Raw genomic sequence first — 72089 nt, 5'->3', positions numbered from 1 at the left:
CTGTGACTGTTCCACTGTTTACTTCCTAGTAATTTATCCATGTGTGAATTTGCATTCCTCCAAAACTGTCCCCCCAGAGAGGGGAGCTGCTCCTCTCTCTCTCTCTGCACATCTTCCTCACACAGTGAATGAAAGCTGTATCTGTGATGTGTTTACTGAGCATCATGTCAGACACTTGTGGTGGTTCCTCTGGGCCTTCTTCACACGATGATGAGGTTTGGTCCCCTCCGTCTTCGCTATGTCGCAAAAAGGCTCGGAGACCGTCTTTTTTTTTTTGCCATTATGTCAAACCCGGGTACAATGGAAATGTCTCACTTGTTCTGTCAGCAAAGGAGGAGCGGCGTCACATACACACTGGCCTTTCAGATGAAGTGGGGAAGAATGTGTCGGTCTCACAGTGTGACTCCTTATATATGAATAGCATTGTTCAGCAGCGTTCAAAAGGACTATAATCCAATCCAGCAATTTTCCAGAAATAGGCCAGTGCCGACGGGCCTAGTACACCCTGAATGAGAACACCTGGACAGAGACATATCTTTGACCATTCACTGATCAAACACTTACTGAAAGGAGAACAAAGACACCAACAAAACTACCCAGGTTTTTACACACTTAAAGGAACCACTCTCTAGACAAAAACACAACCTCTCTTGACTCTGATCCTCAGATAAAAGACTGATTTACAGTATATCAAATATATCTGCCCTAACTTTTGCAAGTCCACCGTTGTTTCTGGTGACAGATTCGATCCTCCTGGGCATGGATGATACCAGTCTCCTACAAGTCTGTGGGGAGATGTTCTTCTTCACAGATCCACTCTTTGCTGGAGGGGTTTTGTTGCTGTACCTTCTTCTTACTCTGGATTCAACTCAGAAGACAAGCTCTCCTGTGAGTTTTGCAGCATTTGTGATCATCCTCATGTTGGAAAAATCCTCTCCTTGCCAAGCCTTGAGACTGGAAGCCTCCTGTTTTTACTCAGTATTATGTACCAACTTGAATCCACAGTTCAGTCCGGTCCAATTAAAGCAAAAAATGCAGATGCAAAAAAAGGTTTCCTCTGAAGAAAGAATGTCTCTTAAGCCTCTTTTCATGCTCTTTGTCAAAGTTTAATTTTGCAGTTTTCTGCCATTTCCCCCAACAGCATCCAGAGAGGTTGACTTAATGCAGTTAATGCACTGTCTGATCCGTTTCCGCAGGTAATCACAGGGTTAGGGTTAGGGTTAGGGAGGGTTATCACACAGAAAATAGAGGATGGCCACTCTTGTCTTTTTTATAAGTAAGTTTTATACTGTAAGTGTCTCTTCCTGTACCACAGCTGCAATTGTGCCTCTGTTCATATTCAGTAGCCTGCTGATTAGGGGTGGGAGAAAAAATCGATTCACATAGATATCGCGATATCTTTTTTGACGATTTTTAAATCGATTTTTTTTGTCAAAAATCGATTTTTTTTTTTTTTTTAATTTTTTAAATATTGTGCAATGTGTATTTGTTACCCTCTTTTACATACAGAGAGTACAGGCTTTGAAAAGGGTTTAAGTTCACTTTATAATGGAGTATGTTAATTTATAGGCTCCTACAGTATTTGTGTGCAGATAAATGTTAAAAATGCGACTAAAAATCGAGAGAATCGGCAATATCGTAGAATCGCAATTTAAATCGAATCGCCATCCAAAATATCGTAGAAGAATCGAATCGGGAGAAAAGCAAATCGTCCCAGCCCTACTGCTGATGGTCTTGTCTCACTGTTGAGTTACTTAGTTGCTGAGGGAGCTCTGTACCAAGAGGAGCCATGCTGTATTAAACAACCCAGGTTCTTTTACCATCCTATCAATGCATTTACTCTTGATTTATGGAATGGATGGAAATTAGCTTTCGAGCTAAATCCGACATATTTACAGCAAATAATTGTTTTGTTTTTTGTATGTTCATGAATATGTGGAGTCCCATTCCAAATAAACAAGAAATAAATAAAAAAAAAAAAAAAAATTGCAATCATTTGCGCTGATCGCAATTATTTTGCATAATTGTTAAAACTGTTTCCATTCATCCGTATAAAACAGCTGGATGAAACTAACATAAATGTCAGATTTCCTCATCGTTTTCCACTGTTTGAGGTTTGACTGGTCCTCTTTTAATGACATCATCACGTTGCGCCCCTCTTCTTCTGCTGTGGTGATGACACATGAGTGTCTGTTTCTCATATTCAAAGCCCGCATTTCGATGAGCATCTATCATGGATTTAGCTGCAAAACCTAAAGTCAAACAGAAATGTAATTTTTATTTATATGTTCCAATGTTTAATGCCAATAAGTGGCTGTTATTCTTCATAACGTGTATGTATATTATCAAATTATGTTTAGGCTTATATACATGGCAGATATAAGTGGCAGAAATTGATCAGAAAAAGAAAATTAAATCATTAATCTCAATTATTGGTGTGGCAGTTAACTAAAACGTACACACCCAAAAATTCTGAATCATTTAACACTTTTGTTATTTTACACAGTTGTGTACTCGGCTGCGTTGTGTACAGCGTGTCCTCTCTCTCTATCTCCATCTTGTCTCGTGACTGAAAGTGACGGGAGTTCCATCACTCATTTCCTTGGAGGGAGTGTGTGTGTGTGTGTGTGTGCCTCCCCCCCCTTCCTCAAAGGAGTGAGATGGAGAGGAGGAGTCTCGTCGCCTCTGTTCTGTCTCATTATGTGACGCGCACAGCAGCCTTCAGACACGTCCAACAGCTGCTTGTGCATTATAGGGAGGGTTCCCAAGGGAAGCCTCTGACAAAACAGCAGCTGTCTCATTGGCTGTTGCACAGAAGGACCACCCACATGGTGTTCACGCTCATTCTGCTACACCCTCGTGCTCCTCCGCATCTCCTTTCAGTGGAGGGACAGTAGATGAACTCTCTGCAGCGGCATCGTGGGCTTCCCCTTCTCCATGTATCCATTTCTAACTACATTTGTCTCAGTTTTCCTTAAAGGGATAGTTCAACATTTTGGCAAATTGGGCCATTGCCATAATCCCTACAGTTTTAGGAGTAGGTTCGTTAGCTTTATTTGTCGGTGCAAGCTGTTTTTAGAACGGCGGAGCAGAGCTGCGAGCTGCTCAGAGCTACGCTACGGAGGCTCATGGAATTTCTTGGTTTCCCTCATCAAACTCATCAAATACACAATCCAACAACTCCACAACGCTCTGGTGGACAAGTTGTGACCTGCACATTCACCACGCTAGAGATAATAACGGAACATTATGAGACAGAGTTGTTTTCGAGGTAAATTCATGCAAAACCGCTGATGCACATTTCGGTCTGGGGCAGTTTTTCGGCAAACAGTCTCTGCATTTGCCTCGAAAACAACTCTGTCTCGTAACGTTCCATTATCATCTCATAGCGTGGTGAATGTGCAGGTCACAACTTGTCCACCAGAGCGTTTTGGAGTTGTTGGATTGTGTATTTGATGAGTTTGATGAGGGAAACCAAGAAATCCCATTAGCCTCCATAGGGTAGCTCTGAGCAACTCTGCGACTCTGCTCCGCCGTTCTAAAAATAGCTTGCACCAACAGTTAAAGGTAACGAACCTACTCCTAAGACAAAATGTTGAACTATCCCTTTAACTCATTTGGTATTGAGTGACATTGACCATAGAGAGGTTAATATGTGTCTCTTTGAACTCAAATTTGTTTTTGCACAACATTTTTCTCTGTCTGCTTTGAAAGCATCAGTTTTCTATGTCAAAGTCTTGACTGCTGCTTCCCTCCTATTCTGACTGAACCTGAGACTTTAACAGTGCTTTACAGTAATTATCTCTCTGATCCTTCACTGCAGCATCATGTTATGAGAGTGGACAGGCTGCACAGGAGGAGGCTGTGACTTCAATCAAGCAACATTTTCGCTACATCGACTTTTGCCTTTTATCTCAACAGCTCGTAGAGGTCAAAGCCGATGCACAATGCAACAATAGTTACGCATCATAACCCTGGATTTTACAGGTACAGACACGGCTCACTAAGCTGTGGGTACGATGTGCAGGCAATGATCACACTAGGGTTTGTTCTTTAGTCTCAATTAATTAAGTTTCATCAGTGACAAAAGAAAATTTGAAAAAAGTAATAAGACATAGTCAGCAACACAATCAGCTGCCAAAGACCATGTGATGGTCAAAAATAAAAAATCAAGGGGAAAACTGTTTCTGCCACAAAAAAAGCAGAAGTTTGTTTTGCAACTTTCATTTTCCTTCGTGCCAGTCACGTGAAACCTCTCAACTCCTCAATATCTAATGGGGCATGGGACAGGGACTAATGGGGCATGGGACAGGGAAATATATGACATCTTGCTGAGAGCTGGATATGAAGACCATTATTATAACAAAGAGAAAGTGGAGATTAACGTATTAAAATAAATTATTTTTCAACAAAGTAAAGATAGATGGGCATTAGATATTTGGGGTAAACCAAAGCTGCGTACTTACTGTGAAATAAAACAGGTATTTGGCCCAGAAAATTATGTTTTATATAATTTGTCTAAAAAGAAAAGATCCCTGTGTGCTCAATTGAGAGCAGGTATTCTTGGTCTTCATATCAAGACAGGCAGATACTTTGGCACAGCAGAAGACAATATAATTTGTAACTTATGTGACATCCTAGAGGTGGAGAATGAAATTCATTTTGTGTTCTTCTGTCCTTTTTATGACTCTATAAGACAAAAATTGTTTAGTAAGGTAGATCCAAATAATGAATTTGTGTGGTTAGACGATGCTGAGAAGCTAAAGCATCTTTTTCAGTCGAATATATTTGCATTTTCTTTATTTCTTGAAAAGGCTTGGGTAATGAGAAGAAGAGCGATATATAGTTAAGTAATCTTAAATTGTTTATTTATGTCACACCTGTGTGGCAGGTAACAACGCTGAGGACGGCTGATTGCCGAAACGCGTCCGTTTCTCGCTGCCGAGCAGTTTTTATGAATTAAAAAGTGTTTAACTTAAAGTGAGTGCTGTCACAACCCTTTTTTTGGCAGGTAACACCAACAGGAAGAACTGTTTAGTCTTTTTTTTTGTCATTAAATGTGTCTTGTAATCTCATATGGGATGGGCCACAGTGGTGGCATGACACGAAAATAAAAATTCATTCATTCATTCATTCATTCTAAAAGTCCCAGCAGGCCTCAGTCAGTGACCTGGTGGTGTGATCACAGCGTACCTTCCCACTGTCCCGTCAGGGCGAGCGTCCTGTTGATGACGATGTCGATCTCGGTGGCGCCGTCAGCCACCGCCATGCGCACCTCCTGCAGACGCGTCTCCAGCGGCGTCTGACCAGCTGGGAAACCGGTGGCCACTGGGAGAGGAGGAAGAACACACTGTCAGTCAGTCCCAAGTACAAGTCTTATTCATTTTCTACACAACGTACACACACCATGTCATTCAAACAGTAAAGAGCTATTTAAATAGGTCTGATTTGGTTCCAGGTGACTTTGTTACCTGAGGCCACAGGGAGGCTGGAGTTGGCTGCTCTCAGAGACTTGACAGCATCAGCCACACGGGATGGATACACACACACTGCTCCTGTGGTTATACCTGACGCACAACACAACACAGGCGGAAATTAGCAATTGTTGCTATAACCTGGCTCAAAGCATCTCTTCTTATTTTACAAGATTAATGTTTTTTGTGCATTGTCCCTGTTTTAAATAAATAAATGCATTCATTCATTCACAACACAAGACAGAAGAGTATTGAAGGAACACTGTGATGACATGGTCTTTGTCGCCCTCTGCAGGATGAAAAGTCTGACACTGTCAACAGGCTCCAGATCTGTTGAAGGGGAAAGTTCACTGTTCATCTTCACTGTCTCACTGAAATAAGTCAAACTAACTACAAACACACTGTGTCACAATGTCTTAGCCTCACTTCTTTTGAGGGTTTCAATGTTTCCAGACGGCTCAGATCCAAAAACAATGGACAAAACTATACTATATAACAGTATAATATATAAATCTATATTGTGATTTTATCTATTAAGGTAAAGGTACTTTATTTGTCACAGCTAGTCTATTACATAGACCTGAAACAATTAGTCAGTTTATCAGCTAGTCAATCAAAGCCCTGGAGCTTGGACTCAGGGAACTAGGATCAGAACTTTTAACCATTTTCCGGCATCTCATAAGTCGAGAAATATTTATCAACTTATTAAGAAAAGGATCAAAAGATAATAAACAAAATCTATCATTAGCTATAGTTTTCTCAATACAGTAGTTACAGAAAAAATGCAACAGACAATTTTCAATCAAGCTTTTGAGAAATGTATGTAAATTAACAAAGCTGTTAGGAATAATGAGGGATATTTGGTGGTACTCAACAGACAGGATCTGGAGTGATGAGCTCTGCAGTAAACTGTGCTTTATGTTGAAACGTAGCCACACCGTGGGGTTTGTGGCAGTAGCAGAAGCGACAGACCTTTGTCGTGCATATCCATCTTCTTGAGCAGGTCGTATCTGACCGGCTGGATGGCCTTCAGGCACAGCCGATGGACGTTGGATGGTGTGTCGTCTCCAGCCAGAGTCGTCAGGTCAATGCACGTCACAGCCTTCAGCAGCCAGGCAGCCTGCAGGACAGACAGTTTTAGTCTGACTCAGTGTTGGCGAGTTATTGTTTCAAATAGATCAAATCAATCCCATATTTTACACTTTTCCCGTGTAGTTTTAAATTTCCTCTCTCTGGCTTCTCTCTGGAGCTCAAGTGACAATTGGTTGAGAAAAGAGGAGGCTCTGAGTCACTCTGTCTACGTATTATGATTGTTTTATTGTGACATCACAAAGTTACAGAACTTCTTACAGTTTGTTTTAAGGCTCAGTTTCTGAATACAGGCCGTGCACATTTCTCTGTGGACTGAGACTTTAATACTTAAACAGTATCAATATAAAACCTAGAGCTGATTTATTATCAGACAACACATGAACATCTAACTTTATACTGTATAGGACCTTTAATTTGCTGGATCAGCTAAAATTGAAATTTGGGTCTCACTATTTATCTGCAAAGTTTGAATGTCCAACAAAGCTTTGTACTACACATGGCTACTGCAACATAGAAATACCATGTTAGATCAGATTTTATACTTATCACCTACTCTTATTCATCTACTGTCAATCATTATGACTGAAAGATTTTTGCTTGTGCAGAATAAAGACAAATAAACAAACATTAATATACATTTGCATGCAGACAGAGAGGCATATAGTAATAAACTGGTTAAGTATTATGGACTAGAGGATGTTTTAGTATGTGTAACAGATAGAGGATGCAGGTGAAACAGAAGAACTACCTGCCACTGTTTCTTGGGGGTCTTCATCCCTTGGATCTGCTGAGCTCTCTTGAGCACAGCCTGCGTGTTCACTCGCACCTTGGATACCGACTCCAGGTCTGAGCAGGGAAGGTAGCAAAAAATAAATTCATGTCAGCTTGTTTAGACAGTATATTTCCCTATTTCTTACGTATCCTCGCTCATGAACGAGGCACTGAGATACTGAAACTCCTCCACCTGAGGCCTAACTCACTCCCTACCTGATGGGAGCAATCTACCATTCTCTGTAATTATATAGATTTATATCGGCAATTATGTTGTAAAGAAGTACATTAGGACAAGTGATTAATGAAATAGCACAAGTTAGGGGGATTTTAGGAGCGCAAGCAGATAATTTAGGGGTGCACATCTTAAATCACATTTTCTTTTCATTCATGATCCTCACACACAAAATCTACTGGTTGCACATGTGCAAGTAGATGAAAAAATTCTCAGATTTTTGGGGGCAAAATGCCCCATTTAGGGGCAGTCTGGAGCCCTGAAGACTGGCCATCATGACCCCTCCCTAACACCATCATATCCTCCCATCCCATCACACCAACCATGACTTCTGACCAGGTTAACGGTTTCCCTCTTGGTCACTGACTAATGCTGCAGCCTCTCTGCAACACACACAACAATTAGTATCTTCAGAAATCTGCTTCACTGCACCATCACTAGTTTTCTTAATAGTGTTTCACTAAGCTAAACATATTTCAAGTAGCATACTGATTTTCTCAGTTTGACAGAGAAATTCAAGCACATGAGCGTTTCTTAAAGAATGACACAACTCTGATCTGAAGCAGTTCCATGTTAAATCAGTGTAAAGACACAATTACAGCTGCTACAAACCAGAGCACATCTGTACAGTGACCAGCAGTGAACCATGGCACAGTGGGGTCAACCAGTCAGCTGAGCAGGGAGGTGGGCTGTCATGAGTTTACAATTACACCGTCATGAGGGGCTCACAGCCGCCACATCACATCATATATTGACTGTATGTAAAGGAAATACCATTGTGTACGTGTAATTTCTGTCGTGCCCTCATTTGATAGCGTTAATAAAACACTTATTTCGTGATAACAGTGTGTGTGTGCTGTGTGTTTGTTACAGTCGGTTACACAACAACATCTCTAATGTTCAGCAGGTCAGTTACCTTTACCGTTACTCATTAAACTGACAGGTGTTACTGTCCAAAGTCGCTGTCCGTCTCTCTCAGCAGCTGTATTTTCACTATTAAACAGCGTGAGGTGACAACTAGTGCGAGCTAAATTCTCAATTAAACGTAGGTTTACGTTATAACGTGATGAGAAGTTGTGATAAAGAGGGAGCTGATGACCACACGTGTAAAAGTGGAACTGAGCTCCAGCTCCGGTTAAACGGCGGCGGCGGCAGCGACGAGACTCACCGAGCTTCATGCCGGGGTTCCTGGCGGCCATGTCTGCGGACGGACGGTGTTTAATAAAGACAAGATATTAGAAATGAACAGCAGCAGCAGCAGCAGCGACCTCCTGGCGAGCCAGCAGACCTGTCAACCCTCCACTTCCTGACTACAACGTGTGTGGCGGAAGAAGACGAACCCTTTCAAAATAAAACCGTTTTTTTTTTTAGTCAACTTTATTAACACATGACAGGCAACAGAGCAGGGAGTAACGGGAGGGGGGGGGGACGGCTATAAAATGTAAATAACACAAAAACAAACACATAAAGGATACATGAATAAATAATTAAAAACAATAATATATGTACAAATTTATGTTTAAAAAAAAATGGGATTTTTTTTTTTTTGCTTCTTTCTAAAGACTCTACAAACAGATGGGTAGCCTATGTGTAAAATGAAAATAACACCAAAACAAACAAATGGGGATTAATAAACAATTAGAAATAATAATATTATATAGCCTATCTAGCCTATATTTTATTTTATTTTATTTTATGCTTCTTTTTTTCTTTCTTTCTTTTTAGACAGAAGTTTATATGCTTAATCCTGATTTCTGGTCAGATAAAAATAACATCAGTAGCCTAATATAGTGAACTCGGCTGTTGCTTTACATATGTCTCCCTACATCTGCTATCCTCTCTGCTTCACCCAGACATCAGTCAGTCACAGCCCTCTCAAGCCGATTGCTTCACTTTGGTTTGCTCTTGTGACAATATATCACTTCACTATTATCCTATCTAGCCAGTGTGTGCAAACTGGATCTAAAACACTCCTTGGTAAATTCAGATGATTGGACTTGGAAAGGCACACACCTGTGTTTATCATCACAGCTGACAGAGGGAGAGAGCCAGGCAGCTCACCTCTGAAGGCCCAGGCGCTAACAGCTTTCACTCCCTCCCCATCCTTTATCTTCCCCTCATCCACCTCCTGCTTTCTTGAGCTCCTTCTCCGAGGTAGGGATTTTCCCTCCTCTAACTGCAGCACCATCGTCAACATCCCAGAGGTCTTGAGTTAAAGCTTAGCAGTGAAACTCCTCTACCATTTCAGCAACAAACTGAGCTTCAGATTTCTTCTTTCCTCACCTCTTGAGCCTCATTAAACACTCTTGTCATCTTCTTCAGTAGCGTGCTACACCTCCGTTGCCTTCAGGCTCTCTTGGGCCTGGAAGGCATGTTCACTCTGCAAATCGTTAGTCAGTTGTTGAATGTACAACAGTTCTCTCCTACATGCAGGCATTTGTTTTTTGTTTTACCTTTGACAATCTCTTTAATGACTCTATTACTCTGTTGTTGAAGGTTTCCTGACATCTAATGTGTTCCTGCCTGTTCCTGAGTCAGGGGTCTTGGCCAATAAACAGAGGTCATCATCTCTGCAGATATGCTATGCAACACACTCCCAGCTCGTGATGATGTAGCCACGGGCAACCCACCAGATTATTAGTTGATGCAGTTAGTAGTCTCAACTGCATCTTCTTCTCAGCTTCATCTGTCCACCAGGCCAATCACCTGACATCAACAAAGAACCTGCCCTATGTCCATTTGCCTTACTCTCCTCCAGGTCCGGGTCTATATTTTGTTCCCTTCTCAAATTTGGACAGATCTTGTTTATACAAATCTAAGAACAGTTTTCCCTAGAAGATCAAGACTTGTGCTGTTAAATAACATGAAATTCTGTTAATAGTTAGAGGTAAACTTCAAACACCAAACCATACCGACATTCAGGGGGTCGGAAATGTTGCTATTCATATCAGAAATACATTTTCTACCATCCTGGTCACAGTTAGTGCAGAATTTGGAAGGAAACAGTTGTGAAGTCTGATTTACTTGGTTTACGACTGAAGCCTGGAACTGAGGAATGCTTTGAAGCACAATTCTTAATGGAAAAGGGATCATCCAAAAAAAAAAGAGAGGGCTGTATGTGTTATCAGATGTTGTCCTCCGTTCTCACACATCATCAGGGTGATTCTCAGCTCATGGAAAAAGTAGCGGAGGTGCAGACAACAAAACAAAGGAAAGCTAGGTTAAAATACAAAGCTCTGTAAATGTTGAAATCTTGAAGATGTTCACTACTGAAAAGGCCAGAGTCAAGTCGTACCTGTGCATAAGATGCTGCCTCACTGCTAGCCAACAGCAGGGGTTTACACTAAATGAGAGGTGATGACCACTACCATGTACCGTAGAGGACATACAGTATGGACAGGAGGCAATACAGTGATGGCGATCTCTCACTGCAGCTTTTGCCTATTGCTGAGTTAGCTGTTGATTAGAAAAAAGTAGATGTAAAAGAAGTAGGAAAGGAATCAGGGAGATGTAGGAAGACGGAGCATTGAGAGGAAAAAGGGAAAAATAACGGGTATTTAGGAAAAGCGTAAGGAAGGAAAACAAAGACGTCCAAGACATGCAAGAGAGTAAGTTGCATCAAGATAAGGTAAGTAAGGAGAAAGAAAAAAATGCTGAAAAAACAGTCAGACTTGTGAATCTTCAGATGAAGACATAAGTATATTCCCAGTACCCAAATCCACAACCGAAGCCTGAGGGCACAACAGGGAGAGACTGACTGACATCCTGATGAAACAAAGGACTTTGTAAGGAAGTAATGCCAGAAAAGCAATGACGAGAGAAGTGATAAGAGTTACTGGAAGATATTTTATTTAATGCAACGATCCAAAAAAAAAAAAAAGGTTAAACCACTGTTTCCACATCTACTGGTTCAACTCATCTCTAGTGCCACCACAATGCGTTTTTCTGTTTCACTTATTTCTGGTACTCAGCCCCTGTACTACATTCTGCATAATGTGTCTCCAGCAAATCTAATATCCTCTGCACATGACAGGGCGAGTGAGAGACAATCTTAGAGCTTATTATATCCCAGGGCTAATTAGGATTTTCCTCATTTTACCAGCATGAGGCCCAAAGTGTCATTTAAATGCTAAGTGATCTAGCTAAATGAAACTCATATGGAAAAAGCTCTGTCAAAAAGAAAAGGCAACTTCAGTGAAAGAGGACATGGGACTTGCCTTTTAAAATGTTTGATTAAAACCTGTATTGTTTATTCAATCTGTGATTTATTTATGTTTCGAATAAATATCCGTTACTTATTTAGGGATTTATAAATGTATCTTTAAATGATGCACTTATTTGACGTTTTCAATTTCTTAATTTAAATAATTTAGGGATGGATTAATATTTCATTTGTAAATTATTTGCACAATTCTTCTTTTTATTCCCCATTAAAATATCAATTAATGAAATATTTAATTATTTAGCCTGCCTATTTATGGATTTATACATTCATTTTGAGAATAATTAATGATTTCTTTCTGCTTGATATTCATTAATGACATGAGTACAATGTTTACTTTCTTTTATTGATTGACAGTGAAGACGAGAATGGGGTTAAATATAGCATAATATCAAGGCAAAGACACTAGTTTACTGGTCTAATTAATATTCACAACCTATCTCTACAACCTGCAACTGAGATGAGCATTATAATATATTACAATGTCATTTAAATGTCTGAGAGATCAATTTAACAGTTGTAGCTTACTCTACTTCACCATTTATTCCTTATTCACAGCTATTAAAGTGGTCAGATTAAAATGAAAACTGATCTGAGGCGATCACCTGCTCCATTCTCTGAAGAAGTGTCATCATTCTGTTCACAGTAGTGCTACAGGGATACGTCCCTTTTTAAATTTTAATCTTTAATCTTTTTTGAATATAGACAGCAGAAATCACATTAACCAGAATTCATGCAGAAAAGCAAAAAACAATCTCTTCTGCTCCTCCTGCTGCTGCTCTCAGTGTTTTTACCCAGTGACAGCATCTGTTGGCTGTTTTGAATTGATCATGTAGTGTGCAGAGATAAAAGGTTTGATTAAAGATTCATTAACAAGTCTAAACACTTTGTTGACTATGCGGAACCAAAGGTAGAACTGCTTTAAATACATCACTGAGATCTGACAAAAAAACACTGAGGTTTCATGGTATATAAACTACATCTGCAGCCACTGCACCAACAGGACACTCTGTCACATCTGCTTTCAGTTAAGCCAAAGTTGCATCATTTTGCTGTAATGCAATTGTGAGTTCAAACCGACGTGGGAATGACATTACCATGAAAAACATGAATGTTTCTTACAATAAATGTTGACACGATGTGAACAACCCAACTCGAGCAAGTCCCAAATCTTCAAGTGTCGGTATACACTATTGTGAATAAATTCATGAAAAGTTACATAAACTAAAACAAAAACACAATGTAACGTTTGCCTTAAATGAGTTAAAACATGCGCAGACACTGGTTAGCCTTTAAATGCTTTGGGCTGCACAGGCACAGCATTTTTCATTTGTGGTGATTCATGACTGAATTGTTGCTTTAGCCAAAACCACAGACTACCACACACACAAGTGCACACAAGACTTTTCCATTGCCCACCCAGGACCAGAAGCAAAGGGTGACATCTGTAGGAATAAAGACATAACCAGAAAATAATATTAATCCGAAGGGACAGGAGACCTTCACTTTCATGTTCGAGGGGCCTTGATGTAGAGACAGGCTCTCGCCCTGCAAGCAGTTAGCTCCACAACTTCAAGACCGGACCCCAGCGCAGTTTCACATGCTTGAGTAATTGTTGCATACCAGACTTATGCAGAGGCACATATCGGATCTGTGGCTGGGAGAGGCCAGGCCTGAGCCAAATCCTGCCCAGTTACCATGGAGCTGCTGCATAATATTATGGAGACATATGTCAGGGAGGCCTTGTATTGTTATGTAGTCCTTGTGAGAAAAAAAAAACTGCAAGTAAGTGGCCACAATATTTATTTTCAGCAACGAGGTGCAACAATCACTGAAAAACCTTATTGTCGCGTGTGCGGTCGAACACTCGACAAGCCAGTAGGTTATAATTCAATGCAATAAACATAGCCTACCACTATAAAGATATATGATACTCTTAAAGGAACTTGTTTTTGCAAAGGCACATGCAAAAACACATGTATCTCTTACTCTACTTGACTCTTTTTCAACATGCCAGTTTCTCTGTTTTCATTGGTTACCGGTGAACCAATTGATGGTGACTTTGTAATGTCTGATGTACTTATGCAATAACAAACACAGTGTGTGTTAGTTCACGGTGTTCTTGGGGTTTCCACTAGATGTCAGCGCAGCGCTGGTTGTTGCACCTTTTAAACACTATTTGAACTTCGGAGTTGTAGATTTCTGATCAGTGTCTTTACATATTTGCATTATGCAAGCAAACCATGTTGAAGGGATTTAAACATATACATTTATAAAGTACGCCAGGCTGCATTTTGGGGAAATAAAACACAATATTTGTTTCAAACATGGAGTCTTTGGTCTCAGTGTGACATTCAGTCTACGCTTCAACTAGGCGCATTGTCTAACATGCATGCTGTAAATGTATTTTAACTGAAAGGACAGATAATGATACAAATCACCTTTGCAGAATTGTCCAAGACTTGGTTGTGTTGTGTTTGAGGCTGCTGACGATTCAAAGAAAAGTCTTGAAGTAATTGATGAGTTATACATATCTCTCTACAAAAATAGTAAACACCTTTCCTCAACATGTCTGGCTCCTGACTGAGCTCCATTTACAAACTCTGGTGTCCTGTGTGTTTTGTCATGACACACTTGAGGTGGAATTTCCCCAAAACCAGCTTCAGGTTACCACCGTGGCTTTTTTTTTTTTTTTTTGCCAAAAAGAAATCTTACTCTGCCATCATTAAACATCTCTGTTTCCTAGGTGCACGGCAATCTCATTTTTCATGAATCCACAGAGGATGTGTTTCCCCTTCGGTCCGATCCCCCTTTGTCTTATCTTACTGCCCGGGCTGCCAAAGAATTTGCAGATGCATCCCTGAATAGCAGCGCATGGCTTTGATTCTTGCAGAAATGTGAATGGTGCACAGTTACGCCACTTAGGAGTGGTTTTGAGCAGCAAGTGGAAAGGAGGAGGAGGAGGAGGAGGAGGAGGAGAAGGAGGGGGATCCTCGCTGTTGTGGTTCGGTCAGCCTTCCGAGTCTGTGCTTCATTAAATTGAGGTCATGCTCAAAAGCGAGGAGGAGGAGGAGAAGGAGGTCCACTGTAAGAAGTGAATCAGGGGGCAAACTGAGGCCCAAATGAATCACAGGAGGAGGAAGGGGAGAGGAGGTTATGGGGAAATAATTCTTCGATTACTGGGCTCTGGTGAGAGTGACAGGGGCACTGAGCTACTGAGAAGAGGGATCCAACAAAAGGAAATGAGTCAGTGGATGGAAATGATCTGATGCTGGTTAATCGGAGGTGCTGAAATGTACCTTCTAACAACAAAACGCAGAAACACATGTTCTGTGAGATCCTCTATTGTCCTCGAAGGGTTGCTTTTTTGTGCCATTTGTGCTCCTGTACAAAATGAGTGTATTTCCACATCAATTTTCAATTTCCCCCATTTCTTTTTGGCCGTTGGGTCGTGGGCGGGGCTTATCAATGAGCTCAGATGCGTGAGGTGTAGAGACTCACTCGGGGTTTGAGTTGTGACTGACTTGCTGTTGGATGGAGATAAAGCCTTACACATACGTAATCGCACATTTTCCTCATTCTAACAACTATTTATTATTCATGCAATTATCCAATCAGACAATGATGTCACTGCAGTGCAATGCATAAAATCCTGGAGATACAGTACAGAGGGAGGAACTTCAGTCTATATGTTCACAACAAACATTAGACTGTGGGATAAAAATGTGATCCAGGTGACTCTGGCTGTAAGACAGAATGGTTTAAGTGTTTCTGAAAAAGCTGATCTCTGGAGGTTTCATGCAGGATGGAGCCAAAAAAGAGAGAAACATCTAGTACTGTAAGCAGCAGCTCTGTGGAGGAAACATGATGTGGATGAGAGAGGTCAGAGTCAATCCATCTCTAATTCGTTAGTCTGTTCCTTCTTTTATGGCCAAAGGTTACCATCAGCGACAACAGCCCATTGCCATAATCCCTATAGGTTTGTTACCTTTAATTGTCGCCGGTGCAAGCTATTTTTAGAACGGCGGAGCAGAGCTGCAAGCTGCTCAGAGCTACGCTACAGAGGCTAATGGGATTTCTTGGTTTCCCTCATCAAACTCATCAAATACACAATCCAACAACTCCAAAACGCTCTTGCAGACAAGTTGTGATCTGCAGATTCACCACGCTATGAGATAATAATGGAACGTTATGAGACAGAGTTGTTTTCGAGGTAAATTCATGCAAAACCGCTTATGTGTTCCCATTGGGGGCAGTATTTCAGCAAGCAGTCTCTGCATTTACCTTGAAAACTATTCCATCTCATAACGTTCCGTTGTTATCTCATAGCGTGGTGAATGTGCAGGTCACAACTTGTCCACAAGAGCGTTTTGGAGTTGTTGGATTGTGTATTTGATGAGTTTGATGAGGGAAACCAAGAAATCCCATTAGCCTCCGTAGCGTAGCTCTGAGCAGCTCACGGCTCTGCTCCGCCGTTCTAAAAACAGCTTGCACCAACAATTAAAGGTAACAAACCTACTGCTAAGACTATAGTGGCAATGGGCCAATTTGCCAAAATGTTGAACTATCCCTTTAATTCACTGTGTCACAAAGCTAAAGTCAGGACGTTTGGGAGAACAGGAGATGTGATGCAGTCACGTCGAGCCATGAATGTTCAGGTTCAGGTTCTCGTCACTCCATTTTGGTAAATCCACACAGTTAACACACAAATCGCAGGAACTGGACCCATGCAGACTCAGACGCAGACGGGAATTAAAAATGAATATTTTACTACAGAGAATACAGGAAATCACTGGGGAATGCAGAGGAAGCAGCATGAACAAAGATGAACCAACAAAGAGCAAAGGGAAAACACTGAGGTATAACACACCAGGGAGAAACAAGACACGGGTGGGGCAATCAATCACAGGTGAGACACATGAGGTAAGCAGAGGAGGGCGAGCACAGGAAGACAAGACATGGAGCTTCAAAATAAAACAGGACGTGAAAAGGGAACAGTTGACAAACCATATGGCACAAATGCCCATTAATGCATTCAGTGACACCGAGGGGTCAAAGTCTCACATGATGACAAACAGCGTAGGCTATGTCCTCATTACAAAGTGAGATAAGTTAAAAATAAAAACTTTCCTCACAAACAGAACCTCGAGGACAGAATACCACCCTGTAGGTGAAGCTGGTGTAAAGCTTCCTTGACGTTGCTGTGCAGCATGATGCCAGTTTACGTCCGCTAAGAGAACTACGAGTGAGCTCTATCAGCCAGAGTTTGTGCGTTTCTCTCTGGCTCTCCACTCAGTCTCACACAAAGACCTCTGGAAAGACATTTTAAACTCAAACCAGCGCATACCTCAAATTCCACAAATCCTCCCTCTAGTGTGTGTAGCCTCAGTGCTTTCACACACATACACCTTGCAGCCGCCCACACCGAGCAGAGGCAGGATGCGGTGGTCAGTTCTCACTGTGGAAACCAGCGACCACACGCGGGATCCAATTACTGCAGAAGGCACAGCATCATATTCATTCACAGATTCACACTTGTCATGTTTCAGTCCATTCCTCTTTGAACCATTTCATTTTGACAATTATAGTGTACCTATACTGTATGTCACTTTTCTCGTTGTATGAACCACAAGCACTTTACACTGGTAGCCCCTTTTACACACACTCATACAGCACCTCCTAGACATATAGCACCTTTTTTCCCATACATACACCAATGATAGCTAAATTAAAGGAGACATATGATGCCCCTTTTCCACAAATTAAAATAATACCCAGGTGTCTTAAAGACATGTCTGTGACATTTTGGTCCAAATACCTCAAGGATCAAACATCACAGCTCTTTTCATCCTCTCAAAACAGCCCTGTTCAGAACAGCTGGTTTCAGTGCCTGTCCCTTTAAATGCAAATGAACCACTGCTTGCCCCGCCCCACCCCTTCTACTGGTACCAGGTATCGGTGGTATTATGCAAATTTGAAAACTAATTATAGCATTGTCAGACAACTGAGGGAAAAGATCGTGAAACCACGTGGATTTCGTCCTAGGGAGTCTAAAAATTACAGAGTTTTTTGTCAATTCTCACATTTTGGGGTCCGGAAGGCAAGCCATACACCCAAATACATGTTGAAGAGCCTTCAAAAAGTGATACTTCCATAATATGTCCCCTTTAAAATCTTGTTCACATGTGAATTGGAGAAGTCCAGGATGGAACTGAGTGACCTTTCAATTAGTGGATGACAAGCTCTAAACCCAGAAACTCCTGCAGATGAATACCATGGTTTGTCATACTGGACATGGTACTGTAGGTGTTCTTCAAACTGTAAAGTGTTACTGTTTGATTTCTATGGCGGAAAAAAATGACATGAAATTACACTGTCGAAGATGGTGGATGGTGGTGATACTTGTAGAAACACTGCCTACCCACTGAAGCAATGGATCCACCCAGCAACATCAACCCTCAGGATCAGAAGGATGGACATTGAGAAAGCTCTTTAGTCAATGAAAGGACATTGAAGATGTTCAATCTAATATGCATTGTTGCATTTTGCATATGTGTATGAAAAACCAAGATGTTTTTATTTGCACTCAGCAAGCAGGGCTCATAATAGAGTAACTATCTGACTGCTGGTTCTCCTGGATGTGTTAATATCCCAAACACAACACGTAGTCGTCATAATTGTGATTTTCTAATTGCACTGAAACATCACCACCAACACAGATGTCCCTGCCGTCTTGCTGTTCTCGCTACATGTACATATTGTACTGGGCCATTTCAGACTGGCACGATCCAGAAGCCATCTGACCACCATGTCCACACCAGCCTTGTGGGAATTAGCTTTGTGTGCTAATGCAACTACCAGACAGCTTTATGAAGTTTTTCCGTGTTTTTACCAGCACTCTGTGAGCTGTGCATCTTTAATGGGAAAGACAGGAGGGTAATACACAGCAACACTGAGCGCATTAGCCAATGACCACCAGCGATACACAGCGTTATCACACTGCCCCCTGGTGGAGATCAAACAATCAGTGGTCAGGTGCACAGGTGTTTTACAGGTCGGGCATAAAGACGCTCAGACAGGCAAATCATTTCATGTACATGCATGTAATACAAAGAGGAGAGCACAGGAAGTATCAAGGAAAACTGTATCTTTGAATGACACTTGCAGAGTGTGTGTGTGTGTGTGTTCTTCCTAACATTTCCATCAATTCTCAAACCTAGAGAAATATATCCAGTATAATTTGAATTATGGTGCGTTTCATTTGTTGTATCCCATATGTGCAAATTTGGTCAGAGGTTCAAAATATTTTACTTTTATCACCACTTTTCAGACCTGTTTTCACACCTTGGTTGGGTTGTTAAAGGACAATTCCAGGCAAATTCAACTAGGGCTGTATTTTCCTAACATTTTAGGTCTAAAAGAAGGAATCTGAAGATTTTCAGTTTAATTGCTCCTGTTTTGCGGTAGTTGTGTCTGTCCTCGCATCGCCACGACCAAGTTCAGCTGCTTATGCTATTTACATCCCTCAAAGCCGCAATTTTTTTCCACAGACAGCGTCAGGTGGCTATTCAAACATGCGTCGAGAAGTTTGTTTACTTCAAGCAAGTCAAGAATTGATATTGTGTAGCTTCCGACGGCTGTAGCTTCCGACGGCACGTGAACACACCGAGCACGGCAACTTGGGTCTCGTGCAAGACTTTGAATTAGATCTAGTTTTACAAACATGTTGGCTTGCTTGAAGTAAATAAACTTCTGGGTGCATGTTTGAGTCGCCATCTGACGCTGTCTGTGGAAAAAAATTGCAGCTTTGAGGGATGTAAACAGCCTAAGCAGCAGAACTTGCATCTGCTCCCATTCATCGCCAGGAAAATACAGCCCCGAGTTAAATTTGTCCGGAATTCACTTTATGCACAGCTACACTACTTCCTGAAATAAGCCAGCTCGTTTAATTCCTGTCTTACATTATTGGACCAACTGATTAATCCAGGTGTGTCTGACCACTGTGACTACTCAGACACACCTGGATTAATCAGTTGGTCCAATAATGTAAGAAAGGAATTAAACGAGCTGGCTTATTTCAGGAAGTAGTGTAGCTGTGCATAAAGTGAATTGTCCTTTAATTGGATGTTTAAATCTTAAAATGTAAAGCTTTCTTTAATCTGTTTGTTTGCTGATTTCAAAATAAAAGACCTTGTGATTATAGAGGACATGACCTCTGCAACTTTGAGAATGAGTGACAACTGAAGGTATCCAAACCATGACAACGGTGGTGAAGACAACAATCCCAACAATCCCATGATGCTATATCATAATATTAAACAGCATAGAAAATCAAAAACTGACAGGTTTATTTTATGGATGCCATACATTTTATTGTGCTGAATAAAACACAGTGAATATCTATAAAGACTTTGTTTAGCAAGCAAGCAAAATTTGTAGTGAACTCAAAAGATAGTAATATTAGGTGGATAGAGAAAGCAATAAAAGTTAGACACTGTAGAAGACATTTGAAATGATACAGAAGGAGCAAGGCAGAGGGAGAGCTGGGAGGTCTCTCCAGCTGCCTCGCGGCTAACTACATAACATTGCATAAGGTAAGAAAAATTCCTTTTCAAAGGGTAAATGTCCAGTCTTACCTAATGGTGACTGAGAGGCAGAGAAAAACAGTCTTACAAAATTTATCCCCCACAAAAATAAACTATATATATATAAAAATTTTAAGATGTTCTCCGTCAGCTCTCAGACACCGCTTTTTTTTTTTTTTAAACAGTATTTAAGTTTGAAAACGAGGTAAAAATAGGCCTTTTCTGGAGGTAGTAATGTGTATTTGATTGTACTAGAACATGATATCATGAAGAGAAAAGATCAACTTCATTAAGACTCCCAGAGCTGAAAGCTTGTCAACAGTGGCTTCGGTGATCAGTCCACCCAACACTGAGGTAACGACACCTCCAGAGAACATTTAGCTGCTGTTTTAAGTCAAAGAAAAAACAAACCTGGAGTTCACGGAGCTCAGTGGTGTCAGTAAGACGCCGTTTACATCTGGTGTCATCATGTGATCTGGATCTGGAGTTATTAATCTGGGTTTGGTTAGACTCTGATTGTATGTATATTAAAACTCTCTATCTTACACATGATCACAAAGATCCTTGATTGCATATGTTAATAGAGGTGATTTTTTTTTTGTTCTTGAATTTCAAAATGTAGCTCAGTGGAGTAATTTGGTTCCAAACTATGATGTAATAGCAAAGACTCAGAGGCCTCTGTCTATATGCTGATTGGATAACTGCATCCCCAGCTTGGTAGTGCTAACTATGGGAAATCAGTGAACACAACACATACTACTGCCAATGATTTGGTTATGTTCATGGTTTAGCAAGTAAAGACCATGATGTGCCTCTATTTCCTGTTAAAGCACCACCACGTTGTCAAGCAGAGACGCAAAGAGCCTCGATACAACGCCGCTCTCCGATGTGTTTTTAAATTTGATTTCAGAGACTCTTATCAGATTCTAAGGGTGGAAATTATTATTTTTTCCTTTATCCAGTACACATGATAACACCATGTCAAGAGGTCCGTCTGTCTGTCTGGTGGATGGTGAGGTGTTTAATGACTCTTAAAGCCTGTCTGTCTCAAAGCCGTTTGTTCAAAGCTACTGATCAGCCTTCCTTCAGCCAGAGCACAGTTCATGCAGCGTTTCTTAGCTTGCTCGTGTAACAGCAGCTTGTGATTTCTACTGTGGAAATTGGATCACCTGAATCACCTGCACAGTGTTTAGATGTTAGTCATTGAAGTCAAGATTTAGTTCTTCCAGATTTCTTAACTCAAATTCAGTTTTCAATCACATTTAGACAAAACTGTCATGATAAAACACCTGGCATTAACATGTGTTACTTTTCAGTGATCGGATTGCAATCGGATAGTGCTCGATCACATGAAAGTAAAGGTGTAAACGCACCTGAGACACATTGTAAACCGTAATGCGTCCTGTATCCGCATACATACAACTATGTGGGCGGAAATACATCATTCCCGGCGCCCGCTACGGTTTCCAAAACAAACTCACAGCAGTGGTCAGCACCAGAGACTATGGAAAATGGTGAGGATACTCGCCGATGTAGGATGAGGCCATGCGTCTCCTTTCAATTTGGTGCGATGAGAGTTGGCACTTCCTATCGTATCCAAGCAATTCACGAATCAATGGTAAAAAAAATGGCAGAAACACATGAAAACACATGAAACTGGCTTCTCTTTGTCTTCTATTTTATTTTTTATTTTTTTTAATTTACCCGTGGAAATATGTGATCGGATCCCAATCAGATCTCAATGTGGACACTGGAGACGTTCGTATATAAATGGCAGGTGTAAATGCCATCTGGTCTAATTGATGCATGTTAATGCCAGGTGTAAACGGGGTGATACTGTTCAGAGTGGGGAAGTAAAATTAAGAGCCGAACATTTTACATTAGAACACACTAGTCTGATGTTTTTAAGATGAAACACCAAAGTGTTCAGTCTCACTGAAGCCAAGCAAAAGGCTGGTAGAATATAGCAGCTGTGGCTCAGGAGGTAAAGTGTGTTGTCCACTAATCAGGAGGTCGCCTGTTTGATTCCTGCTCTTTCTGTCCAAATTGACATAGCTGTGATGGATATTGACTGTGTGAACGGGCAGAGTCTAAAGCACTTATAATAAGACTAGAAATTGATTAAGCATATCCTTGTGTTGTTAAAAATCTTCTCTAGCCTATTAAAGTACAGTGCTGATGTGGAAGTATCATAGGCTGGTTTTTGTGCAAGCAGTAAGTTGATGAAGCTGCTGAGGTATGTTCAGTTTTATAGGTGACAATCAAGGTCGAGGCAAGATATCAGCACAAACAAAGCTGCCCTGAGCGACACGTCTGCACACACACTGTATCTTTAAGTCCTTAGCAACTCTGCCCCTAGACTTAGCCTATTCTAGGGAATGAGTGAAAAATACATTAAGCTAAGATCCATACAGCTGTTGAGACACCGACTACACCAAATTTGAATAGAGGTGATGGTTTGTTTTGCATTCAGACTGAAGACGCCTTGATGCTTCAAAACACTGTGCAGGTTGTCGGTTGGTGTTAAACTGCTGCTGGTCACTGTGCAGCACTGGTGTTGCTGGTGAAGGCAGGTTGACAGGATGAGTGTAGCTCCTCTGAGGTTCTACCTCTGGCCAAGTTCAAAATACCATGTTAACTTTTTTTTTTTTCAAAGGTTGCCATGATGACAGGTGAAAAAATTATAATAATCTATCACTAAGTGAAAAAAAAAGCAATTCCATATACATCTGGTTTAACCATATAACAAGACAAGAAAATCACATTTGTGTGAAGTACACAAAACAGCTAATCAAGTATATTGATATCTACTAATTAAAAACAAGAAAAAAACATATTCATGAATGCAATATACAAAAATCCAAACATATCTGTTTCAAAACCTGAAAGTCACTTTGAAGGTGAGAATCCAAATGTACTGAGATTTGAAGCTGAATGATCTGATACAATACTCAACGTAAGGAGCTTCTGTAGTCCTGATATGGATCATATCATACGTCAATGTAACTCATACTGAAAGTAAACCGGCAGAATCATTCCTTTTCAAGACTGGAGGTAGGTATTTGTCAACTGATTAGTCCATTTTTATCGGCCTATTTGAGGTACTGTACATATATACGTAGGTAGTACACAACTCAGGAAAAACAACTATTCAAAGCCCCCCCACAAAAAAAAAAAGAACATATGTAGTTATATCATGTAGTGTCATACAAACACTTGATCCGTATTAAACCATTGTGTAAATCAGTACAAAATAAATTCAAGTTAACAGTTTGTCAAACAGAAGTCCCAGTTTGCAGATAATGTAAAATATGTTTCATTACAATGTTAAGATACAAATTAACATTGAGGTGAACGAGGAAAACAGTACTTAAAAGGTTAGCTGCTTTTGTGTTTTAAGTATATACTGTATATATATATACTGTATATCATGTATATATATATATATAAAAACAGACGAGTGAATCCTGGCTTTTTCCAAGAATCTCAGAAGAAGGAAATGTCAAGTCAGCGCCAGGTGCACAGGTGTAGCTGGAGACAAACTCTAAAGACTGCATCTTGGCAATAGCTAAGATTGTTATGATAATAAGATTCCCAAGTATTCTGATGAAATTTAATTAATCATCCATGTCTATAGATTCTTTTTGTACAGAAATTAAAATTGAAAGTACAAAAGAAAAATGTAATTTACAGTAAAGTCTTGAAACACAGACATATGGAAATTATCGTCTTGAGAGTTTGTCTCTAATTAAAGGAAAAATCTGAGAGAGATTATTTTTTACCTGCCTTATTTTCACAGTTTTGACCATTATACCTGAAGGTTATGATGATGTTTCAGTTACACTGCAGTGATCAGAGCTGGATCAATAAACACGTCCTCACACTCTTGGATGTAGAAAACAGGGTTCAACTTTAGAAAACATTCATATGTGATTAAAGCTGTTGGCCACATCTTATTTATGTTTAAATTTGGAAATATTATGTTATCTTAATGGATGAGTTTTATCTCAGATCCAATGTTGTACACTTTTCTAGTGATTTTCCATTATTTTATTTTTTTTTAATATAAATAAAAAAATATATAAATGTACATACAGCGAAGTCCTGAAAGGATGTGTGCTTTCATACTTTCACTTTAGCAGTCTCACTCTCTAGAGTAAAGGTTTCATATTGTATAAGAGTAAATGTCCATGTTTTTCTGATTATAAAGGAGGAGTAGCAAAGTGATTAGTCAGAAACTTTGCCTTGAAATGAAATCTGTAACTTTGTGATGTCACAACACAACTCTCCTCTGATTGGCTCATTGTTCCGTTGTTACTAGAGCTCCAGAGGAGGTGTAAAACTACATCATATCTTCTTCACATAAATCACTGAGAAAGTGTAAAATATGAGACGTGTGAACATTAAGACTGTCTGCGTAACCCATCATAACCAACAGGAAACACGGTCACAAGTCAAGAAACATGAAAAAGCCGTTATCTTCCTTTAACGCTGGTGCACGTGACTGTCACATTTGACTTTTGCTTCTTTGTGGATTATGTAGAGTTTACCTGACTGAATCAAACAAAACAGTTGCAGACAAATTGCCGTTAATCCCCCGTGACAAGAACAACCGGCATGACCTCGCTTTAATGTACAGTATTAAGTTACAACACATTGTCAAATATCTGAACGCACTCTCCCATCCCATGCATTGGTTTGTGTGTTTTATGAGCTGGATGTGCTGAGTCAGAGGTAGTTTGAAATCATGAGAAGATATTGCATATCAGTGACCAGAAAGCGCTGGTATACCATCAGGTTTCCTTAAAACGTAAGGCTCCCCAGAATTACAGTGCGAGATGAGTCATCCGATGTCACACTGTAGTTTAATCCAGGTATCAAGTGTGTTGAGAGGTAATGTGTGGTTTGTTCTTGTGGTTTTTGTTCTTGAGGTTTTACGAAAGCAAGGCAGAGCAAGTCTGTGGATTTCTTTGCAGTGTGACATCAATGAGAGAATCAAGTTATTAAAGCTATGTTGCGCAAAGAACAAACTGAGTGAACATGTGAATGTAAATCTGAACAAATGGTAGGTATACAGTAGTCTGATGCAATGTCAAACAGCTTTGTTGTGGATTAACCAACAGGATGTGGAGATGATCGGAGGTGTGGGAGTCCACCAAAGACAGGGAGAGCGAGGCAGAGCTCTGATGTTCTGGTTTATCAAGCTAAAGTAAAACCATCCTGGGTGAAATCATGAAATCATTCATTTCACAATTAAAGCTTTGGATACATATTTGAATCACTATTGACTATTTACCACTATTTGACTAAATTGAAAGCATCAAACTGGTCCTAATTTTAAAATCAAGCCATAGCGGTGCTGCTATCATTGTGGATTAAACTGGTGATGAAATCACTTTTCTATCCTTCATCTTTACTGGATCTATTTAGGTTCAAATTCAGTTCATATCTCATGGTAACATCAATCACCTGAATATTTCACTTGACACATCACCTCTTTTGTTGTGTTAAGGTGTGAGAACAAAGTATCTTTGGCTAAGTGCAGACTCTGGTCTACAGAAAGCACGTGAACCCAACATCAGCCAAGTTTCAGAATGAATATGAATTAGCCGCACATTTTGTCAACCTGGGATTGAAACTAAAAAAAGGTTGAATCCAACCTTTAAAGCAGCACTTGAAATTTTAAAGTTGTTGTGTCTTTCAAATAACCCAAAAGGTTGCAATTTATTTATACTAATTAAAGATTATTGGTTGACTAAATTTCCTTTTCATCTAAATTCAACAATTGCCCTTAAATGCTGCCCTGTGCTTCGATACAGGGCCTGACAGTTTGATTTAAAGTCTATTAAGTGCTCCAGCTGAATGCAGCATCACCTGATGCAACAAAACAGATTTTTTCATTATCATTTATATTAATCCAAAGGAGTTTGGTCAAATGTGCCTCTGGTGTAGGTTAATTTGTAGATTTAAGAAACTAACCCTGTCATTGAAGATTTGCACCTATGAACCTTTGTATTGGGGCTAGTTAGTTCCTGCATGTCCATTAAAGAACAACGACACAGGGAGCTGGCCTTTTTGTAAATGTTAACGATGTATGTGGAATCTAGGAGAGGACGATCAAGCCGAAAGATGGAATGACAGTCTTTAGGGGAGAATCATGATCGTCCTCACTCTACTCTGGTTTTATTGTGAAAGTCTTGACAGGAAGTCATATCTTTCTTGTCACTTTGATGCTTCTTTTGCTCACTGCTTCTCTTTACTCTACAATTCTGGTTAAACAGTCTGTTCTATGGGATGGGATCTGCTTCTTCTGCTCCAGCGACGAACTGGTAAACGTCCTCCGCAATTGAACTTTCAAATTAAAAATCAGTATATAGCACCTTTAAATCTGAGCCGATGCTAGCGACAACAAGCTTTTCTTCCCAAATGGCTTCGACCCAACAGGACGGATAAACCCCCTGCCCTGAGGAGAGACGTCTGTGTCTCCCTGTCTTTGGTGGTCCGACACCAGCTTGGGTGACGGGTGGGGAAGGTCGGGGCGGTTCGTTTGTTTTCGAGCCAACAGTGATATATTGGAGCAGCAGACATTTTGTTCTACATTTCTGTATGACAAAACCAGACTGTTCCAGTCTCCTCTCTACTGTCAACATCTGGAGAATCAGTCAGCAGCGATGGTGTGTGTGTGTGTGTGTGTCAAAGAGTGTGTGAACTGCAGTGGTACTGTGAGGGCATTCGATTTGCAACTCACCGTCCTCAAGTGATGCTGACGCTGTCATGAAGACGACGATGTTCTGAAGATCCTAGAACTACAAATCCCAACAGCTGGGATGTGGCCACACTTGTTTCTGTTTGTATCTAGTCGAGGAGTGTGTGAGGCTTGTTTTGTACATGTCTGTCTCTGCCTGGTGTGTGTCTGTTGTGAGAGGCAGAGATGATCTTTGTGTTCGGCCAATAGGAGCTGGCAGCTGTTTTATCACTAAATCTTTTCTTTTGGATGTTCCTCGAGCTGCTGCGTTTAAACGCTCGGTGTAAAAAAAAAAAATCAAACTTCAGACCAATCCTGAACAATTTCTGCCTCTTCAGCGACAGATCAGTGTGACCGAATTAACTGGAGGAAAAGAAAAAAAAAAGAAAACAGACATTGAAAATTCTCTAACTGAAATTAAACCATGTAAAATAATGATGGAAAAAGTCAAAAATAAGTGGTCAAGGCAGTCTTTTCCCTTTGAAAGACCTGACAGCTGAATGAGGTAGAGGTTTGACGGTGTGGAAGTTTAGTCCTTTTCTGGGGACTCTCCAGCCTCTTCTTCTTCTTCTTCTTCTTCCTCTTCCTGTGAATAAAGAAAAAAACAACATTTAAAATTCTTTAAGTTTTAATATAAACACATGACTCTTTTTTATTCTTTTCTTGATGGCCACGGTCAGATCTGCTGTTCACAGGGTTAATCAGGCAGCTAAATGGTACATGGTCACATGGTGAATGATTAACCTGGGACAGGAAATGGTGCAAAACAAAACGTGCATGACAGGACAGAGCAGGCCCCCCGTATGTCAGGGTACTGATTCACCATTTAAGTCACATTTCAGTCAGTTAATGCTAAAAAGGTCTTTAATGGGATGAAAACACAAATTCACTTTGTTTTTTGTTTTTCTTCCTTCAGATATCCATTCCCTCGTCTCAAAGGTTTGTACTCGCACCGCTCTGCAACCTTCAGCTGTACATCTGGATTAAGTGCTTACACTGTTTCCTATGGTTGCTATGTGCACAGGCTTTGTGGCTACGAGGCATGTGTAATGCAAACCTCCTACCTCGACCTGTATCAGTTGTTATGCATCAAGGCCGGACTGGATTTAACTTGAAAAATGATTACTGACCGAAAAGGTTACAAGAGACAGATTACATTGATTTTAGTCATAGTGAGGGAGAGAAAATTGAGGAGAGAGGATAACATGCAGCAAAGGGCCACAGGTCAAACTCAATCCTGGGCCCAAGTGATTAAATATGAATAAAAGGCCTCAAACGGTCCAGTAAATATACAAAACCAAGGCAACACGTGTCAATAATAAGGATGTACAGCAAAGAAAATGCTGAGACAGAGAAAATATAGCCCAGAAGTTCTTAGAAAAATCTCTTCTGCATGAAATGTATTATAATTTCTAATTCATATGTAACTCATCTACAAACTAAGCACGCACCAGAATTAATAATCATTCATAAACTAAAGCCACCACATAATGACTCTTATTGGAAACTCAGTGGCAGTAGGAGCTGCTGTTGATTTCACCTCAGAGTTCACTTTGATCTCAACCAAACACCTCTACACATTTATGACTAAATCTTGTCAAACAGACATTTAAAGGGATAGTTCAACATTTTGGCAAATTTGACCCATTGCCATAAGCCCTATAGTCTTAGGAGTAGGTAACTTAAATTGTAGGTGCAAGCTATTTTTAGAACGGTGGAGCAGAGCCGTGAGTTGCTCAGAGCTACACTACGGAGGCTAATGGGATTTCTTGGTTTCCCTCATCAAACTCATCAAATACACAATCCAAAAACTAAGTTGTGACCTGCACATTCACCACGCTATGAGATAATAATGGAACATTACGAGGCAGAGTCGTTTTCAAGGTAAATTCATGCAAAGCCGCTGATGCGTGTTCCCGTCGGGGGCAGTTTTTCGGCAAGCAGTCTCTGCATTTACCTCAAAAACAACTCTGGCTGTAATGTTACGTTATTATCTCATAGTGTGGTGAATGTGTAGGTCACAACTTGTCCACCAGAGCGTTTTGGAGTTGTTGGATTGTGTATTTGATGAGTTTGATGAGGGAAACCAAGAAATCCCATGAGCCTCCGTAGCGTAGCTCTGAGCAGCTCACAGCTCTGCTCCGCCGTTCTAAAAATAGCTTGCACCAACAATTAAAGGTAACAAACCTACTCCTAAAACTACAGGGATTATGGCAATGGGCCAATTTGTATCCCTTTAAACACCTGCCAAGGTCTGTGGACCGTCCTGCTGCAGGAGACAACTGATTTTATACAACACTCACACCTTTACACGTACTACCCTTTATTTTAGTACTTCCAGTGGCTGTACAGACAGCAACATGTTCACACACGGTGACTGTGTGGCAACAATCATTTTTATGCCTCATTTATTCCAATATCCCAGAAGAGTATTGTTCTCAGGTTGTCCGTCCATTCTTGTGGACACAATATCTCTGTAACTTCTTTAAATCTGCCACAAACATTCACTAGGACTGAGCGATGAACTTACCACTTAAGTGGTCAAAGGTCAAATTCACAGTGACCTTAAAAGACATGCTTTTGGCCTTGTTAACACAGCATCTCCACAAAACCTTGCAGAAATGGTAGGAATAGTACACATGACTCTGAATAAACAGGGATGTATTGTAGGCTGAAACTAGTCTGGTTGGAGGCATATATTAGTTTATATTCTACTGTCTCTGCTATAAAGTGTGTATAATCTGTGTTACAAAGAGATTTCCTTTTACAAAAATATCTAAAATGATGTATGATAAGTTAATGGTACCTCTACAAATGTCCCAACAAATGCTATTTTGTCACTACTGTGACAACTAGCGAAGATGCTCCTCCTCCCTCCGCAGATTAGATGGATTTCATTTTCCACATGGCTTCATTTTATTAGGGGAGGCTAACTGATACAATTTATAACCCACTTCCTTTCCCAGACCGTGGCGGTGCACCCATTCACCAGAGGTCCGCTGCCCAATCCCGCCTGCATTCTGCAGCCCCAACTCCATTCATTAGCGCCCATACACTTTGGCTTTGAATGGGCCGCTAAATGCTACCATGTGTGACAAGGGCAAATGAGAGCAGGAGAGAAAAAAGGTGATGGTGGGACAAAAAAAAAAACCTAGTCACTATTTCACACCATCATGCTAGCAGGAGGAGATAATGTACCAATTTATTCAACTTGCAGGTGTTTAACAGTGTTGCACTTTGTACATACAAAGAGGTTGTAGTAGATCATGTTCCTGATATTGACGGGTATAATGATCAATAATCATCAAATATAAAATTAGTATATTGTGTGCTCCTGACCCACCCATCTGTCCAACTCTCCCATTCTGTTGCTTCTGTTTCTTATTCTCTTCTCTGTTCTCTTTTCTCTAAACACTCAACTCACAGCGTGCGTCCCTTCCAGCCATTTGACATGTTTGCCTCTATTTGCATCTTTCCATTGACTTTGTACCAGTCATGGCAGTAAGTTTTACTTAAGACGTTAATAGGCCTCCTCAGTTGTCCTCTGACTGTTCAGTGACACCAGGTCGATGACTTTGATCGCTTCATAATGATTCCAGTCGTGTTCCCTACAGGTTTGTGATGTGCCAACCCCTTGAGACTTGAAGAACAGGGGACCAGTTGTACAAAACGTTAAATGAACATTTCCCTTAAAAGGTTCAGTTACGTTTTCCTAAATAGAAAACATGCTTAAGTCTTCTCTTAAAAGGGATAGTTCACCCAAAATGCAAAATTGTCCCAAAAAAAAATTTAATAAGTCTATATTTCAAGCTTGTTTTGTAGCGGAAGCTCCTCTTCCCAGTTCGTCCAAATTTGATTTGAAATTTTTTTTGGGACAATTTCGCATTTCGGGGCTTCAATACAAGACGGACATTACATACGAGCAGCATGGAGGTATTTGGATGTTTTTTGGTGTGTCTTTTTGTTACGAAGACAGTTGGTATACATTTGCAACCGTTATATAGACATGCACTGCGACGCCGAGTCCCCTGTAACTCAGAGAAGCCACGGATAACTCTGAGCAGATAATGAGTGAAATTTCAATTTTGGGTGAACTATTCCTTTAATGGTTTGGCAACAGGTGAATTTCTTACATTAGTCCTTTTAGACCTTAGTGAGTCAAAGATTAGAAGAAAAAAAAACTTAAGGTACCTCTGATTCTTTCTTTTACATGACTGAGTTTATGGGGATAAATGATGGAAATGAAAGGGTAGCTACATGTTGTAATCAATGTAAAATGCTGTACTTGTGTATATTGAACATAATCTTTGAAATTGGCTTTAGATTTGTTTGTTCTCTCCTGTTGTCTTCAGTACTTAAAGGGATAGTTCAACATTTTGGCAAATTGGCCCATTGCCATAATTGCTATAGTCATAGCAGTAGGTTCGTTACCTTTAATTGTAGGTGTAAGCTATTTTCAGTACGGCGGAGCGCAGCAGCAGGCTGCTCAGAGCTACACTATGGAGGCTAAGGGAATTTCTTGGTTTCCCTCATCAAACTCATCAAATACAAAATCCCAAAACTCCACAGCGCTTTTGTAGACAAGTTGTGACCTGCACAATCACCACGCTATGAGATAATGACAGAACGATACGAAACGGAGCCGTTTTCGAGGTAAATTCATACAAAACCGCTGATGCGCGTTGCGTTCAGGGACAGTTTTTCAGCAAGCAGTCTCCGTATTTGCCCTGTATTTACCTCGAAAACGGCTCCGTTTCGTATCGTCCCGTCATTATCTCATAGCGTGGTGGTTGTGCAGGTCACAACTTGTCTACAAAAGCGCTGTGGAGTTTTGGGATGTTGAATTTGATGAGTTTAATGAGGGAAACCAAGAAATTCCATTAGCCTCCATAGCGTAGCTCTGAGCAGCCAGCTGCTGCGCTCCGCCGTACTGAAAATAGCTTACACCTACAATTAAAGGTAATGAACCTACTGCTATGACTATAGCGATTATGGCAATGGGCCAATTTGCCAAAATGTTGAACTATCCCTTTAAGAGTTATGGTTCCTGCATTTTCCTTTGAGTATTTAAAAAAAAAAACACTCAACATTATTTATGATGCATTTTCTTAAAGACACCTTGATTTATGATAAGTAGCCTACTGCATTATTATTTATGAACCACGTATCAGTGCAGCAAACCTTTGACTAAACGTTTACAACATCCCAAAGAGCAATAGTTTTAATTGTCCAATTCAAGTTTTTGTGTGACTTTACTTCTTATTATCTTATATTATGTGGAAACATCTTTGGCAAACAAATAAATAGTGTAGATGATAGTTCAGAAGTGTATTATCTACCTATCTAATATCTAGTTATGCTTTATAAAGAGAGGCTCTTATAAAGCAAAAACATCAGCAGATTTATCAGTTATTTGATCAATACATGAGGTGATTCTTCTTGCTGCCATTTTTCCTGACTGGAGACTATAGAAACTGGTTTTATTTATTTCTAACACCAACACTGAACCCACTGCACCCGGTTCCTCTGATGAGCTTCCACATCAGGGCCTGTCTGAGTCTCATCATCAACCATCGGGGAGTAGCCACAGTCTGTCATGTATGGTTTGATCTTCTCTCACTCCCTATTCTGCCTCTCACACTGCTCATTAGTTAGTTTAGCCGAGTTATTAATCAGGTGATATTTAGACAGGTCAATTAAAATCGTATTTTAAAGCAAAATAAAAAAAAGGGAGGGAAAACAGGATCTGGTAGCCAACAGTAGCTGAGACTTCATTAGGAAACTGTGCTATGTGCATGTTCCGTGTGCGTGTTTGCAGCTTCCGTTTGGGTCACGCATCCACCTCACCCTGCGGTTCCCGAGCGCTGGAATGAAATGAAAAGGGTTTGGGGGTTTTGTACAGGCTGGTGGAGGTGGGGCTGAGATAAAGCAGCCTATCAAAGTGGGAGAGCTAAATGACATTTTTATGGTTTGCAGCTCCCAGGGCCTCACGGCACCTCCCAAACTACCTCAGCACTGTTCCCACACAGCTACAAATCAGAGCCGAGTTATGCATTCACACCAAGAAGTGGCCCACACCAGCGAGAGGAGGGAGGCTGGTGGATTCCTGGAGTGTGAGAGAATGCTGGGGTGGTGGGGGAGTGGGGGGGAGGTGGGGGTCCTGTGTCATGTTTCACTCACTTATTACCATTCTGCTTTCGCTGGTTCCTCTGATGTGGGGGGGGGGGGGGGGGGGGGGGGGGCGCTCGCACCGGCAACACAAAACGACATCTAATTATCTGCTGCATGTGAACACGGCCGACGACGCGGAAGAACTGCACTTTACTTTGGAATTTCTCACTACGAGCAAACCGGGAATAACTCGCGTCTGGTTTCACCTCCTTCTCTCTCTCTCGGAGAAGCCGCTCCTGCATTCACAGACGTGACTTTGACCGCAGCTCTCACCGGGCCCAGCGTTTTATAGGAGTTTTATAGCTACAAACAAAAGCACTGCTGCATTAGCTGTATGGATACTTCAACTCAGAGAGGCTTCACTAGTCCATCAGCTAAACTTAGAAACAAAAACACAACAGAGAACAAAAGTTTGGAGAACTTTCAGAGTCATCAAAACGCTTTAGGAGTTCCAGGGGGGGGGGGTCCGGCCGGCTACCGATTTTCATATAATGGTGGCGGATAGAGTTCACTTTTGAATCGTCTAAAACACACACTATGAAACATCCAAATACCTCCATACTGCTCGTCCATACTGACCCAAGTGTCCTGAAGCCGCCACATGAAAAAGTTGTTCGGAAAAAAATAATTTGACCTCTGTTTTCAGCCTTGATGTAGCAGTAGCTCCCAGTGGCTCTGTTGATGTTTGTTCATATTTGCTGCGAGATGTTTGTTCGTTGTTGAAAACCACTGGATGTGTGATCACATCAACACTGAAAAACATGTTGCAGCAAATCTGGCGCATGCGCATAAACATCAACAGAGCCACTGGGAGCTACTACTACAACAAGGATAAAAACAGAGATCAAATAAATTTTTTCCGAACAACTTTTTCATGTGGCGGCTTCAGGACACTTGGGTCAGTAGGACGAGCAGTATGGAGGTATTTGGATGTTTCATAGTGTGGATGATTCAAAAGTGAACTCTATCCACCACCATTATGAAAATCTGTTGCCAGTCGGACCCCCCCTGGAATTCCAAAAGTGTTTTGATAACTCCGAAAGTTCTCCAAACCCTTCCCTGGCATGACGGTGAGTAGAAAATTGGTGAATTATCGATTTTGGGTGAAGTATCCCTAAGTTTACCATAGAACTTTATAGATCAGTAGATCAGAAAACACAAATTTTTCTTCTGCCCTTTGTTCTAGAAAACACTGACAAACACCCAGTGTGTGGTGTAAGACTAGTCTATTGTGCGTGGATTTGTAAAATAACCCCACAGGTTGTACATCAACATTGTTGAGGAATGCCTGTCCTCAGTGAATCCGCATAGGTTTTTTTTTTTTTTTTTTTTTTTTTATCATTTTGCTGTTTTGTTCAGATGGAAAAAGTGTTGTTGTTTTTTTGTTTTTTGGGGGGGAACTGTATTTTTTTGGAAACAGGTCTCAGAGTGGGAAAATCTGAAATCGCCGCCCCAGCGTCTTCATGTAGGCACCCAAAACGGATCTTTTGTGAAATGATGATGTCATACCCCCCACCACTCTAACCTGTAACCTGAGATACACTATACAGTCTATGGACATAACATAACAACAACAGCCGACTACTGTCTAGTCCCTCAGACACTGCGGCATCACTGATAGTCATTTTTGCACTGACACCACATCCCACTCAACATTTAGTCAGTGGATCAGTTTGCACGCAGATATTTCTTGACACAGTGCCGTGTTTATGGGAAACATTTTCAAAACAAACAAGAAAATGGTCGTTTTAGGTGAAGCTCCATTCCAATGTCGACATGCGTGCCAATTTGGAACACTGATGTTAGTATTTTGTTGATTAAAAGTTGTGTTGTGTTGCGTAACCAAACTTATCTTTCAAAAGTCTTGTACCATTTGAAACATATCAACCTTGTCTACTTGTATACCGACTTGTCTTGACCTGAAAAATCCCATCAATCTACTACATGTCAGAATGTTAGCCAACAGCCCGCTTTTCATTTCCAACCAATTAAACACTATCCATAAAAAGTCAAAACACAGAGCAGCATACTGAAACACAGAATAGGAGTTTGGGTTAAGTTCATGTTTTGCATTTGTGTTTGTGTGCATGTAGAGTCCTGTGAGTCTCTTACCTGAGCAGGCTTTTTCTGGACGACTTGCTGTGGCTGCAAGAAAGCAGATAGAGGAGGTCAATGGTGTTTCTGCAAGTGTTAAAACTGTCACTTTCTGTCTCTATGTTCATTTGTGGCCTCAAACTATTTAATGTTCTCAACTGAAATGTTGCAAAAGTTAGTTTTAGTGAAGTAAAACTCCAACCTCCCATCACTCTCAAGGCATTTGTTAGCTGCAGCTTGTGTAGATGATGAATAGAGTCATTAGTTATGGCTCAGGTCGAACTTAAACTGACTGTAAATGAATGCAAAGTTGATGCATGTGCAGATGTTCAGTGACTCTGGTTTATCGGTTTGTTAAAAGCTACTAAACCATGTAGATGCAAAAAAGCAAAAGCTACAGTTGAATGTAAAAACTGTTGAGAAATGGTGAAGCGATGCTATGAGTTTGAGCCTGTGTGTGGTGATGAGTAAAAAAAAAAAAAAAAGAGAGAGAGAAAGAGAGAGATTTGGTGTTTGTGCATTGGTCAGGAGCATCTGTATTTTCAAATTTTCAAATTACGTAGCTACAACTTCACCAAAGATACTTCTCATTCTGCCATCTTGTCTGCAGCCAAACTGAAGCAACTCTTCACTCAACAGCCCTGATGATGAATCATTAAGTGTCTCTGACATTAAAGCAGAAGTGAGTGATCCGGTCGTTTTCGCTAATGCTGCGTTCCAGGCAGGCTTTTGAAATCGTAAATTACAGCTTCAAGTCACAACTTACGACTTTGTAGCGTTCCAGGCAACCCACTCGTGTTTTTCCGACCTGTTTTACCGGTGAAAGTCACTATAACGGCCACTCGTAACTTCTGACCCGTGAACTCGTACCAGATCGAACTGGTACGACTTCACGGTCGGAAAAACACGAGTTTCCTTGAACGCACCATAACAGTCCTCGTCGCTACGTCACCACATTCACGGCGTCCCTTGGCTGCACACACAGCCCTGCATGCCGTTCTCTCTCCTCATTGGATAAAAACTGTAGGATACGATAAATGTTTTCTCTTCGGCTCAGAGCAGAGCAGAGGGACTGAGAGACCCGTGTTTCAGTCCAAACACTCTATGTAAGTGATTGCTGTCGGAAGATATAACTATTTAAGACTTATATTAACACAAATATATCACTCACTTCTGCTTTAAAGGAGACATATCATACACCTTTTCCACAAATTAAAATAGTTCCCAGGTGTCTTAAAGACATGTCTGTGACATGCTGTGGTCAAAATACCTCAAGGATCAAACATCACAGCTCTTTTCATCTGCTCAAAACAGCCCTGTTCAGAACGGCTGGTTTTAGTGCCTGTCCCTTTAAATGCAAATGAGCCACTGCTTGCCCTGCCCCGCCCCTTCTACCGGTACCAGGTAGGGGTGAGGTTATGCAAATTCAAGTCCTAGTTACATCACTAGGAGACAACTGAGGGAACAGCTCGTAAAACCACGTGGATTTCACCCTAAGGAGTCTGCACATTACAGATTTTTTTTGTAAATTCTAGCAATTTGGGGGCCGGAAGTCAAGACAAACACCCAGATAGATGTTAAAGAGCCTTCAAAAAGTGAAATTTCCATAATATGTCCCCTTTAAGTTAAGAAGAATTCATGCTCATCCATGATACCTGAATGTAGACTTTAAAACCACTATTCATAAATAGTACACATAAACTCGTTAAGGCATGGCAGTGCATGTACATTTAATAACAATTACAAGGTTTGCTCACGGTCAAGCAGAGTAAGAGCCAATCACAGCTCAGCTGGGACTTCCGATACAGCCAGAGGTCACCAGAGTATCACAGGGCTGACTCACGTACACAACTATTCACACTCACATTCACACCTACTTGCACTTTAAAGGTTCACTGTAAGTGTTATCTGACTGCAGTCAAAGAGTTTCTGCTCTCTCTGATTGGTCACACACACAGACACACACACACACAGGGCTAAAAGCTAAAAGCTCAGCAGTGACACCCCGTTTCTCCTGTACTGTGTCACCCATAAAATTACAGAACTGTGTTTTCATGAAGGATCAAAAAATGAACACGTCATCATATTTTTAATCTTATCTTTTGAATATTTATGGTTGCCCAGTCCTACAGGCCCTGTTTTGTTTGTTGTTGTCTTTGTCTTTTGATTGTGTGTTTGTCTGTTTTCTGTTTGTTATTGCTGTTTTTTTTTCTTCTTTTCTTCAATGTGATCAATTATATATTCTTTAACCATTTTTAATTTACTTTAAAGTTACTTTATTTTCTGTACGTCTTGGTTGTCAGTGTCCTTTTGAGTAATGTGTATTGTCTACACCTCTTGTGCCTTGATATTAATCACTCATGTTATTTTCTTCTTGAAAAACTTTTGATACATTTTTGATTAAAAAAAAAAAAAGTTCACTCAAACTCTCTCTGCTTCTACACCACACCTGGCTGCTCAGGTAGAACTGAAGCGAAGCTGAATGAATCAAACCTGCAGATGTTTGAACTGCATTAAAACCATAAGAATTAGCACATCACTGCTGTGTGATGGGTGTATCTTTCAAAAAAAATTCTGATCTCTTGGCTTCTGTGCATCACCCTAAATAAAAACAATTATTATTTAAAATGAGACAACATACTGTATGATTAAAGTGCCTATATTTTTCTCTATTACTGTAAACGCAGCTCCGATGGTGATCCAGCGAGCCGAGGTCACGTACCCAGGCTGAATGTGAACCTGAACTCCGTCTGGTCAGTAACAGTCATTAAACAGTACAGTGATTGTGGGCAAAGAGCCAAACAGAAGCAGCGGCAGCAGCAGCACACCACGGGGGAATTTCAGCTCATGACGAATGACGTCGACTTTACAGAGGATGCAGCTGCCTCTCGCACTTCAGAGTCATGGCACACTGTGACATGTCTTATTTGGGTGACACTCATTCTCACTGAAGCCACATGCAAAAGCTCTATAAATGGAAAATGTTGGCAATTACATGATAAAGTGGAATTAGCTGAGATGAGGAGTCTACTGGTGTAGTGGTGACTTCACAGCTACAAAATCTGTATTTAAAGAATATATATTGGGCGGAATTCTGTTTTTGTACAAAACCTTATTTACATTTATAAATATAATTAAATATGTGGAACATTTGTGCTATTTCCATTCCATACATTTACAATTGAAACGTTTCAGACCCTCTATCTACAGGTGCAGGAAACCGTGTTGGTACAACCTGGATTTTCATTTCACTGAGGTCTTCTTTCATTTTGGCCTTTGACAGCACACACACAGGAAGTAGCTCTGGACCAGAGCTGAACAGCTGAGCACTCCAACAGCTCTGAGAATGTAGAAAGAAAATGTAGAGTCCCTGGTGCTTGTAAGCCCGGCCAGCTGCTGGCCTTAAGAAGAGAGTTCCATGTCCCCAACCCACACACACACACACACACACACACACACACACACCAGATCAGTTCAAACAGCTGGTGTTTTCTTTGCCAGCTCTTGGTGGAATGTCAGTAGGCTCAAACACAGTAATGGAGTCCATGTCAACACCGGATGGGCCCTGTGTGAGGAATGCAAGCAGCAGTGAAGGAAACATTTGGAAAGGAGTACACACACAGACAGGAGGATGCTGAGCACTGTCAGACTCCTCACCTCTAAACACCAGCAGCTCTCTGCCCTCCTGTGATGATGGGATGTTGGGCACGCCCCTCCCACTAGAACTCTTCCTGCGCTGATCATTTATCATTATCTTATTATTGTAATTGTAATTAGTGTATTTCAATTATCAATATACATTTTATATATGACCAAAAAGCATTACATATGCATTATGGTTATTTGCACAAATAATTCCATTCTCATTTTAAAATTACAGGTGATCATCTTTGCATTGATGATGTCTGCCCTGCGCGTGTGTGTTTCCTGCTTCTTACAGTGATTAAATTATCACCAAAATATACAGTTCATCTCAATTTAACTTATATATACCACACACACATAGCTGAGTCAATTGTTGTCAATTGCTACTTTTGTTGTTCTTGTTGTTACTATTATCATCATCATCTTTAATTTTTTTTAAATAGTGTAAAATATTGGTGTTTATACTAAGCCAACGCAATTATAGAAAGTGGGCAGGTGGTACCATACGTTTTTCTTCATCCTTCTCCTTTTCATTTATGGTGATTATGTGTACATCATGTAAATATGTGCAATCATGTGAAGTATGTAAACCATGAATGGAATAAATTGAAATGAAATTGTTCTAATTTCTAATAGGATCCATATATGATCTGGACATATAGGCTTGGGTATGTATGCAATTATCATAAGGAAATTCAGTTAATGTAGCCTACATGTATTAGATTTGCTATAATGAAACAAAAAATAAGTATGGGTTTAAGTTAATGCTTCCAAAGTAACAAGTAGATAATATGCTTTGAAGTGTCAAAGTGAATGACCGTAAAGACAAAGGATGAAGAGTTCTCTGTGTTTACAGTCTGAAAGTAATAAAATGTACAGCTGCAGTTGCAGAGCATCTGGGACAAAGTATTCTAAAATAAGCATTAGTGAAACCTGCTCTGTAAGTACAGGAGCCCCTCCTGCTAGTAAAGCTTCTCTTCCCCCCGCTGCCCCAACCCAGACCCCTCTCCCCCCCTGTAACACAAAAGGGAAAGCATTGTCTTTCACAGGCTCTGGCAGATCTTTGATGTTGCTCAGCCTAACACTATGAATCACTTGTAGGCCTTAGCAGCTGCTCCATCCTACGAGTAATTTGGCAGGAAGCTGGAGGCTTAGCATGAGGGCAGGGTGGGCAAGCCTCAGCCATTCCCAGTTATGATAAAATAAAAGTAGGAGCCCCACGGTGGGGACCCCATTTCAGCTGAAATCCAATCCCTCCGCGGCTCCAAGAATGCGGCGCTCCGGGCTCTCAGCTCTACAACCACCCAGCAGCCTCTTTCCAGAAGTCTTCCTCTGATCAAAGACAGAAATGCCTCCGCTCTGCTGAGCACCTTGTACAGGCCACCATTCACTAAAGCCCCACCTATCACGAGAGGTGGGCCCCTCACCCTGCTCCCTCGCCATCGCCACAGTAGCTGTCCTCAATGCTTTCCACTGTGTCTGAAGGTGGCTGACTTAATCTACAGATTCTCCAACTGGTCATAGGTCTGTACTGTACCGGTCTGTACTCTCCACAATCCGATGTGTTGGTGTTTCCACAAGTCCTCCTCCGAACAAAGACAGTAAATATCAAAGACGTTGCTAGTGATGCATGGTAAAGTTCTTGAATGTTGACTGTGAAAGTCAACATTCAAGAACTTTACAATGTGTCACTATAGCTGCGTTTCCATGACCCCTACAAATGCGCAAAACCTAAATATCGCGATAAAGAACTGGTAATGGAAGCACCTACATTTCGAAACTCTCAAATATCGCTAAAACATTTTTTTCCACTCTCCTGAGGTGGTTTTTCAGACAAAAGTGTAACAGAAAGACTTTTTTCGCATTTGCACATCACCGGTGTTACCGAACATGATGTACGGGGTCACGTGATCAATTCATTTCAAGCAAGATAGCGCGGTATGCCACACATAAGGGCTTCGCCGTTGAACAATCAAGCGCTGCCTTTGTCTGTCTGTGGTCAGTTTCTAACGCTTGTTAGGAAATTTCTGTCTGTGTGAGCCGCGACTGGGGACCAGGGGCAGCGACTGTCACAGCAGCCGCAGCCGCTCTACTCAGCTGATCCGCCGGGGCCAGCCTCCGTCCTCCTCCCGGGGAAGAAAACGAGCCAAGTAACTTATCCACATGCTTTTAGAGGTTTACCGCTTGCTGGTTAAATTCTTTTTAGGAGATTAATGTTGGTCTCATTGATGAAATCTAACAACTGTGGCAGTGGCATTAGTTTGTTTGAATGAAAAGTGAGGAGGAGCTGGGCTATGTAGGCTACTGAAATCACCACATTTACGTAAATGAATAAATGTTTTACAATGAACCGATCAGTCTACAATACATTTTATTTTGTTAAGTCAACATGGTTACTGTACACGGCAAAGATGATTACCACTTTATGACTTAAAATTGGTTGGTATTTGGTATATCATGAACTTAGTTCAGGAGTTTCTTGCTGTGTAGCCATAGGAACAGACGTGGTCCAGATGTGGAACTATTGAGGGCTCCATAACCCGGAATTTCAGTCAGTTTCATTTTCAGGTCAACGGAGTCCTGCTATGGGAGTGCTGTCGCGGTGCTGAAAGGGAGATGATGACGCTGATTTTTTTTTTTTTGTCTTATTTAAACTGGCCCATCCAATTTTCTGAAGGCCCACCCACAATCAAAATCCTGGCGCCGCTACTGCTTCAATGGAAACACCAGCAAGTACTTTGTGGAAATTTCAGAAATATCACTTTTATTTTGCGAAAAATTGTAATGGAAACTGCGCTGTTATGAAGTGTCTGAGAACATTCATGAAGAATCCATACCCAATGAAAGTCTAAGTTTAAAACCCTTTCACACCCACTGCTCTGTGGGTAGTGTTGCTTCTATTTAATGCTGGGCCTGACGGACCCTAGACGGGCCAAAGGATATTAAGGGGTTAAATGTGAATTGCTTGCAGGTGAAAGTGACCCTGTTACCTCACCGATAGTTGACTCCTGTGCCATCTGCTGGGACACTGGCTGAGCATTTGGTCCTGGACAGTCTGTATAAGAGCTAATGATAATGACAGTATGTCTCCAAGAATGTCGGAGATATGGAAATCTTTCGCGAGTATCATGGGATGTTAAGCTTCCGCAGGCGAAGACGACCTGACTCTCCAGTCAGTGCAATCTGCAAATGTGGCTACACCCGTCACAGTTTTTTACAGCCTGGACAGTTCCTGTGGAAACCTCTTCCTTTGGGACAGCCCAATAATCTCCACTTCTGGATTCTCAAGCCCAGTCCACTGATAGACAACTTGGAACCATCTCCGTCTCTAAAAACGTCTTGTTTGCACCCCCCATGTAATCGTCTTTTCACACCAACATTGGTTGTATATTTGCAGGCTTTAAACAAATCAGCAGTGGAGTTAGTAGGAGGCGGTTGGGGTGGAGGGTGGAGGGTGGGCGTACAGAGGCTCAGGCCAGAGACTGGGGTTCACATCAGAGTCCTGTTTGTGGTGAGGCTTAGATAACAGAAGGTTAAGCTTAGGAAAATATTGTGGAGCGGCTCGATAAAGAAAAAGTTCAGTAGTAATGTGGTTTTCTTGACTCACGTCTCAAGTCTGTGTGACGACCTTTTTAGACAATGTCACCAGTGTGTTAAAAAGTGACGCCAGTGGGTCCCGACCATGCGTCCATATCTATTGCTATGAGAACGCCCTGTTCCATCATGCCACTGGTTTCGACCAGGATCATCATACTGGGTGTTCTTGACCAATGCCGTGGTATCTAAATAACAGAAGCTCCAAAAAAGCGTTTGTTTTTTTGCTTCTTTCTTTTTGTTCCTGGATTCACGTGGACTCGTTCAAGTTCCTTTGCAACCTTAATATCTATGAATTTATAAATCCTAGCTTATTTCATTCAAATTCTTTACAATGGCTTTTTCCAGCCTCATCAATCACACACACACACAGGCTATATAAAACCATCTTCTCAGCATGACCTCACTAGAATGAACCAGAATGATGAACAGAACTCAGACAATAAAACATAAATGACCAAGAATGAATTAAACTGACAGATTCACCTGTTGATCGTGCAACATCATGGTTGTGTCTGATCTGATATATTAAATCAGTAATTATAGTTTCACCTCTTTAAGGGTTACTAATACTAATCACTAGCCATCATTTCATTGCATTGTTGTGTGTTTACAACATAAACATTTCAAGCATGTATCTAGACTCTCTGGAGATCTGTCCTGCACTGGCTGCAGCTTCTTCTCTGCTTGCAGCTGCTGCTTTGGCTCCTTCCCTCTCATATATTCTCAGATGATTTATCATGAGACTTTTTATTTCATAAATGCAGTAAGTAAAACACTTCATATACTTAAAATACAGATTTACGGCTGAAAAGCTGAATTTCATAAGGATATCTCGGATAATCTCAATTCAACATAATGAAAATAAAACCATATTTATGTATTAAATCATTTAGATTATATGTGCACCAAGTGTGCTAGTAATTGTGCTATAATGAAGTATTCATTCATTCAATGGAAACAGTAAAAAAAAAAAAAAAAAAAGGAACATATTTGTGTGTATATAGCATCTAACTTTTACACCTTTATATTTAATTTAGGATATTCTCAAATGTTGGCCTTCACTTGGTGAAAAGAAAATAGAATATGCATTTATAATGTTACACAGCTGCAGTGTATTTTTTATCATGAATGTGTATGTCATTAAAAACAGGACTGGTGGACTGGTGCAGTCACACCTCACCTGTTGGGTTCAGTTCAGCTGAACACTGGTACATTTCCTGTTTGGTGCAGTTTGTTTGTACTGGTGACTAAACTGTCAAGTGAAGTCTGGCTCAGACTAAACAACTGGACCAAGACCGCCTGGCTCTCAGTATGACCGAGCTGACATTCACCAGAATTTTATTTCACCATATGGGTTCAGATGATCGCGCCAGACCTCTGCAGTACGTGAGTCAGTCTGAATAACTTTGTATTTACTCCTTGTGGTTCGTTTGTAAAGAGTAAAAAAAAAAAAAAAAAAAAAGTCATAAACCGGAGCAGAACTAAAAGGCAACGATGTAAAATAAACTGAACTAAGTGCTCCAAACGACATGTCTGCACAGGAGGCGTTTCAGCCGTGTCTCATTTCCGTCTCGAGCACTTCTGATGGCTCCTATTTTAAACAATCCAGCTGTCTGCGCAGGGCCATGCACAGGCTCATGTTTTACTCGCACTGTATATGCACGTAAAAGTGAGCCGATCCGTGCTCTCACACACAAGGCTATTTTTATTCCCTCTCTCACGCTCGTAACTGCACTGATTGTATGCTGGTGTGCGTGGAGGGTTACCAAAACACGGGGGTTTATGTTCCACTGTTGTTGTTTTCGCTATCAGCTTATCTCGGCAATATCTGGTCAGGACACATGATGTGATACCGGCGTGCATTTGGGCTGGCAGCTGCACGGAGCTGCTGCACTTTCAACCTTTGCTGTGCAGGAGCAAACATGGTGCAACTCATGCACAATAGAAATTAAACAATTCACTTGATTCCTACTAGAGCTGTGCATTATTTTCCAAATGTCAGTGTTATTGTGCCTATTACTTATATTTTAGCACAATTATTGCATGTAGAGCTTTAAAGGGATAGTAGCATTTTTTTAAAGTGGGGTTGTATGATCTACAAATAGCCCCCAAATACTTTAATTGCAGTAGAAGACTCTCTACACTCCTCCCGTTAGCAACGCCAGCCCATAGCCCTGCCCAGAGATTTACAACATACAGTGTTGTGAACAGACCCAAAGAAACGGCCTATTTTCACGGCCTAAAAGAGGTTTTACCTGAAAAAAAAACACAGTTCCATTGTTTGCTATAATATAATTTTTTCCAGCCCCTCAAAGTGCAGGAAAAACACAGTTTTTATTTGGACCTAACCAACTGCTGATCGGCGGGCGCTAACCCTGGGCGGAGGGATACGTGAGTTGGTTAGGTCCAAAAAAAAAACGTTTTTCCTGCACTTTGAGGGGCTGGAAAAAATTATATTATAGCGAACAATGGAACTGTGTATTTTTTTTTTTCCAGGTAAAACCTCTTTTAGGCCGCGAAAATAGGCCGTTTCTTTGGGTCTGTTCACAGCAATGTATGTTGTAAATCTCTGGGCAGGGCTATTATGGGCTGCCGTTGCTAACGGGAGGAGTGCAGAGAGTCTTCTACTGCAATTAAAGTACTTAGGGGCTATTTGTAGATCATACAACCATACTTTTAAAAAAATGATACTATCCCTTTAATAGATGTATAATGACTAACATGCATGAATAAAAGTATATGAATAGTATGTAAATATGATATAAATGTACCTGTCCTGATTGCACTGTATAGTGTGTGGTGTGTGTATGTAGGTGTTCCTGCTCTGCTGTCTTTGCAGTGTGAGTATTAATTGTCCCATAAAATAGGCGCTGCTGCTGTTTGCTCTGGTTAACCGTTAGCAGACCCTGCTAACCTTTAGACCCCCCTTTGAAGCCAAACGGATAATTTGACCCACTAAGTTCAAACCTTCCATCCACAAACACTGGGTGCGCGGAGATGAGGAGTCCGGCATGAAACGCGCCGCAGACGAAAAAGGGCAGCGTAGAGAAGGAGGCCGTTAAAAGCTGGAATGCTCTCCATTTAAATTGTTAAAATGTAACAGCTCTGCCTTATAGAGCACTTAGGTCGGTAAACATTTGACTTATCTGGCAGGTTTGTAAAACACGTGGGAATTCACAGTCTGCTGGAGGGGAATGTCCGTCTGGGAAACTTTTAGGGAAATGAGGAGGGTACACTGTGTCTAAAGAATAATTATAACCTGGTTTAATATGGTTAATTATAATCTATTAGTTGACCAACATTTATAAAACCAAACCGGTGATTCAGGAGTTTAACTTTGAGGAAGCAGATACTAAGTAAAGAGCAAGAGAACACTGGTGAGAATGAAATGTAATATACGCCTTAAAAGGCCATGTTGCCATGTTAATGAGATGTAAAATTAAAAATGGATAAAACTATACAGTAAAACTATTTTTTATTAAATATAAATTGTAATATTTAATTTATTTTTAGACATTCATGAAAACAACATACTTCTGTTCTCAATGTTCTCAAGACTTTTACCCACTGTAGATAATTTATCCCGACTACCTTTGGGATGGATACATGTACATAACATATACACACAATAGAAGAACCTACATAATAGGTTTCACATATAATCTACATATTTCAGTGTGTAGAGGGAATATGGATTATGTATATTAGACTTGCATAATAAAGCAGTAGAAAGTAAAGTTCTTTATACCGAGCAGTGTTTTGCAATTACTTTTTATGGTGCGACACTAAGGAATCTGAATACATGCAATATTCTTACATTTCTAATTACCTCACATTAGCATCAATCTTAGGAAAAACTAATTTTTTATTAAATTTTTTTTTGCATATAATATCCAAACTGTAGATGGTGAGGACATTCACTGAGGAAATGTATCCTCCCATAACAAAGAGCTCTGGCCTCCCGCCAAACTCTTCTGCACAGTTTTTTTTTTGCAAGTTGTCTCTTCTCTGTCGTGTGATCTCTCTCACCCACATGTGCGTCTTTTCTACCTCTCTCATCCTCTTACGTTGCTCTTTGTTTCCTTTGTTTCCCTCTCTCTTTTAAAAATTACTTAATGGTATTAACTCCAGCCCTGATTAAGTTCGCCAAACATTGTCAGACCGACATCCAGCCTTGGTGAGCAGGAGGAGGAGGAGGAGGAGGAGGAGGAGGAGGAGGGCCGGCTGACGTACATTGACCCATTCAGAAAAGATTGCATCCCACTGCCTCCTCTATCTCCCTCGCTCTGTGAACGCTGTGTCTTTGTAGTCTTGGCACAATTAATCATCCAAATGGAGATGGGCTGCACACACTTTCACACACACAGAGAGAGGGGCTTCAACAAAAGGAGGAGGTTGTGTGAGAAGTTCAAACCCTACACAACTGACCAATCGCTGCCTCAAGTGGCATGTTTTAGAGCCCGACTGGAATTATTATCAGTTGTTGGAAAAGTTTAGGAGGGGAGGGGCTTTGCTGTAGATGTTCTTTAACTTGACACTGATTATTAAATATGATTTGGCAAAACTTTAATAGTCATGTCCTCTGGGGTAGAGTCTCATTACAGCCTGTTGTTGTCTGGGTGTCTACACATCAGCCAGAGGAGCTTGTTCACGCAGGTCTTCGTCTAAACAATATAGTATTTGATTTAAAAGGTTGTGCAAAGGTAAAGTGTGAATTTCTGTTGACGCAATCCCAGAAAGGAGCACGGAAGAAAACAATCTGAAGGACAAGAAGAAAACATTCTGCACCTAAAGCACCGGCGGCTCCACAGAGAAGAGGAACCGGGGCCACCCAGGAGCTGAAGCAGGGGCTCTACAGGCCAGCAGTACGGGCCTCATCATCTTCCTGAAATACTTTTACTATTTCCTCGAAGGAAGTTGCCCTTCGCCCACCTTGTCCACCCTGCACCACCCCTCCTATACCCTTCTCCTCACCACCAGCACCAGCAACCAGCACCAGCACAACCCCCCCAACCCCCCGGCCGATGCCCCACCAGAGTTATGAATTGCACCTATCAGGGTCCAACTAAATCCTGTGATTAGGGGGAATTTGCCGAGGGGAAAAATGTCTGTCGTTGCAAAGAATGTGGAAAATTCCTAGCAGACAAGCAGCCTTTTGTTGGGAGGGTTTTGGGGAGGAGGAGGAGGAGGAGGAGGAGTGGAGCAGGGTGGGGGTGGGTGGTGGTGGTGGTGGGGATGGGGGTGTGGGGGGGTGCTCTGAAAAGAAAGAAAGGCGCAGACAAATTGGATCGGCTCCATTTAGGAGCCTTTGCTGTTTGAAGTGAAATCTGTTCCCAAGTATCTCAAAGGAAAAGCGGAAGAAAAGTAGGGGGGGAGAAGAAAAAAAAAGAAAAAAAGGCAATGCAATATGTCTGCTCAGCCTTTACAAATCTTTCTTTGCTTCTTGGTTATTGAATTTTGCATTTAGAGAATAGAAAATATAAAAAAAAATAAAAAAACTCAAACATGGTTTTGTTTTGTTCGGTGTGTACGTTAAATGTTTGCGAGCTCAACAGTCTTCAGTTTCTTGGAACCATTTAATCCGAATGCATGCGGCTACCCCCCCCCCCCCCCCCACCCCCCACCCCCCTACTCCACTCCCCCATGTGTGTGCATGTGTGGCTGCTTTGAAACAGGAAGGACTCTGTGCATGGCACTCAGCTCTGCCTTGTTTTAACAGAGCGTTGCAGATGTTATGAATTAACCTGTAGTGTCTGGAACGGCTCACTTCCTGCCTCATAATAGTGGTAGCAGAAATACTCTAATGCCATAAATGTCCGTATCTATTTAAGGAATTTGAAAGAACTGCATTGTGAAAGGAGGAGGAGGAAAAAAAAAAAAAAAAAAAGTCCAAGGCATCGCCGCGCTAACAGCCAAGACAACACAGGACAGCCATGTAACTTCCTGTGTAAAACAAACAAAGTGAATGAGGGGTGCTTTAAGTCAGTGCCCTCTTACCACTTTGCTTCATTATGGTGTGTCTGCAATTTGGCTTCATTTGGTGGCTCCATTCATCATTATGCTCGCATTTTGGACGCAAACCAATTAACCTGCAATGTTTCCTGACTTTCTTTTAACACCGACTCTGACAAAGCCATACGTGATTGTGTCTGAGTGAGTGTGAAATAGTGATGACCTACAATCCCACCAGGGGGATTTCCAAAGGAGGCCTCAAGTAGGTCAACAAGCCTTCCTTTTCCTTTATGTGCTTCATTCCACACGAAAATGCGACGTGTCTGCAGAGGTTTCGTATGGTTTAAAGGGAGATTTGCGAGTGTTTTTTGATCAGTCCACAGAAGAATGCACACAGCCTGAGTTCAGAATACAGCCTTAAAGCGAGCCGTAGGGATTTCTGTGTCTTTGTGATGTCACAACTGTCATAAATCACTCATTGCTATCCTGGAGATGAGATGTAAAACTATACTGACGTGTTTTTTTGGTTCTTAAAACCAGAAATACAACTTCTTATGGATCGACACTGCAAATACAATTTAGAAAAGCATAAAATATGAGCCCTTTAAATAGATGTCGCCTAAATTTCTAACTTTCTGACTTCTTTAACAAAAAAATATACCTTGCTCAAATTAAACATATGTTTCCATTCCAGATATCATGTATTTTGCCATTAACCAGGATTTATTTAATACATCGTGTTGTTGTTGCATCACATCTCTTGGAAATACCTTGGAAACATTTCCATATTAAATCACTATTATTATTATTATTGAAGCAATGGATTGAAGCAAAAAAAAAAAAAAACTATGCTAAAAGTTGAATTATTACAACATGGTGTTGTGTAATATGACAACTGAGCAATCCAGCCCAATTCCTAATGTCAGTGTCATTTTGTTGTTGTCGACGATGATTCAGAGTATAATGATTAAACTGAGGGGTTGCAGAAGGGGAGGGGAGGGGGCATAGGTGACCTGTAGACATCCGCTCAGGTCCCGGAGAACTCCTGATGTTTGTCGTTTGATGAGCCCCCCCTGTCTGAACAAAGGCCTCTAGTGGCTGGAATTCAACCTTTTAGCCTGGCAGCAGCCGTGGCTGGAGGAAGGTGGGGGGTTGAGAATGTAGGGAATGAGGCAAAGCTGCTGCCCACCCACCCAACCAGCCCCCAGCCCCCCAGCCCCCAGCCCCTTTCACTGTTTCTCTGTGGTCTTTGAGGTCTCGCTTTCTCTCACTCTTACAAATAGCCCGGGGAAGGAGAACGATACAGCGGCGGCAAACCTAAAAATAACTGAACGCACCGCACACAAATACCAAGTCGCTGCTCAAGTAATCGACCACAACTTTAAACAAAACCCCCTGTCTGCTTCGTACACGGAGAGAAGAATGCATGAAGTCATGTAAATGTGACTCTGATGTTCACTGATCACATATGTCTGGGAAAGCGCTCAACTGGGTTTCCTGAAGGCAACGTTCAAAGTTACTGTAGGACGCTAACATCTCCAACAAGACCGAACACAGAACTGAAGCAGATCATTTAAATGAACATTGTAACAAAGACGGACGAGAGGTCCCGTATTGTACAAAGTGAGATCTCCATTTGTTTTTTTGAATATAAAGTAGGTCTACAGCTGAGTGCCATTTCAGGGCCTGCATCCTCCACTGACTGTATTTTCACACTGATTGCATCACGCAACACAAATACACTGTCTCATCCCAAAGGCTCCCTTCAAATGTGGCTGGGAAATGTGGCCGTCTTTTTCTAGGCAGGGAAGGGACCGAAAGCTGGTTCCTTCTCAAAAATCCATTGCACACTGGTAATGTAAATCATGTGGCAGCAAACAATATTGACAGAGAGCCTGAGATTTACTCTTTTAAACATGAGTATTAGGTTGCAGTTCATTTCATCAGTAATGGGCCTTAAAACCCCAAGTTTTTGTGGAAAAAAATACACGTTGAAACGTTCCATGCAAGGTGAGTTGTGCTTTGTGATGCAATACGGCTGGAGACGCAAAGCAAAAACTCTCTGTAGGCCAGACCATCTAATTTTGACTCAGTGTTAAAGAGGAACTATGCAAGATTTTGACCTTAATCAAAAAGCTCTGGAGTAATTGTGATGGATAAATGACTTGTTCCAGGGAGAATGGAGGCTCTCTGTCTTCCACCTAGCGTCTCTTGGCCGAAAACCAACCTTGCAAGATCAGCGCCTCCAACCCGGTGTCCCAGATCTCGTCTCGTGAGAGGCCAGGAGGGGAGGGGCTAGCGTTGAAAAACAGTGAAAAAGCGACGGACTTTCATAGCTCTCCTTTAATACTGTGAAAGTATCAAAGCATCAGTCCACAGAGAAATGCACTCAGACTGTATCCAGAAACTGGTCTTACTCGGACTTCTCTAACTTTGTGATGTCACAACGAGGCAGTCTGCGCTCTCGGTGCCTCATGCCCCACCCACTTGAACCCATCATGCTGAGTTCACATCTGCCCAAACAAACCGGTCTTTGGGCTTAAACGCTCCCTGTTTTGGAACAAACTGCTCCAAACGAACCAGGTCTGAATACATCCTTAGTAAGGTTTATTTCAAGGTGTTGTTCCCTCATTAAAGGGATAGTTCACCCAAATTTCACTCATTATCTACTCACCCTCATGTCGACTAAGGGCTGGGAGAAGTTTCAGAGTCCTCCGTGCCTTCTCGGAGTTACAGTGGGGCTCGGCGCAGCACTGCATGTCCATATGACGGTAGCGAACGGGGCTCACTTTTCTTCGTCCAAAAAGACACACCAAAAACCATCCAAATACCTCCACACACCTCGTCTGTAATGTCCCTCTTGTATTGAAGCCCCAACATGAGACATTGTTCAGAAAAATAATTAAATAAGTCTATATTTTAAGCTTGTTTGTAGCGGAAGCTCCCAGTGTTGCTCTGCCGGAATCTTGCGCGTTTTGCAGAGCCGTGAACTGGGTGTCAATGCAAATTGCGCGAGATTTGAACAGACAAAGGCAAAGCAGTGAACTGAGACACTGGGAGCTTCTGCTACAAACAAGCTTAAAATATAGACTTGTTTAATTTTTTTCGGAACAATTTCTCATGTTGGGGCTTCAATACAAGAAGGACATCACATTACAGACGAGCACTATGGAGGTATTTGGATGTTTTTTGTCGTCTTTTTGGACGAAGAAAAGTGAGCCCCGTTTGCTACCGTTATATGGACATGCAGTGCTGCACGGAGCCCCGCTGTAACTCCGAGAATTTTGGGTGAACTATCCCTTTAATGTGGATGTATCACAGAGACGAACCCAGATCCATCCAGAGATTGTGTGGAAGGAACGACAGGTGTCGTTGGGTGGAACCATTATTATCTAACAAATGATGAAATTGCTGAGAAACTCCCCTCAGTGGATTCACTGCCCCCTTCATGCTCACCGGTCATTTATTAAAGCATCAGAGGCAAAATAAGTTTAAAACCTCATCAATGATGCAGAGAGGACAGGAAACACGCGTCGTCCTTCATGTAATTAACGTCTAACTCAACGCTGTTCTCAGCAGCGACGCCGCTCTGTCTCACGAACCTGGACACAAATACCACAGAGCAACATAACGGTCCGTCATGGAAGACTATGGTGAGATCATTCATCTTTATATTTATCTACATTTCACATACTCGGTCGAAGATCAGAGATTTACAAACTGCAAGGTAAAATAAACAGACAAGACAGGACAGAGCAGCAGCAAAAGGTGGGTTTAAAGGATGGGTACACACACACACACACACACCTTATTCTGAAGTTTTCTAAATGATCTGACATGTTGTATTCTGCTAACTCTCATATTTTGGTCCAAAAACATCAGACGTCAACATGAGAACATCGTCCCGGTTTTTGTTCAAAGCTTTTTGTCTCGGATCAGACGAGTCTTCAGAAAAATCCCTGATGAGAGTTTCTTGTTTCTGTGTAAACACAAGTGACTCCTCCACACATGAATGAACTCCAAAAACAAATTCATATCTCTTGTCTCAGCAGAGATGCAGTTTTGAGGCTGTCTCCCCTAAGAGGTGTGTGTGTGTGTGGTAACAATTTCTGCACTGCCACTGCCTGTTCAAGATCAAGCAGGTTTTTTGTCATAGCTCACAATCTGGGCTCTTGACATGATAAAGCAGATCCTGGAGCCCAGTATCAGTCTGTGAACTCAGAAGTTAGAAAACCAAACTGCTGGAGGGCTGTTTTTTTCCCCCAGGTAATTAAGAAAAGTGCAGTTATAAGACTCTGATGCTGTTAGGCAACAACGGACGGCTATTCTACATCTTTTACAGCTTAGTGAGAACAATTTAAGAGTTATATTATTCTGACAGCACATAAAAAAACCTCAGGAGTTATATGATTTATCACAGAAGTTTGGGTCAAAATTGGTAACAAGCTGGTCTTTTTATATTGCAGGACTCCAGTGACCATGCGAAACCTTCTGATCGAGTTCAGGTTGTTACATGCAGTGAAGAATAAGACCATCCATAGTTTATCAGCATATCCCAAAATATCAACCCTACCTATACCTTTCAGTCTTCACAAAATAACATTAATTCACTGTCAGGTCTCTTGCTAGTATTTTCTTGAACTCTGCATGTCAGGGTCAGAAGGAGCCATAGCTCAGTGGTCAGGGAGTTAAGGGGGAATCCCATCCTGCTTTCACACCAGGACCGACGCTGCTAAATTGACAAAGCCACAAGAAGCATCCCAGTGGGACGTCCAACAAGTCACAAGGAGTCAGTACTGACCACAGTTCATTAATCAGTGCAGATTTTAAAGGGATAATCATAGTTCAACATTTTGGCAAAAGTGACCCATTGCCATTATCCCTATAGTCATAGCAGTAGGTTTGTTACCTTTAATTGTCGGTGCAAGCTGTTTTTAGAATGGCGGAGCAGAGCCGCGAGCTGCTCAGAGCTAATGGGATTTCTTGGTTTCCCTCATCAAACTAATCAAATACACAATCCAACAACTCCAAAACGCTCTCGTGAACAACTTGTGACCTGCACATTCACCACGCTATGAGATAAGTTGTTTTCAAGGTAAATGCAGAGACTGCTTGCCGAGAAAACTGCCCCCAGGAACGTGCATCAGCGGTTTGGCATGAATTTACCTCAAAAACAAGTCCGTCTCGTAACGTTCCATTATTATCTCATAGCGTGGTGAAGTAGGCAGCGAACCTATACTGCTATGGCTATAGGGATTATGGCAATGGGCCAATCTGCCAAAATGTTGAACTATCCCTTTAAACAGAGGCATCGTTACATGATGTAAATATGGAAGAGTGAACCATCTCCATCTAAGAGAAACCATTAACCAATGAGCATTAGAAGATTCAGTTTAAAGCCCATTCGTTTGTTAAACTTTCATATCAATGAGCTTTAATGCTCCAGAATATATACTGGAATAAAAAGTCAGATTGAGCTTTATTATGTGCCACAGCCTCACTTGGGGATCTGTTGTCTAGAAACCCCCTGAGGCCAAGTTCCATATTTTTCTGTGAAGCATCCCAAGGCTATAAAAAGGCTTTTAATCTCTGACACTGATCTCAATCACGATTACGCAATCCAAAGTTCCTAAGTTTTTAACATGTTGCCAGTTTGCGGGGACCTTCCTGACCTTTTCACAACTTCTTCAACCCCCTCGCTGGACAAACTCATTATCAAGGTGCTCATCAGCTCTGCCAGACTTTCCTTCTTTTCTTCTCCCCTGAGCTCTGATTCCATTGCTTGGCACCTGCCTTCCTTCTGACCCCGAGCCAAGAGCAGCAAAGCCTTAAGTGAGATGGGAGTATACCTCTCCCGTTCACACTACATCAACTCCCCCCCAACACCATACCCACGCTACAGCACTTGCGCTTCCCTTGCCCATTCACTTCACTTCCGCCCATTTAACGCAGAGGTCATTAGTCTCACAGTAGAGTCCATTTAACGTGAGGGTTTGCATTGACTCGGAAAGGGGAGATGGGTATGAGTGTGTCCTGGATGTGGAGTTGCTTCGGATGTGGCTGCGGGAATCGAACACAAAGGGGCAGCTGTGTGGACGGCAGAGGGACGGCCCGAGGGCAGGGAAACAATTTGGCTTCCGAACCCTGGCAGGCAGGAACTGGCTGAGCAGAGGGAAGGGCCAGGCACAAAATAGGGAAGATTAATGCAGCAACCTTTCCCTTGCACATCAATGTTGCTGTTCCTGCTCATTCCACATTTGTCGGAACACAGCTCGAATAATCATCTAGCTGCAACGATGCCAGTCAGTTACATCACCAAAGCAACCCAATTTGATTCAACATGAACTCTATCAGCACTTCATTAATATGCACTGTGCAAATGGTTAAAATTTAGAGGGGAAATCAAGTCCGGTCAATTTTTCAAGTCATTTAACAATCACAATCACTCCAAAGCTATTAAATAAATTAATAATTGAAATCTAATAGATCCAGATTAAAAAAAATTCCGACCAGTTGATGTGGTGTAAATAATTTGTAACATACATTTAAGCAGGTGTATTAATTTGAGATGGGACTTTTTGTAGGCAGCGAAAATAGGCTGTTAGTTTGCGTTCGTTCACAGCCATTCACTGCCCATATCTCTGTCCAGCACAATGCGCTGGTATGGCTAACTAGAAAAGAACAGAAAGCTGTCTACTGCAGATATTATACTTAGGGGCCATTTGCACCTCATACAACCCCACTTAAAAAAAAAAGTGAACTATCCCTTTAAGTTGCCAGTTGTTCAGTGGAGCACATAGCTCAACCAAGGCCAAACAATTCTACATCTTCTCCACCAGATCCATGGTATTTACCTGGATACACCAAAAGGGTTCATCCCTGGCCCATGCCCCTTGATCTTGCAAAGTTGTTTTTCAGCCCAGAGAAGCAGTAGGTGACACACAAGTAACAAGTTAAGCCATTTATTAAACCTTACTCCTAAACTGTTCAATTAGGGTAACAATGTAGCATATACGCTACAAATCCTGCATAGTTCCTCTTTAAAACAGTCAGAGAGAGGCATCAATTAGCATTTAAAACGAAACCTAATCAACAAAAGCATTAGACGTCAAGTGGGTCAAATAATGCTCAGTATTTTAGGATAAAGCTAAATTAGGTGACAAAATATTAAGACATAAATATACAGAATTTCTAATACAAACAGTGCATCATACGGTCTTAAAGCATATCTGATCGCTCAATAATCAATGAGTGTTGTGGGAACTAATATAGTTCCTTGTAAAAGAGAACTCCATGTGACACTTATGAAGTGATGCGTGATTGGAAAACAGCGGTTTGCACAGTAAATAAGTCTAAACACTGTATCAGTATCCTCTATAGATGATTGTGCTATGTTGTGATGAACGGCTTATCGCTCATCATCGGGAACATCTACAGTTACAGGGTTGCTCTATGGTGTTTGGCCACAACAAGGAACATTCATGTTTTCACAGACTGTTTGTAGTTTTCTCATCATAAGAATAAACCTCTACTTAGCCAATGGTAAATAATCATTTATCCATTTCTGTTTGCATGCTATCTGTGACCCTATGGATAATTCCTTTGATGTAGCCAGTCAATGTTCCTATTCAGCATGTCCGTGTGCGATAGGATCTCGTAAAACTTTCCCAGGGAAAACTCAACTTTGAGCATCCTCAAATGGCCCCAAGTCTGTCTGAGTTAGCAGAGTCTCTGATAGTGGGAACACTGTAGGCGATCATGGTCACACAACAGCAGCAACACAAAACTGCAGAGGTTCCACCTCGTTGTCAAAGACCCATGAGGTTCTCTTTATCATCATGGTGGATGACAGAGTGCAGGAGATCCAACCAAGGGGATGTACGTTGTTGTCCGTTGTATGATGAGGTTCCAGATACAATATGACTAATAGAGTGAACAGGAACATATTTCTTTAAATACTGTGTGCAGCCTAATGATCTTTTAAGCCAGTGGTTAATGAGAACCAGAGGTAGAGCAGAACTTTTAGGAAGTGGAAGAAACACTCCTGCGTTCAAACAAACACAGAGGTGTCACATTGTGAGGAAAAGATCATTGGTATCAACAAGAACAGTTTCCGTGGGCCTGATATTGTTGTAGGTTTTGCAGTCACAGTACAGATAAATTGGGCAGCACAGTGGTACAGCGTAGGGTTGACCCCAAAAAAATCGAAGTTTCGAAGCTTCGTTCGTTGCCATGGAAAATCGATCATGAAGTCCGTGATCGATTGTTTTTTTTTCTTCCTTTTTTCCTTTTTGACACCGGTTCTCATCTGCACTTGTTACATTACAATGAATAGGCGACTTGGCATCCTGGAAACCTGCCTGATTTTGGAGATATGCAGTGTTTGTTTGCCATTACTTTCATTATTTCCGCTATATTTCCGCTACGATCGTTCCCCAAACAATACAGGCCTGACAATATGTTGTCATGGTGATGTCGTATTGTTTACCCGACCCACGTTTTACCGTCTTTCTCTCGTCCAGTAAAATGACATCCGGTTGGTTTGCCGACGGCCGTCTGCCTGACTGCACCTGAATGCAACATCCGTGCCTCCGTCCTTCCTCACACTACACAGTGGTGACAGTTTTAACAGGCGCTACCTGGAAAACTTTCTCCCCGAGCCGACAGCTCTGGTGAGTTTCCGTGGTTACCTACGGTCACGCTGCCACTGAACGTAAAAAATGGCGATGCAACATGGCCGCCTCGGTTCGGTGCGTTGCCCACTTATGTACTGTATTTGTAACGACTTGTAACATCTCATTCTAAGGTACGAGAAAGCTTTCATTTGTATGCGGGTGTATTTCGACTTCAGTGAAATACGTATGAAAGCAATATTTGATTTTTGCTAATAAAAAGCTAAATAAGTTACATACTGGAGCTTTAAACCTACTACACGTTACGGTATAAAACTCAAAACCATGCAACCATCACAAACTCAAACCACAACAACATACTGAGATTTTCAGCCCTTGTATATAAATGTCCAACTGGAGGTAAAACAACTTCAATTCATGGATCTGTCCACCGCCAACCCAGAAATGTAGCTGGGCAGCCGACTTACAGCTGGACCTCCTACTAGCCCCAACCAGGAGCGCAAATTGAGGCCTCCTTTCGTTCGGAGTTAACAAAAGACCAAAATGGTAATCCAGCAAGGTGACACTGGCTAAAATCTGGACTTTAAACGCATGGCGGTGTTGGGCAGAGTGATGTACCAGCTGACGAACCGCCAACACCCAAACACTGGTACCTGATCCCTCCACATCGGTATCCGGCCATCCATTGGCAAGTTGGTGTGGAGGGAAAGTTAACTTAACTGTGCTACTTAAGCAATACATTAAGCAGCACATTTTCCCCATGTCATTATCTGCCAACTTAAAGGGATAGTTCACCCTAGAATGATATTTCGCTCATTATCTACTCACCCTCATGTTGACTAAGGGCTGGAAGAATTTTCAGAGTCCACCGTCCCTTCTCTGAGTTACAGGGGGTCTTGGCGTAGCAGTGCATTTCAATGCAACGGTTGCAAAGGGACACCAGAGCTCTTCGTAAAAAAAAACACACAAAAAAACATCCAAATACCTCCATGATGCTCGTATGTAATGTCCGTCTTGTGCTGAAGCCCCAAATTGCGTAATTGTCCCGAAAAAAATTAAATAAGTCTATATTTTAAGCTTGTTTGTAGCGGAAGCTTCTCGAAGCTCCTCTTCCTGATCCGTCCAAATCTCGCGTGATTCGCAGTAACCGCACTGACGCCGGCGCAAATCACGCAAGATCTCAATTATAGAAAAACCCTGAGGTCTGCAGGTACTACTGTAATGTTTCCCTGCATATGACTTCATTAAGACATAGAATTATAAAAGTTACATCACAGTTTTCTTTGTTGTTGCCAGGCCCACACAAAGGCCTTTCTTTTTGGCAGCCAAATGCTGAGGATGGAAAAAGCTTTACTGTAACAGAGCAGCAAACAGCGACGGAGGAGTTTATCTTGCCTGTGTAGGAACCAAAGCACAGCAGCCATTTGGCAGCGGAAAAGGGAAGCTGTTGTGCACAACTGATGAATGCCATCTATTGGAGGCCACTAGCAGAGGAAGCTGCTCAGCTGGTAAGCATCGCAGCACCTGCACATAGAGGACAGGACCTGCAGCCAAACAGTGGAGGAGCGAGAAGACATACCAATGAGGGACTGACCCTGGATCAGCCAGGTCTGACTGACACCGAGCAGATCCTGGTTTTTTAATAAGCCAAAAACAAAGTCACAGAGACCTGACTGACTGCCCATACCACACCTCACCTCTCAGTCATTCTTATTTAAATGTTATTTTACCGTACACTTTTATTTGAGTGCTGATCCATAAGAAGATATATTTGTATAAGAACCAGAAACCATCTGAGTGTAGTTTTACATCTCCTCTCTCAGGCTTCTCTCTGGAGCTCTAGTAACAACAGGTCAGTGTCAGCCAATCAGAAGAGAGGAGTGCTCAGAGATCTCTTCTCGGCTGACTTGTTTGTAAGGGATCAAATAAAAATATATTAGATTTCAGGTAAAACACTCAGAGAAACCGAATCCTGCGAGGTGGGACGTGACTGAGAGCGAAGACTTCTATTTTGTGACATCACAAAGTTACGAAAGTCCTGACAGCTGGTTTTAAGGCTCAGTTTCTGAATACAGGCTGTGTGCATTTCTCTGTGGACTGAGGTTTTGACACTTTCAAAGTATCAATGTTGAACCTAGACCTGATTTATAATCACACTATACACATTCACATCTAACTTGATACAGTATGGGACTAGATGGGTGTAGATGTAGGTCAGCCCCGCTTCTCACTCCATCTGTCCTGGGACCCCTGTATGATATCACATACTTGTCATTGTATTGTATTTAATCTGAGCCTTGCTGAACTATATGACCACACCAACAAAACCTACGCCCACAGTTTGCCTCATGATAAATAATTCCAAAAGTCACACAGAGTAGCATGTCACTCACTGCTGACAATGCCAGACACCCATTTAAATCCCTCTGATAATAATTCACGTCTGGAACAGAAAACAGGTCTCGACCTGCAACAACAAAATTAACAAAGTGAAAGCTAATGTTGCTTTTGGCAAACACAGGGCCACTGGGTTGCAGCCAAATTAATGTATCATGTTGCTGTAGTGCTTCATTTCTGATACAATATATGAATGAATAAGACAAAGACAAAGAGTTGCACGCATAGCACGCATACTGGAGTTCACAGTTTCTTGAATTTAAATCCAGGATTAAATACAAATACAGAACTTCAGAAAAGCATCAAGAGCAGCTTATCCACACAAGTGGAGTGACATCCTGGAAAAATACAACAAATACAAATTCTCTGTAAACATTCACCTGGAAATGTCTGTACATGAATGAGCAGAGCTGAAAACCAGTGTTCTGAATATGGCTCTTCAGGTTATAAAGAAAAGGTGTAATGTTGCCATGGAAACAAAATAGGTGGGAGGAAAAAAGGATGATTGTAAGGCAAGAGCAAAAGGTCAAAGGTCAGTTTGTCATACTCTGACTGAAAGCGGTATTGAAAGGAACTAAAAGCATCGCTCTTTGACATTCAGAGAGAATTTCTGATTCATGCATCCGTCCGCGCTGCGTCGCTCCCGAATCCTTCGATGATGATGAGCTGCGTTCAAGTCAACAAAAGCCCCAAAGTAGCTAAAGAGCCTAATTATCCCGCTGAAAGGTCACCGGCCTAGTTAAACATTTTCTAATCCGCACACTTGAGATACAGCAGCAGGGAGCAGCAGTAAAGCAGCACCTTCTGATTGTCATGTGGGTGTTGGCGTGCCGTACGCCCTGTAGTGGTGAGAGGAACAGCCTGTGTGTAGTCGTGCCAGAGGCGCTGACATAAAGCAACGGAGGCAGCTGCAGAGGTGTGTATGCGTGGAGGTGTGGAGGTGTGTGTGTGTGTACTTGGGACATGCAGACACACCGCAGTAAACCCCAACTGTTTCATCAGTTCAGTCCAAGGGTTCAGAGTTGAGAAATAGATTTGTTGAGGCTGCTGCTCTGACGACGCAGCAGCTGTGAGGCTGCGTCTGATAAGAATCTTTAATATTCCTTTTATTCCAGGACATTGGATCAGTTTTTAACCCATTCACCACAGACCTTTAAACGTTATTGTCTACATGTCACAGCTCAGATGAAGACCAACGGAGGGGGAGGGGGGGGGTGCACTGGGGAAGACTACTTTACATGTCATCACAACATGGGGTCAAAGATAGAAAGGCATTCATGTAACATAATAAACTACTAGAGCTCCTCATATGTGATTGGCTGATGCAGCATCTTGCTCTACACCAGAGTTCTTCCCCAGGGGGTCCACGGAGGTGCTTCAGGGGGGTCTCAAAATCTTTGGTTGGTTAGACTATTTTCTATAGTTTTTCGTTTCCACATTTATGTTTAAAAAAAACAGTTTGAATAGCTTGTTTGCATGACTACCATGCAATTGACAGATAAGGTCTGTTTATGGGAGTGGGATTGCTGCCCTACTCACTGTACCTGTACACGTTTAAGATGAATATGAACCTGTGTATAATTTGAATAGCTTAGTATCCAACACACAAACCTGTGTACAGATGGCCCGAGAGAAGGGTTAGCAAAACAGTGGAAAAGTGACCGGACTTACATAGTTCCCCTTTAACACATAAACGTGTGTGTATGTGTGTCTGTTCATTCAGTTCTAAGCAGTGTGTGCAATTTAGTGTTTGTGCTTTTTTGTGTGTGTTTTGGGGGCCACAAACAAAATCTTGTTTCGGGCCACCAAAATCCTAGGACCGGCCCTGTCTCTGAGCCACCATACGTTGGCATTTTTAGGATGACTACATTATTTGTTATAATATATACACTCACACTTGTTTAGTCATGCATTTATCCAATCAGCCAATCACAAAGCAGCGGTGAAGTGAATAAAACCTTGCAAATACAGGAAGGGAGCTTCAGTTAATGTTCACATCAAACATCAGAGTCAAGAAAAATGCAATCTCAGTAGCATGACTGTTTGTGCCAGAGGTACTTTAAATTTATTACTATACCAATATATATTTTCAAACAGTAATAGGGATTTATATTTGGCTTGGCAGTAGGGGTCACCTGGTTTACCTGCTCTTGTAACTCTCAGAAATGCCCTTTTCATGCTACCGTGGCCTACTGGGAGTTCCTCCAAAGACATTAGAGCAGAAGTGGCGTCCTGGCAGCTGCAGGCCTGCTGTTGAAGAAGGCCGCGCGGGCCGAGGATTCAATGCCCCCGCATGCGAGCCGAGCAGCTAATTTACTTGCTCTCAATTTTTTAAAGCCACCACATGGAGCTAACAAGTCCCAGCATGAGCTTGCACCAGTAAACCAGCAGAGTGTTGACAGTGGAGAATATACTCAATGTGCACAGTTGATTCTTGGAACACACCATTCCTTCCAGGAAAATAAATATAAAACACACACTTTATGACCCTGCAGCTCTGTTCTCGCAGGCTTTCCCCTTCTTTTTTCCCCCCTTCTGGCACATAAAAACGCAGACATGATATATGCGTCTCTCCTCGCCCTTCCTGGTGGCACTTCTAAATGCCAGCTGCTTTTCCCTGCATTATCAATCAGCCCTGTTACTTTGGAGCTGATAAACACTGAGGCGTTCAAGCTGTCGGTGGAATTATTTAAGTATTCCTGCAGTCGGCGTGGAGAGTAAACATTTTCTTTAACTGATAACACAAACATTTTGGCGATCTCCCTGAACACACACACACACACACACACACCAGCAACAACCAGAACCAGGAAGCTCGGAATGTGCTCAGGCCACATAATGAAAGTCAATATAAAGAAATGTGTTAAAAACCAGGAAATAGACCGTACCTACTCTGTGCAAAGAAAGGCTTTTTAAATGATAAGGAATGTGGTGACTGTGTTCCTTCACTCTCGCAGGGCTTTTTCCCATGCACCACAAATAGATTTTTATCAACAGACACAGCTCCTTAGTCACAGCCCCTCTTGTGTTGTGTGTTTGTGTGCGACACGTGCTCCAGTGTGCAGCATGCAAACGCACGCTCGCACCTCCAGAGAACAAACTTGACTCACCCATTTCCTGGGTCGTCCTCGGGGTCTTTTCACTCCAGTTGCCTCGGCTTTCTGTGAAGACAAATGAATCAGTCTTTAACCTATGACCTCATGACATTGGTGGCATTATTGTGTTACACACGTCATCGGGTTGGATTAAAAAAGTGAACTGAAACGTTATTTTTGCAAAATGAGAGCAAGAATGGAACAAAAATACAGTTTTTTAAAATATTTTTTTATTCTTTATTGGAACTAATTGATCAAATTCTAATTAGTCAACTCCAATCGGTCATTTTGAGGTGTGTAAAGATCAGGAAAAGTGTATTCAACATTTTTCCACCATGTGTAATCTGTGTGTAAGCTTTATTGTGGCCATGATGTTCATATCCATTGTGTTCCACTGACAGATAATTGTGGTTTTATTGCAACCTGCTCATCCTCTCATATCTCTGGTTATTGTCTCTATCAGTCGCAACAACGGGCCAACTCACCAGAGTAATTGCAGAGAACTGAGAACACGGTGAGATCACTACAACAAAGTCCAACAGGTCAAAGAAATGTGAGCGGTCTCACGGATCAGACAGGTTGGACACGCACCAACAGTTTATCCCTGTGCGAGCGCACACACGGACCCGAAGAAGAAACTGAGACTCTGTAAAACCGCGACGGGGAGCGTTCGCCAGCGGCGGTCTGAGCAAAACGTTTGCTGGGTCACTTTTGTTTTCTCCTTCAAATAAATTTGACTAAACAGGAGGTCGGTTTCCAACCCCGTGATCGTCTGACTCCTCGTGTTACTGGACGCGTCGGCTCGTCTCCGGCCATGTCACTGTTCCCACAGCTCAGGTATTAGCTCGGCTCGGGTGTAATATTATCACGGCTGATCAACATTTCAATAAACAAGAATTGTCCATCAAATGTGTATCTATCTATTTCTCAGTATGCCTAAAACTACATCAACCATGTGTTTTATGAAGTTACTGAGCATTTTACACAAATGTAAAAATAGATCTCATCTTCAATAGGAGCCAACATGTATATATTATTCCTCTGCACCATAGAGGTCCATTGTTATAATGTAAAACAGCCTCTCACTGGGGGGGCATGCTGATTCATTACCATGAATACTGTGAATTAATCTGCCATCCCCAACAAAATTTCCTGCTTCCTCTTCATTGAGGAATGTTTGCTAAAAAAACTACAATGCCCACTGTTCCAGGAAACTACTGAGCCTTTTGTTACAAATGTCTTTTTTTTTTTTTTAAACATATTTCCGTCTTCAGATGGAACCAATGGAGTTCAGTGTCACAGAGAGGGTAGGAGGGTCCATTCATGCTCTGAATAAACAGAATTCAAATGAAATGAGAACACTGAATTCCACTGAAAGGAGGCCCCTGTTTTAATATGTGATTGTTCAACTGCGCCTTTTTTTTTTTTTCCAACAGCAGTGGCTGAATTGTTTTCCTGCTCCTTATGCAACCTGTAAATGCACTTGTGAGACTGATTCTGCCGTCGCACGCTGAGCTGAATGCTCCATGACTCTCTGTCGTCTTAGAATAAAATTCTACTGTTATGATGCTGGAGGAACTGGACCAAATAGGTTGGCCTATAGCTGATAAATAAATGATTTGATAATGATTGTAGAATTGACTTACGGGGAAACACAAAGGCAACACCGAGCAGAAACGCAGACGAATCAACAGAGGGCAATGGGAAAACACTGAGGTGAAACACATGAGGGACAAATGAGACACAGGTGGGGGAATCGCACACAGGTAAGACACATGAGGTAATCAGAGGAGGGAGAGGACAGGAAGACAAAACAAAGGGAATTTCAAAATAAAACAAGACATAAATAGGGAACAAGGGACAAACCATAACATCTACTGGTGAGATAAAAAGGTTGTGAAACTACTACTGGTCTATAATCTAGCTCACCTTAAGCTGCTTGTATTACATTGCTGTAGCCATCTTGGAAAAAGCCATGGAGATACTACTGTTTGCATGTTTGTCTTTGCTTCTGTGCAGTTGCTGCCTTCATATTCCTGTCAGTACACTATTAAAAAACAACTTGTAGAAACTTGCAAAGTGGCATAACTGCTGTGTGGCTGCCTAATGCATTTCAAAACAATCTTAGCTGCACCGCCATGCAACAATAGCGTAACACAAACCCCTGCCTACATGGCAACCAGTTCCCTTGTAATTCGACCGGATTAGCTTTCTTATTACCATAACAGGACGATTTGACGTTTGTGGGAACTGGTGGAGATCGCAGACGGTCATCCACAATTAACACGATCAGACCGGGGAGTCAATAATTGATCAGATCCAGGCTCTGCGGCTGCTGGCCTGGAGTCAGGTGAAATCTTACTCAATTTGCTGAGCTGCAATGAATTTTGCAGACGATGACCAGCAAAAGGCCCCGTATCAGTGATGTGCTGGTGTTAGGGCATGTGTGCAGCTTTGGTTCAGTTATCAACAGCAGCTCTTTTGTCAGCCTGACACCGAGTACAAGCCACTCAACCCGCCCACACAGCAGCAGGTGGATTTTTGTTTTTCATTATTTTATCTCACAGATAAAAAACATTCAGAGAAAGTGCATAGTGTGTTCACTACAGCCCACAGACCATAAACCTCCTCAGAGCAGTGATTCTGACTGACGTAGGCAAAGTCAGGTGACCTAACAGTACACACTAGGAGGAGGTTGTGTTTGATTTTAATCGTAGTTAACATTGTTTCCTTTATCTACAGCTATTCCATAACTATATCCACCTGTCTGTACAGGGCAACAAAGGTCTTTGACTTTAAAGGGATAGTTCAACATTTTGGCAAATTAGCCCATTGCCATAATCCCTATAGTTTTAGGAGTAGGTTTGTTACCTTTAATTGTCGGTGCAAGCTATTTAGAACGGAGGAGCAGAGCCGTGAGCTGCTCCGAGCTACGCTACGGAGGTTGATGGAATTCTTGGTTTCCCTCATCAAACTCATCAAATATACAATCCAACAACTCCAAAACGCTCTCGTGGACAAGTTGTGATCTGCACATTCACCACGCTATGAGATAAAAACGGAACGTTACCAGACAGAGTTGTTTTCGAGGTAAATTCATGCAAAACCGCTGATGCATGTTCCCGTCTGAGGCAGTTTTTTGGCAAGCAGTCTCTGCATTTGCCTCTAAAACAACTCTGTCTGGTAACGTTCTGTTATTATCTCATAGTGTGGTGAATGTGCAAGTCACAACTTGTCACCAGGGCATTTTGGAGTTGTTGGATTGTGTATTTGATGAGTTTTGATGAGGGAAACCAAGAAATCCCATTAGCCTCCGTGGCGTAGCTCTGAGCAGCTCGCGGCTCTGCTCCGCCGTTCTAAAAACAGCTTGCACCGACAATTAAAGGTAACGAACCTACTCCTAAAACTATAGGGATTATGGCAGTGGGCCAATTTGCCAAAATGTTGAATTATCCCTTTAAACAAATATACTTATTCTAATCCAAAACATCATCCTGTCCAGTACCTATTTACTATTTTTCTAATTAGCACTATTTGTGCCCTAACAAAACAAAAAATCACCATTACACAACCTTTAACATGTGTTTATTACTATTACCATGACAACAAGGGTCCATTATGCCCTGCTATTGGTGCACGCCTTTAGATAGTATCTCAGGATAGAGACTTTCATCCAAAGGTTGTTTATAGGCATGCACTTACGACATTCAGTTACCTTGACCAGATGCATTGTAACATGCAAACAATGCACATATTGTACGTTTCCTGTACGAGCTGCTTTATACATAAACATAATGAGTTTCTATGTCTACGTCATGACCTCCAACAACACAGAACAACGTCCTTATAAGCCTCTACAATAACCTTTAGCATTATGTGCAAAAAAAAAAAAAAACAGACACTTCCTGCTGGTCATTTCATCTAAAAAAAGTAATCTGTTTCTTTCTTGTCCAATGAAGGGAAGAACTATCAGGTTGTGTAGCCTAAAGCAGAAGCAGGGACAGGTTGGGACCCTCCATAGAGGCATATAGGTACATTAAGCAAATCCTGTGATGTTCATTAGCAGGTCTTTATCATGACACATCACATTTCTGGCTAACCAATCTGTGTACTGTAATCCCAGTTCTCCGTTTGGGATGATGCATTTTTAATGTGGAGATTTAATGGTCTGAAAGACAACACCCTGTTCAATTAATCATCAGAGTGTTTTCTATGTCTGAGCACAGAGACACAGCGTGTCTGTAGAGGCCTCTGGATAACCGGTCACCTGAAGAGGATCCCATAAGTAACCATTTTACAGAAAACTATAAGAGTAAGAGCCAAGGTGAAACTAAAGAGTAGCAGGATGATCTTTCACTGAACTTTACTGTTGCTGGTCTTAAAAGAAGGTGTAGAGGAAGCTACAGCAGCTGTAATAAAGTCCAATATGTCATTTATCACTTTTTTTCTTTCTTTTTTTATTTTTTTCTTAAAACACTTATATGAATCTTTTCACATGTAAATCTTAATAATATTCTGATGAACACAGAATTCTTTCCCTGTAAACCTGAACTCAGGTTTAGGTAATCTGAGGTTATGTGGCAAACAATCTAATTTTGGCATATGATCTAAATTTCTGATGAATCTAACAGATAGTATTATTTTTAAAAAGTGCTATATTTACACATTTAAAAGAAATATATTAAGATATATAAAGATGAAGCAGCAAAGGGTCTATCAATCAAAATCTCCAGGACTTTCACAATAAAATCAGAGCGGAAACAGGATAAGAAAGTTTTGCCGGACCACCCACGTCCATACATAAAGCCTTATCTCTACAGAGTAAACCCCAGTTGACTGTATTTTGTAGGAAGGTGAGTAATAGTCCAGTCAAGGTACCATTGTTTCTCCTCCAAAGCTGCATGTGAGTGATGTGGGAAGGGGAAATGAACTTTTAAAGAGTATATGTTACAGGTGTGGGCTGAGCCTGGGCTCCTTTCATCTGAAAAGACTAATATCCTCAGTGTTTATTATAACACTGTCAGATGAGATTGGACTGGATTATGGCCAGAGCAGAGTGGTTCATATCTCCTCAAAGAAGTGCTGAGAATGTTTACAGTGGTTCCTGGTGGCAAGCGAGCGCTAAGGCCGCTGTCACCGCCAGCCCATCACGGCTACATCTAATTAATGAACCAAGACACGGGGGGACGTGGAACACAGGCGAAAAGAGACGGGTGGGACACCGCTGTGAACTTTGAAAGCTTCTCTCTGGATTACTTTTCCTTCGCCACTTTAACCTTTTTTCATTCATCATCTCTATCTCTCATGCACGCTGTCTCCCTCTCTCTGTGGAAATGTGTACACAAGTGTGCGAGAGTGCTGGTAAGTGATGGCTGTGTGTGTGTGTCTGTCTGACTGTTTTCATGTGTGTGTGTTCCTGTTGTTGATGAAGCTTGTTTACCGGGGTGTGTTACGTACTTTTTCTGTTCTGTTACCCCTTTCTCTGCGCACACTGCTAGAGCTCAATATTGTTCCTAAAAAGTTACATGAGTTACAGTACCCTACTGATACAAAAACTCCTTTCTATGGAATATAAACATGTATTTATGCATAGCTTTTTGTCTTTTTTAAATCTATCTTAAAGGGATAGTTCAACATTTTGGCAAATTGGCCCATTGCCGTAATCCCTCTCGTAACGTTCCATTATTATCTCATAGCGTGGTGAATGTGCACGTCACAACTTGTCCACCAGAGCATTTTGGAGTTGTTGGATTGTGTATTTGATGAGTTTGATGAGGGAAACCATGAAATTCCATGAGCCTCCGTAGCTTAGCTCTGAGCAGCTCGCGGCTCTGCTCCGCCATTCTAAAAACAGCTTGCACCGACAATTAAAGTTAGCGAACCTACTCCTAAAACTATAGGGATGGGCCAATTTGCCAAAATGTTGAACTATCCCTTTAATGTATCAATGTATACTGTGTTCGATCCATGAAAAAGGAAAGACGACTATAAGTGGCCGGATGTTTCATGCCATGTTCTAGTCTGGGACAGTTTTCAGTACTCTCTAATACACATTACTCAACAATATGCAAAGGTTATATCACATTATCATCATTTGGGAACAATTACACTGGGAGTTGTAATTGCTGCTTTTCACTTTCACTGAAAATGATGATGTCATTTTTGCAGTCAGTTTCAATAAGTTTCAAAACAAGCTGCTGTTTTACAGGTGTAGAATATGATGTGTGGCTAAGATACCTCATTTATGGTCTGTTATTTACCTAAAAATAACGTGCAGTTCTTGCGATTTCAATGTTGCACATATTGCCATATTGTACATTTAATAATTTCAACTGATGCCAAAACCCAGACTTATTGGACAAGGATGCTGAACCATTAGCTGGATGACACAGTTCATTATCATCCACCATCAAAACCTTTGATTTGCATTTGTTTATGCACAATATTTAAGCTCATGCTCTCTTTTACAACTATCACTCATATTAGAATTGCATTTACACATTTAGTACAATATAAAAGCCCTGTCCTGTTGTGGAGCTGCATATCACTATAGCATGTTTGGTAATGTAGTGTTATCTAACAAACACCCACTATTACTGCAACTATATTTAAATCCAGTCGTCTTTAACTCAGCGCTCTGCTCTGAACCTCACAGAGCTGGACTCTCTACATCGGTCCATTACATTACACAGGTAATCAGTGGAAAACTGGAGGTGTGATTCAGTGTCTGTGTGTGTGAGTGGCTGTGTTTTTGTGGTGTGTGTGTGTGTGTGTGTGAGGTTACATTGAGGTTAAGGTGAGGTTTGCAGCTCATGCATAGAGCTGAGCAAAAGTGAAAGCAGTGGAGGTTAATGACTCATTCAACCAACATATAACAAACAGTCAGACTGAAACTAGTCCCACTGAAGGAGAGAAAACATGGAGACGGATGAACATCATGTATGTATGATGGCTTAAAGCCCCAGTATGTAACTTATTTGTCTTTTTATTAGCGAAAATCAAATATGTCTTTCATAAATACGTATTTCACTGAAGTCGAATCACACCCGCATACAAATGAAAGCTTTCTCGTATCCTAGAATGAGTTGTTACAAGTCGTTACAAATACATAAGTGGGCGACGCACCGAACCGAGGCGGCCATGTTGCATCGCCATTTTTTACGTTGAGTGGCAGCGTGACCGTAGGTAACCACGGAAACTCAGTGGAGCTGTCGGCTCGGCCTGTTAAAACTGTCACCACTGTGTAGTGTGAGGAAGGACGGAGGCACCGATGTTGCATTCAGGTGCAGTCAGGCAGACGGCCGTCGGCAAACCAACCAGATGTCATTTTACTCGTAAAACGTGGGTCAGGTAAACAATACCACATCACCATGACAACATATTGTCACACCTGTATTGTTTTGCCTCGTGCTGGCGGACCACTTGTTTACATAGACGCTTGTTTATCCTGTTACATGCAGCGTCTGTTGTCTGTCTGACATCTGCCCGATTTCACATGAATGCAACATCAAGAATACGTTCCGATATGCAACTGCACCGCTAGATGGGGGGAATTCCTACACATTATACCTTTAATGAAAAATTAAGAACAAGGACAGGTAACAGATATCAGCACCTTCAAACATGTGTTGGTTAAATGAGACATTAGCGAAGGTGTGTGTGTGTGTGTGTGGCTCCTCACCTTCTGCGCTGCCTTGGAGGGGCCCTTGTTCTTACTTCCTTTGGGACGGCCCCTTGGTCGCTTGGGGACAGGCTCTCCACTTGGCTCCTGAAAGAGCAGGGAGGACATGATATGGGTGTCAAGGACAGGAAACAAAGCTTTGAACCCCCACCACCCCCACACCCACGCCCCCTCCTTCCTTTGGTCAATGCGCGCTGTCGGGACATAAATCTGTTTATACGGCTTCATCGTGGAGACGCCACTTTGCTTTTGGAAACAAAAAAGGAAGCACACACACACACAAAACCTACATCATCATCACACTGAAGAGGAAGACTTTGGGCTGAAGGTTAGGTCAAGGTTAGAGTTGGGCTAACGCACATGTGTGGGTGCAACGACATAAAGTGTGGGATTGTATAATGCAACTTTATATATGAGAATAACCCAAATGCAGCCTGTAGATGTCCCAGCATGCAGCTCATCATCATCATCATCATCTTCATCATCATACATTTCAGCTCTGACTCTGCTTTAACATGAAAACAGCTGCAGGCTGCTGCGGCACTCACACACACACACACACACACACACACACAGCCACAGTGTCCAGTTTCTGACACCTACAGGGACTCTGCAGCCTGCGGAGTGTCCAGCGACCTGATTTGATTTTGTTTTTTGTTTTGTTTTTTACTTTTTTTTTTTTACAGTGTAACTTTTGCAGTGGGAAATGATCAATGTGCTACAAACGCCTTTCACATGAACTCTTTAAAAGCCCCTCAGTTGTCATGGCGTCTCTTGATCCCAACTCAACGGAGGATCTTCAGAATCACATTCAAACCCCCTTCTCCTCCTCCTCCTCCTCCTCCTCCCCACCTCCCCCATACCTTTCCTCTTACTCATGTTGTCAATTGGAGACAGGCGCATTCCTCATTAGTTTGTATAGAAACATATTGAGCTGTGGGAGCAGCAGCAGCAGCAGCAGCACAGTAAAAGTGAGCGGAGAGGAGCTGGAGCACAGTGGAGGTTATGGTGGACTGCACACCCTGCTTTAATGTAAATACGGTGCAGGCTATAACCAGATCAGCTCCATAGGACAACGAGCAAATATGAGTCATTTGCTTTGCAGAGTTTTTGCAAAAGTAAATGCAATCAGAGTTGCATTCAAGCGCAGTGGGAATTTACAAAAAAAAACCGAGTTAATGCTGAAGTTTAACTTAAGTTTGGAGTGTTAAAGCTGCAGCACATCCTGCTCCCACACCGTGCACACATACACACACACGCTGTACTTGCAGGATTAAGTCATGAAGTAAGAAATAGTCCACTCTGTCCGCCTGTCAGGACACCGCGACCCCGCAAAACTCGGGACTCACTTTCGGGGGCTTCCTGGGTCTCCCCGGCCTCCTCTTCTGGGGCTCCGCGGCCCCCGCGGGCTCCTGGGAGCCAGAGCTCTCCCCGGCCTCGTCCCCGCGTCCGCTCATGGTTCCCGGCGCTGCAGCTCCTCCGTTCTCCCGGTGCACACAGAAAGACTTGAGAGGAGAAAGGAGGGAGAGGAGGAGGAGGAGGAGGACGACGAGAGTTTCAGTGGCACTTTCACAGGTCCGCTGTCTTCTGCTGAGTCCCCCACAGGCGGGACGACTGGAGGCGGCTTTGAAGCTGAATGGATAAGCCAGGGAGCAGCTGGAAGTGTTGGCTCAGTGCGCGTAAGACAGGACACCGGGGAC

At 41.7% G+C, this 72089-nt stretch overlaps 2 protein-coding genes across 2 annotated transcripts in view; both read right to left on the bottom strand.

The window, feature by feature from the left end:
• dera (deoxyribose-phosphate aldolase (putative)) overlaps nucleotides 1-8888 on the bottom strand; it is an 18787-nt gene extending 9899 nt beyond the window's left edge. Inside the window, exons 1-5 of the mRNA XM_083999198.1 lie at nucleotides 8741-8888; nucleotides 7315-7412; nucleotides 6447-6594; nucleotides 5472-5567; nucleotides 5194-5328 (exon numbers count right to left, since the gene is read on the bottom strand). Coding sequence (XP_083855324.1) covers nucleotides 5194-5328; nucleotides 5472-5567; nucleotides 6447-6594; nucleotides 7315-7412; nucleotides 8741-8771 — 508 coding nt within the window. The 5' untranslated portion in view covers nucleotides 8772-8888. The remainder of the gene's footprint in view (nucleotides 1-5193; nucleotides 5329-5471; nucleotides 5568-6446; nucleotides 6595-7314; nucleotides 7413-8740) is intronic.
• An 18765-nt stretch (nucleotides 8889-27653) lies between these two features.
• Nucleotides 27654-71846, bottom strand: hmga2 (high mobility group AT-hook 2; the record flags this gene model as incomplete). Its single annotated transcript, XM_083999940.1, has 5 exons — nucleotides 27654-27710; nucleotides 35408-35440; nucleotides 62724-62774; nucleotides 70390-70476; nucleotides 71739-71846. 5 exons carry the CDS (start codon nucleotides 71844-71846, stop codon nucleotides 27654-27656), a joined length of 336 nt encoding a protein of 111 aa, XP_083856066.1.
• Nucleotides 71847-72089: the final 243 nt, after the last annotated feature.

The sequence above is a fragment of the Trachurus trachurus genome, assembly GCF_905171665.1.
Source record: "Trachurus trachurus genome assembly, chromosome: 23".
Classification (NCBI taxonomy): Eukaryota; Metazoa; Chordata; class Actinopteri; order Carangiformes; family Carangidae; genus Trachurus; species Trachurus trachurus.
The sequence above is the reverse complement of the archived record's forward strand: the minus strand, read 5'-3'. Positions and strand labels throughout refer to the sequence as shown.